The sequence below is a fragment of the Clinocottus analis genome, unplaced genomic scaffold (assembly GCF_023055335.1).
Source record: "Clinocottus analis isolate CAN_PGR_092001 unplaced genomic scaffold, fCliAna1.0.p SCAF_6, whole genome shotgun sequence".
NCBI classification, from domain to species: domain Eukaryota; kingdom Metazoa; phylum Chordata; class Actinopteri; order Perciformes; family Cottidae; genus Clinocottus; species Clinocottus analis.
Window position 1 is genome coordinate 4,441,359 of NW_027176218.1, and position 72,089 is coordinate 4,513,447.

The 72,089-nt window shown below is 46.2% G+C and overlaps 1 protein-coding gene across 1 annotated transcript; it reads right to left on the reverse strand.

Annotated features, from left to right (window-relative positions):
- Positions 1–21,600: 21,600 nt before the first annotated feature.
- Positions 21,601–47,920, reverse strand: wnt7bb (wingless-type MMTV integration site family, member 7Bb). The gene is made up of 4 exons (XM_068602922.1): positions 47,758–47,920; positions 43,199–43,425; positions 26,827–27,098; positions 21,601–22,840 (listed from the first exon to the last, which is right to left on the reverse strand). The coding sequence occupies exons 1-4, from the start codon at positions 47,838–47,840 to the stop codon at positions 22,361–22,363; spliced, it is 1,062 nt and encodes a 353-aa protein (XP_068459023.1). The 5' UTR covers positions 47,841–47,920; the 3' UTR covers positions 21,601–22,360.
- Positions 47,921–72,089: the final 24,169 nt, after the last annotated feature.

Genomic DNA, 72,089 nt, shown 5'->3' on the forward strand with positions numbered 1-72,089 from the left:
ATTCATATTGCATCTGTCACAGACAAAGGTCACAAAGTGTTGTACAGGAGTCAAAGAAAACAATGTAAATTAAACCAGATTGACACTAACAGGGGCCAAAACATTTCACCACTTAAGAGAGCATAGTGAAACACACATTAAAAGATGGAGCAGTGAAAAACACAATAAAACAAATAAGGAAAATAAATAAATAAAAAGCCGGCAGAACATGTGTTTAACCAAACGCCAGTGTTAACATGTCTTACAAGGTGGTAGCTATCAACAGCAAACCAATATCACAAATGTCTCTTTCTGAAGTACTGAAGTACTTCGTGTGCACGTCTACAGCAGCTCCTGTGTGCCCATTTACCCTCTGCCTGCGAATTATTGGGAAAAATGTCTCTCTTTCATGTAAATCAACGCATCGACGTGTTTACTGTATCACACATCGCGGTGGCCTTGGTAAAATGTTTTCCACTTCCCATGGTTCATCTGCGCTCTGGAGGAAAACTGCAGGTGGGTGTCGAAAAAAAAGGAGAAAGCTGGGAAATGTGTCCTTGGCCAGGTCATGGGTTTTCCTCCCCAACCTGCCTGGAGTGGACACTCCTTCACCTCCACACCCGCCTCCCCCTGCTCCACGGAGCCCCGGGGCTCCCGGACAACACATAGGATTAATCCATGTAATAAAGCGGCTGGCTGAATGGGTTTTGTCGTGAGCAGAAAGGAGGTAATGCTCTGTGTTTTCTAAATGGGGGAGCAGAGGCCCTTTCAGAGGGAAAACATGCTGATTACTGTATTGTAAAATGGCTTTTGATTCCCCCTGCCTGCTTTAATCCCCGGGACACAACAGTGGCCCTGTCTCCCACCAATGGCAATTGAGCCTCTAAGGAGACTTGTATTACCAGCGAGCAGGGGTTTAATTGTGAACTCGATCAGTTATTAAAGAAGCCAGGGCCCGCTCCATTGGAGGCTGCTGGGCCAGTCCTCCACTGCTTTGGACCGTTGTGCCTCTTTCTTCCTCCACTGTGGTTTCGCAGTTTGTTGTTTGCGATGCATAGGCCGGGGATGAATACAGGTTCCCCCACTATAGAGTTTCTTTCTTTTCCCTCCTCCCTCTAAGTTCTTCCTCCTCTTCTACCGCTGGCTTTCCAGGGAACGCAATTAAATCGGGGAACTTTATGGGACGATGGAGCAGCGGTGGGGAGCGGAGGGGGGGAGCGGGCCGGCGAGGCTATTATCCGTCCCTTGGGGTTGAATGGCTGCCCCCCCCCCCCCCTCAGCGGACACAAAAGGAGTGGTCACAGTCGAACTGGAGAGCGGCCCCATCTGAAGAATGGTGGCTGGTCCCTGCTGGCTTTACGTCTAAGGATGTTCACACCGCAAACCCTCATGCTCTCAATGGTGACATATTTCTTTATCCTCAAATAGATATTAAAAGACGTATTAGAAAAGGTCAGTTGAGTTTTCATGGATGGGATCAACTGATTTGATTCTCGCTGTTGTGGAATAGTCGGCAAATTGAGATAATCAGATGATTGTTTAATTCAATTATCGCTCGCCCTTATCTGTTTCACATCCCCGTGAAATGGGACAAAACAGGCATATTGTTAATTGTATCAGACTAAACCAGTGGTTCTCAACCTGAGGCTTGAGACCACCCAATGGGTCCCAATGTAAATCTAAGGAGCCAAAAAATGAATCAAATGTATAGAAAAAGGGAAAAATATTTCTGTTAAGCCTTTGTTGCTTTTTTTCTTATGACACAAGAGACACTGTCACCTGTTCACGCAGAGAAAACGACTTAAAAACACCATTTAAAGATGTAAAGAGTAATAACTCACTCTCACGCTCACACATTAAAGCAGTAACCTGTAAAAAGTTCATGTAAAAAGTTTAAATGAACATATAATTCCCAACATGAGCTCGATGATTCTTCTGATTGAGGTGGAGCCGCTAATAGTCGCAGCAGCACGAACGGCGCAAAGAATGGCCACAGCGCTGCCAGAACTAACAGTGTTTGCCTAAGGGGGAGCAACCCTGTGTTTAACTTCACAAAGCTATGAATTGTGGGTAGGTGTGGCAGAAATGCAGACTTACGGAAAGTGTGCATGAAGGGCTCGAAATGTCAGCGCGAAGGCGTCACAGACTTTGCGGGAACAAGATTTTGTTATATTTTGATTCTATTTCTATCTCTATTTCCGTAGATACCTGGAGAGAAGCCGCTTCCACGGGGAATGGTGGAAAGCCGAGTGGCTGGAGTTCCCCTTTAAATTTGTGTTTCACGTTAAAAAAATGGTGCAATGATAAAAACGCAGATAAGAAACCCACCTGCAGCTCTGCCCTACCTGTCCGAAGCCCCTCCCACCAAACAAGCAGGGGTGTTTTCAAGACAATTTTGCTAACTGTAGCCACCACAGCTGTGCCATAGCGGGAGTTTGCACAAAGCTATACCTTAAACCAACTCTGGTTTGGTATAAATAAAGCCTTAATTCAGATTTAGATGCGATACTATACTTTGTCTGCCCCACTGTCTCTCAGGGGGCAAGAAATGCATCTTGCTCCTCAGCTCGCGGGTGTTTCACGATCGGGGATGCTACACACACGCATCCTTCAAACTCGTTTGTACTTAGACTCCGACCGTCAACATTTCTGACAGATCTAGAACAAAACCTCCAGCACTCTATATCACCTCAGCATTCCTCGCTATCCATCCGCCTAGTTCTCCATCACCGGACAATGGTGGATTGAGGACACCCTGGGCAGGCCAGCCTCTGTGGGGCCTGCGAGCTGTGTGCCAGTATGGGTAAATAGAGGCTCTTTAATATCCGCCAGGAGGCCGAGGGGTGGGAGCGAGGTCAGGGTATGGGACTCCCTGAGCTGGCAGCCATACAGCCCATTGTTGCTGTTTGTTAACAGGTGTGTGTGTTTAAATGGGAGTCTTTCAGTGGAGCTGCTAGACGAGCCCATGGGGCCCAAGCACCTCTCACCCCCTCACAGTGTTCTCATCAATGACAGCTTTTCAGCAGTCTGGGAGAAGGAGGAGGAGGAGGAGGAGGAGGAGGAGGAGGAAAAAAGGAGGATGATGAGGCTGGATGAGAGATTAGAAGTGAGAGGACAGACAGCTCTACAGTACGTACGCAACATGTGAGCAGGTACATTACAGTCAGGGAGACTGCGAGCATTGTGTGTGAGGGATGGAAATATACACGGGTGAATACACATGCATGAACACAATACACACACGCAATCTATATACTGATACATGTGTGGTGTTTTTATCAGCTGCTATGGTTGGTGGTGGATAAGGAGATGACATGTGACTTGTTGCCCCGGAGCAGAATCAGGTACCATGCCCATGACACCCCAGCATCATTTCTTCCTTCTTCCATATGTATGCATACACTCCACATGACCATGGAAACTGATGGTTGGGAATGTACTGATTAACTCTTTCACAAAGCAAAAGACACAAGACAATTTCTCAAAAATGTTGAACTACTCTTTTCAAACCGAGCGCGGCCTTTTCACATCTTTACGTTACTCTTCTGTTGACACTTCCCCAAACTGTTTCGCAGTCGGCCGGCCATCACATTTTCCTTCCCGTGTCACCCTGCCTGTGACACATTGAGGCCCATGAAAAAAAGGTCAAGTCTTACGCATTTTCACCACGCGCGTATCAGGAAAAATCGTTACCCTGCGGCGGCGGAGGTTTAGAAACAGTGGGCAGCGAGTCTCCCCCGCTATATTGGGCTCTGTGTTGAGGATTGCTGTTCTGAGAGAGAGCGAGAGAGAGAGAGAGGGAGAGAGAGAGAGACAGACAGAGGGAGAGGGAAAGCTGTGTGAACGATAACCTCGCCACACTGCTCCATGGAACCCTGCCCTGTTAATAGTTTCCACCATGGGCGAGTAAGGAGGAGTTGGGGAGAGAAAGGAGGAGAGGAGGGAGAGAGGGGGGAGTAGTGGAAGATGCTTCCTGTGTGGCTGGATGTATGCTGGCCACACCACGGAGAAGGAAGCGGCCTTGGGCACTGTGGAAGAAGTGATGAAAGAGGCACTTTCCTCCTCATGCAAATAAAAACTGCTTTATTGTCCCGTCAACATAGTGCCGCTTTATGGCTTCAATTCAATATGATTATTATAGTTTCCTAAAGGATGCATGCACATGTTGATGAAACAGAGCAGAGAGTATTTTTGTTATTACCATACAGTCTTTGAAGCTTCGCCTTTGGGCCAATAATTTGCACTACTGTTTGTTTGTTGTTTCATCTCAGATTGGATCCAGCCCGGTTTTCCCTCGGCCCGGTTTGTGTGGACCTGATTGGTTTCCAGGCTCTGTCTCTCACTACGTGTCAATAAAGGATCAGTCTATCACCATGGCTGTGCTACGGTCCAATCCTGCCTCAAAGTAGACTTCAATTGAGCAAATAAATCCACAAATACAGTGTTGGATGCTCCAATGCCTCAACAGATTGGAAATAGATGACAGATTATATTGCTGAGTCTGGATATTGTGCTTTTGTTGCCAGCTTTGAGGCTTAACTGTGTTTGAATGATGTTTTTACTTCATGTGTGTTGTTATGGCTTGAACATCTGCTCGCTTTCTTTGTTTTTCTCAATCGGTCTGAGGTGTATAAGATTGCCTGGTTTTGGCTTCGACTGTTCAGTAAACTGTAAAAGGGCATTTGATCATCCCAGCAGAGTTGATTTTAAGATTGTTCTCAAAGCCCGTCACATCGTCCCGTGACACCATCAGTGGAGAAACACCCGTGTAATCCAAAGTGAAGTGAACCACCCTCTTTCCTCAACTCTCCCACCGCACACCAGCGGACGACTGAGCCAGGCGCTCAGGTGGTGAGATATGATTTTGGAGTCTTCGAGACAAAAACAAACTTCTGAGGTCCTGCACCGCCCAAGCCACCGCAGGCCTTGGCACGGTCAGGCCTCAGTGGTAGAACAGTAGTATGTAGTAAAAAGGCAGCTGCGCGTTACAGATTATACACGTCGGGATGGCCCTGCTGATACCAACGGGGGGTTTGAGAGCGCCGTCCGCTCTCTCTCCCTCGGGGAGATCCTGACCCCGGGCAAAAGTGAAGCGTAGCCGTGTTTTCCTCTATAGGGGGAGAGCGGCCGTGACATGTTAAGCGCTTCAACCGAAATAGAGGGGAGTATATTTAGGGTGAGTCAACATATCCAGAAAACAGTCCTCCGTGCTGGAGTTCACAAAGCCACACGGGTCTTTAACGTCTGCATTGTAAACTCTTATAGCTCTTGTTCCGGAAAGTCCGACAGGAAACAGAAAGTCTGGGAATCAAATGTGCATTACACAGGACTGTAAACAGTACGAGGCTTTAAAGAGATAATAGCTGTAGACTTTTAGACTAGACGAGAGTGTTGACCACGTATGGTGTACAACACATTGTTTTTCTGTGCCAATAAACCCTCAAGTGTTATTCAAAGTGTCTGATGTAAGGGTGCCTTGAATGTAGTTAGCTGGTGCATTATGTTATAGTTAGGATGGATACATATTGTTGTTTTTGTCTTAAAAGCTGTGAAATTCAATATTTCCACATTCAAAATAGATCAAATAACTACCTGTTAGGTGAAAAGGGAACATTTCTGGTGATGAAGGCCACAGAGAACGATCTGTTTGAGTTATTGCAGCTGGAAGGAGGGTTGTAGTCGTATTTAATGATATTTTTATTGTACTGCAGCTCAAAGTTAGACAGTTTATAGATACCAGATAAAAGAAATCATGTATAAATCTGAAAAGTAATCAAAATCAGTGTCACTCTTAACTCCGCACGGCATGTTCCTTCAACTTCCAACTGTATGAAATCGGGATTTCAGGAGTTCAGGATTCCATTTCTCAGGGAAGACAAGTTGCATTATTATATAATTGGTCACACGTCATTTGTCAGTGAGCAGATCATTTGAAAACAACAGAGATTGGGTCGGATGAAGTATAGCCCCCGTGGAGGGAGGGTCAGGGCGACCTTGCGGTGACCCCCGTGACTGATCTGCATCTGGATCGCGAGCCTTCATCCGAGGGGAATGAAGACGTGCGCAACTATTGTGACGCTGGAAAAACACCGTCTTTTCAACTCCCTTTCTTTTTTCCCGGAGGGCGCACGCTGAAAACAAGAAGCGGGCTTCCAAACAAAAAAAAAAAAAAAAATGCACTTGAGGAGTTAGCGGGGATCACAGATTGACAGTCTTTGGTTTGGTGCGTGTTTTTCTACAGCGTCCGTCTTCCTGCTCCGGCTCCAAAAAAGAGACCAGCCCGGAGGAAGCGTTTTCGCTCCTCATACGAGGCCCTGAATGTGGGGAGGAAATCCTCCGCACATTGCGTGAGACCCGGCCGTTGTTCGCATGGTGTCTGTGACAGCACTCATCAGCGCGGCATTAATTAAGGATAAATACAAAGCATAAACAATAAACACGTGACCACAAAAGCCACAACTGCCTCCCATACCAATTCAGAGCCTCGCCAAAGAAAGTAAATACAATAATCCTTTCAAGATTTGTCCCCCCCCCCCCTCACTCACTCAACTAGCCAGAGAGCCCTCCTATATGAGGACTTAAGGGAAATGTATTATTCAACAGACAGGGGCGTAAGGATGTCATTCATTGGAATCAAGCAGACCGGCGTTGGATCGTATTTCACATGGCAGCTTGGCAGGATCGGACTGCAGATGTGCAACTTGGCATATCGTGTCATTTCTAAAATAACCTGTTTTTGAATGCTGTGGGTCTGGGTCCACGTCTGAGTTTTGCTGGAGCACCCGTTGGAACTGATTTGTACGTGTTTATGGAGAACTGTGTTTAAATGGGCCTGTGTGTGTGCATGTGCATGTGTGTGCGTGTGTGTGTGTGTGTGGTTGAATGGGAGTAAGTGAGTGCGTGCAGAGGGGGGATGGTTGAGGGGACAGCTGTAACGGAATCACTTCATAAGTGAAATACCACTCCCTGTACAATAGCCAGCCACAAACCAGAGCTGTGGTGCAAATGTTTTTCCAACATGGCATGGATCTATCCCTGCATACTGAGATTAAAAAATGCATTTTTCACTTCCTTCAAACGAGAAACCAAAGACGGTTACGACTGGTACACGCACACAGGGGTTTGGGGTCTCGGATGCACTTCACGCAGACAATTTTTGAACAACGTTGACCGTTTTTGTGAACTTTTAAAAAACCCCGGAGGGGTTTATGTTTCCAGTGCGGGACGGTCGTTAGCATTGCTGGAAGCCCCCGAGTTGATGATCACGTATGTCATCCCTGCTGTTTCACCGTTACATTTTCGAGACAAGTTGACCAAGACAGCCTTCAGAATGCCTGTGTCAATGAAGACAGTCTATTGAGGGGCAGATAAAGGGCGGTAAAATGCATTCGTTCTACACAGTCTCACATGCTGAGAGCTATTTTGCATCCCGCTGAAGAGTTAAGGTTCAATAGCCGCCAAACCCTCTGAATTTGTAGAATGGCCTTATTGAAGGAGGCTGAGAGGATGAACTACATTCCAGGGGCCTGCTGGGAGAAAACAAGATGGCCGTGTGTGACATGTGGCTTTGTTGGCGGGCGAGGGATGTCTCTCATGGCCATCAGGGTGTCAGAACGGGTTACCTCTAAGCGGGCCTGATGGGCGGAGAGGGCATGGGCACAATTACAAGGGCCTCGTGATTCAAATCACACACACACACACACAAAAAACGCACCATGACCACACATTGACAGATTAACATTCCACATGTTTAACTCATATCTCAGGAGCCGTGGACAAGCGGAGGCCAACTTCCCTCCCAGATTCCAGATCACATTGTTCGACCTTTTTTTTTTTTACCCCCCCCTACCCCCCCTTCGCAATCACACCCCTTCTGCGATGTGAACCTGAGGGAACCGCAGCACTGGAATGTCCGAAATGGCATTCCTGTGAATGGCCGTTTGACCTGACTCGCCACTTAGTGTCAGCGCGGGGGAACACGCTCAATCATGAACAACTGGACCATGATGACCGCTGATTAGAAAGGCTGTTGTGACCCAAGCCTCATGACTGGCATGGCCGCTTACATACGCAGGCAGGGGAAATCCTACGCCCCCCCAACTCCCCCAACCGATTCCACCATTAGCCATGACGTTCCTGTTACAATGACGGAAAGGAGGCTTGGGAGGTATTTTAGTTTGCGTTGTCAGCTGCTACTTGAATGAATGAGTTATCACCATGGAAATGATCTGGTGGGTTTCTGGTGTGAAGCCTGAATAGTGTTCGTTACTGAAGAAACAGCTATGTAATTTGGAAATGTTGCGTAACCGTGAAACGAACACATTTATTTGTACGTATGCATACTTTTTCCTCTCCTCCGATAACACAGCTAAAGGTACCAAATACTGATCCGACAGTTTTTTCCTTTTCTGTTGGAATCCTGAATCATTAGGCTTGTCAATATAGGTAAGATGACGCCAATGATGGTTTAGGTTCAGACTCCTGTGACTGAATTAATGTATCTGAGTAATAAAAATAACTGTAATTATGAGTATTGATAACAGTTCATTGGACAGTTGCTTCCTGTATATGACTTATTTAGAAGTCGATGGGGAACACATCATTGGTCCTTTCGCTCCTTATTTCCATCTCATGGTAAGTTTGAGTTCCCTTCAGCTCCAATCGATTTCAATACCGACCACTTTTCACTGTGGAAAAAAAAGTCCATACAAACTTCTCAAATCACTCCTGCAACAGTATCCGACCCTCTGCGCTCCATGTGTATGCTCAGTGGGCTCCAAACAGCCATATTTTCACCCAAAATATGTCTGAACACTCAACTTCCAAGCTTTTTTTCTTCTGTGATGTTACAGCTCATTTCCCACTGTGATGAAAAACACTTGTAAGTCACAAAATATTAAGATTGCTGATCACACTGGAGGCCATACCAGAACCCTCATTCACAAAACACAGCTTGAAACAAAGTCAACAACAAAGCAGCGAAAATATGAAAAATGTGATGGGGGGGAAAGAACTGCTGTAGCTCTTTGATAACTGAAAATCCTTGTAACAAATTCCACGTGTTTACGCAACGACTAATTATACCAAACCTCTAAAAGCATTCCATGAGCCACCAGCTCAAACGTTCAAACGTAAAATGCACGGCAATCGGACACGTTCTCAGTCTCAGCACGTGATTGTTGGGACTTTTGATACGACTATTAAACATTTAAAATGAATCAGAGTTGAAGGAGAAGCTGCAAAACAGCTTCGTTTTGGACAGCGCACATGAGACTATGTTGCAGTCCGGTTCACATGTAATCAGGTAGATCCTTAGACGCTCCAATTGCCTCAAACGAATGACAGTGGAAGCAGCATCTGGTGGAGTACAGCGCCCGTGGCTGCCAGCAGTGTGAGGCCTCCCTTCACCACTTTGACCACACGTGGCTCCCCTATAGCTCTTCTGGCTCAGCACCAGTAAACAGTGTGCCATATCATGTCTCTGCGTGATACGTCCACCGCCGTCCTCGCGGGCAATCCACAAGGTCTTCATGCGGATTGGGAGCGATAGCGGGGGTCGATTCTCGACATAAGAAATCTTTTGCGCGAGGGTCGCGGTGGCGCACCTGCTTATCCAAAAACCCAGAAAATGTCGGAGCCGCTGTGGTGGACGACGCCATGTCTTTTTCGAGTCAGAGCGAGTGTCAGTGAGTGTCTGAGACATCTCATTGCTTCGCCAAAATTGCAGAGCGGAGCTTCGCTCTCCACACGAAAAAACATGCCCTCTTGGTTTCATTTGATATCTGATCACAGATTATGTTCCTCAGTCATAATTAGGAAATATCTCTTTCAAACATGTTGTGCCAGCAACATTATATTATGGTTAAAGGAAACCATTCCTGCAATGTCGAAACAGCAGCGCAGCAAAAAAGACATCACTTTTGAAAAATGTACTGAAGTGTTCGCTCGCATTGGAGGCTCAAGTCTTTTTTTTTCTTCTTCTTCTTTCTATGAGGACCCAAATTAGTTTAACCAGCGCTTGTCAACAGCCAAACCATCAAATAACTTACACGCAACATATTTGAAACCAAATGTGAGCGAGATACCACAACAACTCCAACAAAAACCAAGCTCTTTACAGGCAGGGGGCCGTAAATGAGTACAACTAATGACACGACGCCACCCAGAAACAGCTGTTGGGGAGGGATGGGAAAGCAAAGTGGACTGACAGGCCAGCGGGGACGCATGTGGGGTCCTTTTCAGGGCCGGGGAGGAGGAACCTGTGAAAGGGCCTGCCACAACGGAGAAAGGAGCCTCTCATGGCCCATTGTGCATGAATGCACCAACCTCCAGACCTGTCTCTCGGGCTCCAGGCATCAGCCTCCCTCCTGACCCATTCTCATCGCCCAGGCTCGGCTGCTCTCACCCAGCAGGAATGTTTGTTTGTGTTTGTGTACCTCTCTCACTTTCTTTCACCTCTGTTGTGATCCATTTGACACTTCAGATCTGCATACCTTTCCATGTAACCACACGTCACCTCATTGTGGAGAAAGAAAACGTCCTCAAATTGAAGTACATACCCACAAAAAGCTCCTATTTTCATGGTTTTTGGCCTTATTCCTATTTTTATTAATGGCTTTATAAATCCACCTGAAATTAAATTGTGTTTTATTTGTCTTCCACAGCTAACGTGTGTAATTCACTTACAGTGTTCATCTGGTGAATGGGTCAAACAAACACATCTCTTTCACTGTTGTTTTGTTAAGTTAACGCAACTACAAAACCAACCTAGATTTTTTTTTTTTTAAGCAAAACCAAAATATTTTCCAAAACAAAATCAAGTACTTTTAGTTTCCTCAACCTAACCAAGTAGTTTTATTGCGTACTAAGTAAACCAACATGAAAAAGAGACTGCATGTGTAACTGTACGTTTCCTGCGTGTTATTCAAAAGAAAAAAAAGATCAAGGTTGTAAGTTTACAAGTTTTCGCTTTTTTCTTACTCAGCAGATGTTGTTGGTCTGTTGGACCCGCTGTATTTTAAGGTTTTTAATTCAACACAATCAAACAATTTTCTGTTAAAATACTCAACAGATGTTTTCTTCATCCCAATTAGAAGCATTATAAAGAGCAAATATGGTGAGTTCGCTAGCTATCTGAGCTGAGAAGCTTGTTTTTAAAAAAATAAATAAAGCGAGTACAGGCACTGATGTCGATCCGGCATATTGTGTCAATGCAGACCTAGTTTCTAATGCACATGGCCAAAAAAGGTTTATGTGTTAAGAAGATGCTCAAACGTCTGCATGGATTTAGAATAAGTGGCCTATAAACTTGGAGTATGCTAAAACGGCTACTTCAAGAACGCTCAGATGTGATGGTCCAAACTGAATGGATAATACGTTAACAAACCAGTTATCCTTAAAGTTAAGGTAGTGCTGTGATGTACGGACCACAGAAAGCCACAAATTGCTTTTGCTAGTTCAGGAAGCTCGTGCTCTTTTGCCATTATATCAGCGCCTTGAATTTCTTTCAGTTTGAGGTCACACACTTAGCATGTGTTTGGCAATAATTCAACATCACGTGTCGAACATGGAAAGACCTGCACTGCTTCTTTCACTGGACGAGGTCACCCTCGACCTATTTCATGAATCTACAGCCATCAGCTTCAATTTCGTGCGGCCTCAGCTTGACTTTTGATAATTGAGACTCCCGCGCGACGTCTTTACGCTGCGGCGATCCAGCGCTGCCATCCCATCGCGGGGGCCTCTCGAGCACCGAGTGTTGAGCGCGCAGATCGTTTCGCTCAAACATCCAGCCTCTAATCTGCAAGATTTATACCTCGTCCCACCCCTGTAATTAGCAGACTTCCTAATAACTCACCTCGTACATTTATAACATTTACTATCCCCACACATCAGGACACACAACGGGACCTATTGAGACGTGGGCTTCAAATTGAAAACACGGGGTGGTTGCCATAGTGAGAGTCATCACTTCCAGCAGCGTTCGCTATTTATTCCTCGGCCAGATCTAAAGATCTCTTTGAGGGGAGCTTCAAATATTTTTTAAGGAAAGAGAAAAGAAGGGATGTGACCCAAGAACGGGGATTACTGTGGGTCACAAATCACAGTTTGTTTAGCTGTGAAGTTACTTAGGCCCGGTTTGTATAAACTCATCCACACGGAGACGAATACACACGCGCCGAAAACCTTCTGTCGGAATTAACCGATGCCGACGTGACGAAGCACACCCAGGAACTCAAGGTCCTCCGCGCTGACGAGTTTCATCCACGCTGTCATGGACCCGCGGCGACCGCAGCGCGTCAACCAGCAGTCTGAGGCATGCCGGCTTTGGGGTCAACTCTCTTTCCCGTGTGGCTGAGCGCAGGAGCACAAAGTGTCTGGTCAGACCCGCTGGTCAGGCACCACGCCCTGCCAACAACCACCGTCTGACAGCTGCCGTCGCCTCAACAACCTGCGCGCATGGGAAGAAAAAAAAAAGGAAGAGAAAGTCTGCAGAAAGCCGAGCAGACGGTCGGGACACGACGTGACGGCGTGCCGCCATCGCTTTGACTCCACGTGGAGCCGGGCAGTGGGCTCCAATGTGAGGGATGAGAAGTGTAACTGCAGAGTCGCGGGGCCAGAAAACTGGCAGGGGTTTAAAAATGGATTTTACTGCTGCTCAAAGACAGACCTAATAACACTTCCCAATGAGGTCTAATGCGTTTATGTATTTGTGGATTATATTTTATTGCAATTCAGCTCAATAAAACAGAGAAATGTAAGGGTAGAAGTTTTCTTTGGAAGGATGATATGCCGGTCCATGTGCAGAAACCATAATACTCAGAATTAGAAACACATTAATTTTTCCTCTGCTTTTCTGCCCAAGCCCGCTAATTGATAGAACATATCCGAATACTGGTAAGGTGATCCTGAAATGAACACACGGAGCTACTGCACATTCAGACCACATTTCATGTCATGTGTTGTGCTAATGAGAATCATCACTGAGCAAATTCAAAGTAAAATAAATGAGTTTGTTTTTTTTACCAGATTTGCTTTGCTAATAAAATAAATAAATACATTTGATTTGTTGTGTTGACATAACTCAAAGTGAAGGGCCTGATTAATACCATATAATGAACTCTTTTATGCTCTCATTAGATTTACAACACATATTGCACTTCATTGTAATACCATTGATTATAATCCCCCACCCACAGAAGTTATTGGTTAAAAAAAACAAGCTTGAATATATTCTTCAGATGAACTGTAAATAATTCTTTACGACAAGTTGTCTGGCTGCAAAACTGCACTCTGAAGCAATATTTGATTAAATCACGATGTGGTAGCACACTTTCTACAAACAAACACAATCTAAATCAACAAGCTGACACCTGCACTGCAAATAAAATGATTACTCAACTGCTGACTGAAATTGATTAACACAACATGCTTCTAAAGTATCTTTCCAATGCCCTGCTTACAAATTATCCAAACAATATTGGCACCATATAACAGCAGTACAAGCTTTTAATGTGCAAAGCAAATGTACAAGTTATTCCAAATGATTGGAGTTAAATCAAATCATGAATCTTTGCAGTGGATAAAAACTGGAGTCTTCTTTCTTTTTCTTTTAAAGATATTTAGCATGAGATTTTGGAAAGTTCACTTTTTTGCGTCGTGGTAATCAAAGATCTATATCTTCAACTCGAGTGAGGCTAGCTGTTTCCAGACTTTATGCTAAGCTAAGCTAACTAGCCACAGTATAAGTGATGGACAGACATGACAGTGGTGTCAATCTCTTCGTTTAACTCCTGACAAGAAAGCAAATAGGTGTTTTCCCCCAACATGTCTAACTGTTGCTTCCTATCAGCTGAGCTGTATGACTGGCTGACCATCAATGCGGGTCATTTAAAAAAAAAAAAGCTGCAGGTTTCCTCACAGACTACCGGCTGAAATCTCCTCTCCAGATCCTCTCCCTGCAGCTCTGGTGGGGTATTAAGAGAAGCAGAGGAGCTTGGAAGAGGACTGTCAGTGCCAGAGCTTCGCCTTAAACAAAGACATGTGTTACCAAAGGGATGTCAGCCTGCCCGCTCCCCAGCACTGTGTAACTCAATCTCCCCACATTCTCATCCACTGAGGAGGGGGGGTGGGGGGTTCTTAGGAAGAAAGGGTTAAGTATGTTGATCAAAGGCTCAATGATGGACCAAAGGACTTCTCTAGATCATCAGTGTGACCTCGGTGCATCCATCAGCCATTAGGACGTCAGGACTGCGGCGAGGCCAGGCCCAGTTTTGTGTAGGCAGTGGAGGGGAGGGGGCGGGGGCCGAGGGTCTTTTTTGGAGTTTGGGTGCTGACGGGCCCGTGCGGTAGATGGAGAGCCGGTGGGGGGAAAACAGGACCCACAGAGACACGAAAAAGAGAGGAAAAACTGGGAGGAGGGTTTGGCGGATTAAAGCCCCAACCAGCCTTTAACTTCTCCCAAACCACATGGAGCTGGTGTCCAATGCCCTACATATTCAAAGGCATGTACACTAGCCCACTTCCAGCCAGTGACACAGATGGAGACAGAAATATACAAGCGCTGGGCAACCAGTTCCTCTGATGTTGCTTTCCATGCGGTGCGCTCTGCTGACAGACTGAGTTAGCCATCAAGTCCCTGAGCGGGGAGATGGACAAGTTCACTTGTGTTAAGCAAACGTTGTCACCACGCCGCTCATCATTACCTGCCACGAGCGCTTAGAGTCTGGATTCACTCGGCGGGTTTGACACAGCTGAGAAAGCCATTAAAAGTCGTAAGACGATGGGTTCGAACAACAGGGCTCAGTGTTTCACTTCGCCACATGTCGAGTTGGAGCTGTTTGTGTGTTGTTCCGGTGACCTTCCCTCCACATGGAAAAAAAAAAAAAAAGAGCAAAGGATCCAGCAGAACTTTCCATGTATGTGACCCACATCATGGAACCTCTTCACCTCCACCGCTGCTCTTTCCACAGGCTAGACAGGGAAGGATGATACTCTGGCACGGGATCTCACTCGGTTGGGTTATTCCCGGACTATTCTCCGGACCTGACTCTAAAGTGTCGCTCCGTCGTGGAGCAAAAGAGCAATTGACTCCTTCTTCGCTCTTCTGTTTTACGGTAGCGAGCTAGCTCGCGCTGCCTCTCCGTGAGCTTAGCGAGGATGAGAAGTTGCTTGAGGTGAGCAAATTACTTCAAGACTGATTTTTTGGAACTTGTTGACAACAGTTGCGTGCTGTGTAAGTTAACCAAAACATTAAAAATGCCAATATTTTCCAAATGGCAGCTGCGGAGTGTCGAGTTCTGTGGTCTCAGCTGTGCAGCATGTTGATGTTTTATCAGAACGGATCATTCAGGGTACAGCACTCGGAGCCTTTCTGGGTCGCTACAGCACGGTTTTAGACGGAGTAAATTCTTTGCAATTTTACTAAGTTCGGTTTGTTATCTGCAGCATTAACATCGGATGCCAAATTCAATTAGCTAAAGAGACGAATCATGGTTTAGAAAAAGGAATTACGAAGCAATTAGCTGTAAAAATGCACGCCGTGTCTTTGGAAATAATACCTGAGTGTAGGTTATAAGCAACACGCCGTGGAAAATCCATTTCCAAGACATGATGTGCGATCCTTCTAACGGGCTTCTTCCAGAACGTTTGTCTCCTTATGCACGCGCCTCTCGGAGGGGTGAGGGGCGAAGTGCTAAGAAAAGGGCCCTTCAGGGTCTTGTAGTTTTTCCCCGAGGTGGAGTCTGCTTTTAGAAACCCCGACCTCACTTCATGAAAACAAAACGTGAGGAGAAAAATAACCTCAAGGAGAAGCCGCGGCCTGGCCGACCACTGGACACTGAGCAGCACAAAAGCGCGTGTGGGCTGTCCTCGAACTCCCTCCGCCAAATGTCTCCACGTAGAAAAAACAACTTCCTGTACGGATGTGTCTGTCTCACACACACACACACATACACACACACACTCGTACGTGTAAAAGTGGCATGCAGACAGAAACGCCAGGTGAGGTGAGCAGATAAATAAATGCTAAAGCCACAGAGCGAGCTTAGCACACACGTGAGCACACACACACATAGAGAGAGACATGCCTGACACACACACACACACACACACAGACCTGCCTGGGGTTAGACCCATCCCATCGTCTCAGACTGCTGATGCTGTCCTTACTGTAGCTGTGAGGCCCGAGGGCGTCACCGCATAAGTATTAACCTCGCTCATATTTTACAAGCACCGCTTACTGGCCCGGTCCAAAATAAACAGGTGTGCGCGCCAAATCGGGCGTCATTACTCCCCAGGGTTAATGTCTTGTCTGCTTATATATATAGTAATAACATTCACTTTAATATCGGTGAATCTGAAGTAATTTACAACGTCTGTGACAGACATTTCTCGACCTGTTCAGTCAGAGCCTTCGTGTAGGCGCGACGTCGGGTTTCTCTTTGTACAGGAAGGGTTTTTACACCCAAACTGCTCAATTAAAAACTCTGTTGCGTCTTGCCTCCTCTCCTTTAATCACCGTGCGCGCTCTTTGCTATTACGTTTGACAGCTGATCTCAGTTTAGTTTATTGTGCTCGGCATGCTATTTGACACAAAAGATATCCGTTCAAAAGAAGAAATAAAAGGCCTCTCTGATCTCTGTTCTGCATTAAAAAAAAAGAAAGAAGAAGAAGCAGGGATGCACTCTGGCACATTATTTGGACGGTACAGTTGCAGATGGATGGAGGCAGTCAGGTAGCGTTCAGAGTCCTCAGTCTGGGGTCTTGACGATCCCCACTTTGCCTTGTGGTTAATGATGTCACACAGGGCTCTGCCTTTGAATGGCCATGTGTTCCTCACCACTAATATCAAACAGATGATGAGAAACCTCCGGATGATGGTCTTGCGCTAAGACAAGCAGTCAAAACAAAGTTAAAGGAACACAGAAAAACACCAAGCGATCACATAAAAAAAAAGAAGAGAGAGACTATACGTTCTTAATTGCTGCAGGCTGTGTTGCGGGCTGCGTGAAACTGTATTGTGTACTCTTCTGCTTTGTTGCGGATTTTAAATGAGCATTATAAATGGCGGATGGAGGGCTCGCCTTCCTGTCCACGGGGATCTGTTAAAAGATTCGGCGCAAGAGTGCTTCCATGGTTTTCCATGTTGGATCACCTTCAGATCCTGGAATAACAAACACGACTCAAAGGATTGCCCCAGAATAATCCATCATCCGTAACGGACTGTTAAGCATCCCTTTCCTCAACTGGGGAGACGTCTGTAATTGAAGCACGGCGTCTGGGTGACAACAATCCTTTTCTTCTCACTTGGTATCTGGCTAATCTCAAGCGCCGCCTCCGAAGACCTCTGACTCCTCCATTTTTTATTGAATCCCTTCATTTGGGTAATTCATTCTTATTTGCCACCCTCTGCTTCTCTCTCCCCTCCCTCCCCCTCCCACTCTTGCAGATGTGTCTTATCTCCAGAGGCCAGGCTTCAGATCTCCACATCCACCGCCTCACTTTGCCAAAGTTACAAATTACAAGAGGAGGCAGAATGTTGGAGCTAATTCAAGGGATTAAGGAGAGGGCTTCTGTCACTTCACAAAACAGGGAAGGAAATCAGAAAAAAAAAAGCATAAAGCAATGTTGCCCTTAACGTTCAAACAATCTGAACTAAAAGTTGTTTTATATGCCTTTGGCTCAGACGCCAAAGGCGCAGTCAATTACCGAGATAACCATAATAAATTCTCTTTACAACAGATAGTAAAAAGCGTTGACAGCTAAATGAAGAAATCCCTCTGTTGGATTGACCTGTTTTGAGCTACTTTATTGGCTCAAATCATTTTAGTTTCGTTTTCCCTGTTTTCTTAAGACTCCTTTGCATCCTCGTTGGGGTCATTTGAAGCTCCCCTGGTTTCCCAAAGCACTCCAGACGCTGATATTTCTTGCCAGCGGACTCTGAATAGCAGGATCATACGATGGATTTGCATTTAGTTCATGCTTGTCCTTGGCAGACGTAAGCTCCATCCTTTGCAGCAGCGACAGTTGTTACGTTACCTCGCGATTGTCTTTCGCTCCCAGTGTGAACAACACCAGAAGCATTAGCCTGCAGAATACATCCCGATGAACTAATGATCCCGACACCCAAAGCAATAGCCGCTTTAGAAGAAAGTCCCACACGGCAGACTCTGTTTTTCTATCTCATATTTCTAATGACAAAATGTTTGTCGGAAACAAATGGATTTCTTTTTCCCCGATCCGGGGCGTCGCGTGGGGAGCTCGCTCGGTTCCGGTGCCCAGGGCTTCAGACGACTAACAAAACAGATCTTACTTCTGCTCGGCTGGCCGCCGACAATGCTTTTCACATACAGGAGGACGAGTGGGAGCGTCCAGCGACAGAATGAAACTAGCGTGGCCCTCTTTCACCCAGCCACTTCATAGAAAGAGCTGGATGGGACCCCGTGACAGCGGTCATGTCCAAAATGGTAATTTCTGAACGATGTAAATTATCCCTCCCAACTGCCTCCTGAAACACAGAGTACATCACTCACACTGGAGGGCCAGAAAGAGTGAGCATGATGAATGAACTATCTTCCGAGGCGGACAAAAAAAACCTGTTTCACCGTATCTTTTACCATGCTGTGCACATCGCCCCTCTCTTGGTGCGACAGCTGCTCCTACTTATATAGTGCACCCACTCTTTCTCCGAACCACTCTCAATTAGCTCCTCTCCTAAATAACCACTCTTTTCACTCGCAGTTTCCGGCTACACATGCACCTCCTTGTTTCGTGGAGACGTCCCATCCATCTCAAAAACACACCCTCACAAAAGAAGTACACTCTTGTTTGTGTGTCCAGAAACAAGAGGCACACTGAGCCACTTCCTATTCACATGGAGGGGGTCATTTGCATGAAGGTTCCTCTTCTCATTTAGTGACTCCGAAAACGGCTCCGCCGACGCCTGAGAGCACAAGGAGAAGGCTCGAGTGGCGAGGCCAGCTGTCCCCCGCATTCAGTTTCTCTCGGCGCGCCGTGATACAACCGCATCGCGCTTCGAGAAGACTCTCGCTAATATAAGCTGCCGCGGAGGGAAATAAACACGGAGAGTGGAGGTAAAGAGTTGGTGCGAGTGTCACAGGTGGGTGTGACCACCCAAGCGAGGCAGCAGCAGCAGCAGCAATTACCCGTGAAGAAAACGGCATTGGTGCTTTTCATCCTTTAAACAAGTCCAGCTTGGTGAATAATCCCATTTTGCCGGGTTACTCCGTGTTTACTTTGTGGAGGGGCATTGTTTATTTCATTTTTAATGGAACATTACAGTTTTCCATAATCTGTCCCCCCCCCTCCTTACCCTCCTCCCTTCTCTTTCTGTGTTTCTGATCACATCGTCTCGCTTGACACATGGAGAGGACGCTGCTTTCCATGCGGGTGGAGATAATTGACTTCTGCTCCGTGCGTGCCACAATCAAGACACAAGACCACAGCGCTTTATGAAGATGAGCTGTGTACAAAACAACGTCAGCGAGTCGACACACACGGCTTGATTTATTTATTTTTTGATTTTTTTTCTTTTTAATGATTTATGCTCTTCTAATGCATTTGCCAGTCGGTGTTTTAAGCGTGGTTGGAATGTTTGAATAACAGACTTCCGCATAAAGTTTGGCCTCAGAACCTGGACGCACACAATGACTCGATTTAATGTGCGTGTTTTTCTTCACAGGGGGAGAATTTATGAAAATAATAGCTTTGGATATTTGTTGGAACAGTCGATACGGGCAACTGAACACTGAGGCGGGAACATTCTTGTACCAACATGCGTAGAACAATATAATGAAGAATGTGGATTCCTTACTCGAGTTCAAGGATAAACTTTCTTGTGTGTGTTTCATAATACAACTCCTATAAATCATCATTCAATTGAAGACAGATCAGCTTTCTTTTGTGGGGAAATACATTTGCATCCTTGTCAAAGGAAACATGATTATTTGAAGTGCTTCCAATTGGAGTTAATATTTGAATCTATATGAAATGAAAAAACATAAATGTCAGAATAAGGCTATGCTATATATCTTATATTAATAACTTACTTTAATTGAGTAAATATGAAAATGTGCGTAAATGAAAATAGTGTTTGATCCATCTGAGTAGTCCCTCTATAATAAATAAATTAAAGATTGATGCATACACACAATACTAATCATGCAAAGTGCAAGGCTATGCAACAAACGTGGTTATTATCAATGTGCAAAAGCTATAATACATTCTAAACCTATCAATCAATATGTAAACCCAAAGATAAACTGGCCTATGTTGTCCATAATTTGTTGAATAAGCCAGATTAAAGTTGAATAGACGGCAGCAACATTCAGGTGACCAGATCGATGTCAAGATTGGAGCTTCAGATCCTCCTGGAGGTGATGAGTTCACCTTATCTTCGTGAAAGATTCAAATAGTTATCATGTGTAATGTTTTTTAAGGAGAGGTGAATGCTGTCACATCCGCTGGAGAACAACTCTGACCTTCTGCAGTCTTGTTATCACCAGCAACCAACAGAGAAACGCTGCACTGAAGCGCTGCTGTTCATCAGGAAATAATTACAGCACACAGCTACTTTCTATAGTTTTAGGTCAACGTTGTACTTGGCAAGATAATAGCAACGATCTGGGAATAATTGAGAGCGCTAAAAAGGAGAATGGCTCACGTTATTTGTAAAACGAAGGGCGAACAGTTGACAGATTGTGGCTGTGGACTCATTACAACCTGGATTTTGGGGGTGTGCTCATTGTCTTTACCAGCAAAGTGGTCCGACGTCACCGTGTTCCCAGATTTCAGCAATTAGCTGCAACTAACTGTCCAAAACTCCGACATTAATACCCCAGTTGTTATATGGTGGAATTGCCCTTTAACGTCGAGAGTTGTGCTAAACCATCAGACCCAAGGGAGCCTTGTGTTAAGTGAGAAAAATGATACTTGAACGTTAAACACTTGTCTGGCAGTACATCAGCTTCAATGACCATAATAATACTAATACTATATTGTATGGGCTTTGCTATCTCTGCTGTTTCATGCAAGTTTGAGCAGTTGAAACCAACCATCACTCCATTGACACAGCTTTACAGATATTTTTAAAAGAACTGGTCCATGTCTCTCTTTAAATAAAAGGCCTAAAACTATAATTTAGCAATGAACTATACCAAACTGAGTCAAATGGGAGTTTATTTAGTTCTCATGATTTGTATCTGAATGGAAAATATCAGTGCAGCACTCAACAACACATTCAGCAACATATCAGCTTCATGTTTAATGAATTGAGGAAGGATCTCTGCAGTTAGATGAGTTTTCTTGCTACCGTCAATTGTTTGAAATTGCAAAAGCATAGATGTTACTGCTTCGGGGGGAAGGACTACAAACAAAACTAGTCTACAGAAAGATAGAACCAAGGTGTTTGAACATGAACGCGTCAACACACCAGTAGCAATGAAACCTGTTTCATATTTCTTTGTTTCAAGAAACAATGAGGTTGTTTTAAAGGATTTTAAGGGGTCATTTTCTAATAGACACACATTTTCAGTCAGAGTTTCTAAAAAGTATTTTTCTTTACACTTAGTACAAAAAAAAGACATCTCTACCCGTTAGTGCTTCGTTTTAAGATACTATAACATAAATAAACAATTTATTTTCAGTGTTCAGAACAGACAGTTCCAGTGTGACTGGAAAACTAACATACTCCACCATATTCCAGTTGGCAGCAGAGGGTTTAACAGAGTTCTCCACTCAGATTTTGGCGCACCCCAACGCACCGTACTTACAAAATGTTCTTCATTTCTACAAACCTCCAACAGAAGCCCCGGCCAATTTGGGGGGGTCATTCATGTCAAGATTCACTTTCGCTCCCCCTTTTAGTGAAAATACGATCAAAGTTTTCAATCCCCAAAAAACTTGACAAAATCTCTCCCGGTCACCCCTCATCAGCTGCTGTCATTTTTTTTTTGTTGCTCCGCTCCCCAGGTTACTGTCTCCTCTCCTCTCCGTGCACGAGTCTCTTTTTGAATTGAACAATTACAAATCCCAGAGTGCAAAGCACAGTTCCCCGACGAGGGCCCAGCGTCACTGCGGATGCATCATGAGCACAATCTCTATGCGACAGTAAAGTTCTGGGTGGGGGGGAGGGGAAGGGGGTGTATTACCTACTAGATATTTAGCATTTACTTTCAGGAAAGAAATTAGATAGATTCTGCTGTGCAAAACGATGCCATGAAGAGCCGATAGCGTGAAGTTCCGTTCCTTTTCATTTCAAAATCTCTCGCTGGTCCACGTCACACTTGTATCTCGGGGGGTTTGCTCGAGTCTTCTTCATTCAAATAGTCCTTGGAGCCTCACTTTTCTGGCACTGAGTTCCTTATTTGCAGGTAAACACCTCCGTCCTCTCGCTGCACGTGTTGCACTTGACGAAGCAGCACCATTGGAACTTACAGTTGCACTGCCACACTTTGGTGTACTGGTGTGTATTGTAGCCCCGCCCGCAGCACATAAGGTCGCAGCCGTCTGTATGCGGCGAGGTGCGGTTGCACAGGCGTCCCTGGGTGCCCACACTCCCCGTGGCAGTGTCCTCCTCGCAGTAGTTGGGCGACCTCTCGATGTAGACGAGGTCCGTCTCCATGGGCTTGCGGTAGCCCTGAGTCTGCTTCACCTTGAGGTGGGTGGGCTGGCGCAGTCGGCTAGCCCGGACTACCTCCACGTGCACGGCTTCGTTGTACTTGTCCTTGAGTACGTAGCCGATCTCTCGGAACTTGGGAAGCGTCGTCCAACAGGTCTTGGTGGTGCAGGAGCCTGAGACGCCGTGGCACTTGCACTCCAGCTTCATCCTTTCTTCTAGCACCTGGAGCGCAAAGGAGAAAACAAAACCGTTGAAGAATTGCAGCAGATATACATGTGAAATCAAATTTACAACAAGGTCAGTTCAGCTAACTTATGAAGGAAATAACAACCAGTTAATAGTCTGTTTCATTTGTTCAGGTTTCGACAAATTGCATTTTTTTAGGGCTAATTTTGTGTCAAGAAAACATAAACCAAGCAACTGAAATCTTCCTCGACAAACTTTCCGTTAGCATTAGCCTGAGCTTGTGTAGGGTGAAAGTGTAAAAGTTCTCTATTCTTTTTTCAGCATTCCTTAAACAGTGAAGGATATAAATTGCTTGAGTAAAAGGACACTAAACATTGGGTTATTAAAGGGCCAGTGTGTAGCATTTTAGGGGATCTATTAGCATACATTGAATATGATAACTATGAATTGAATAGTGTAATTGTGTTTTCGTTATCTTACAATGAGCCTAATCCTAATCACGGAGTCACCGTTGCACAACCATGTTTCTACAGATGCCCAGAAAGGACAAATCAAGCACTAGCTTTATAACGGGAGTCTTTTGCTTTTTTTTTATGATACTTTAAGGCCACCGTAGTCGTCCGACACACTCAAGAAACTACAGAAACATGAGCCGCAGAAGTGCAAAACCGCTGGCTATCTATTTAGCTAGTAGCAATCTGCTAGCACACCACCAAATGCCACTAAATCCTCCGCACTCTCTCTTTAAGGAATACAGTTTTACCCAGAAGCTAGCTAAACGCTATCTTTGTGTTGTGCAGCCATGTAAATGGAAACAAATGTGAATTGTGTCAGATCAACAAGATGTTGAGATATGTAATCATTTCTTTTGTGTGTAAAAACTGCGCGTGCAAGGCAACATGACTTATTGGCATCATTGCCTCTAGTAAGTGGTGATTGTGCTGGTGGCTCATACTGTATTTACGCCACAAGTACATCAAATTGCTAAATTGGCTTGAGTGCAGAGTGACAGATCTCTGTGAAGTCGACAATATAATCACAATTATAATGTTCAGTCATAGATGACATGCTGCTGCGTGTCCTGAGGGAGTGGAAATTGCCCTTACTGGTAATATTTCCATCCCGTAATTTCTTCTACCTTCCTCAAACCACATCAATGACACAGAAAACCACACACGTGACTATAAATCATCTCGGTTCGTTTGAATCCAGGTGATTGTGTCTTTTGATTGGGTTGCACATGCGGCACAAAACAAAGACAAAACTAAATGAATTGATCACGGAGGTTTATTTGACTTAAATAATGTGATAAACAGAAGAAAGCGAAGATGTTGCCACATACATGAAAGTAGATCACAGTTAGAGATTCAGATGCTTTTAGTCAAAGAGTAATTTAAAATGCAATTTTAGGTTATTCCCTTACTCAGTCTTGAACTTAATTTCTCTTTGAGGTTATGTCCAACATATGCTACACGGGGCAAAATGTCTTCTCCTCGAGGCCTAAGCCTTGGGCATATGGGAAATATTGTGCGCTGTCGTCATTATTTAAGTGTCAATCCGTTGCCCCGTGGGACCGAGAAACTAAAAAACCTCGAAATAAAAACTGTGCCCTCTTCGTTTTCTGCTGAACTGTTTTAAAGGCAAATGAACAGAGGAAAAAAAAAGGGAGGTAGAGTTCAAATCGGTCACATTAACACATCTGTGATAATCCCGACATGACTTCTTTAAACCAAATTAGGATCCCCGATTTGCTCGAACGAAGCGTTTGTTGTATAAGATGTAAGTTCGGTTGGCAGGGCATTTTTCCAGTGCAGCTTTTTTTCCTGGCACCTCGCCTGGCCAGAAGCACAAGTCATCATTTCTATCAGACACTTACCGAATGTACACAAGAGTTTGTTCAATATCTCTGTCTGTCGTGTCCGCGGACTCCTGCGGTCGCAGTTTCCCAGATTTTGAGGACATTTGATTGAAAAAACATGAGCTCCGCCGACTTCATAAACGCCGGGGTCAGCTGTCAATCCCGCCTCGCATGTTGATTCAGAATGAGGATTTCCAAAAATGTAAGGCCCAAAAACCACAAGGAATGCCTGGTCGACGGAGCCTGACAGATGCATGGAAACATTTACTTAAACTGTGTCCATCAAAGCCCCTGATCTGTTATTAATTAGTCCAATATGACCAGATTCCCATCTAAAGATCACTTGTCAAACACATATCCCAGATGCGACATGAAAGAGGGTTCAGTCACGGAATCTAATGTAATGATAGTTTTCTGTTTCATGCTTCTTATCAGTGATTAGAAAACACAATCTCAGCTGGATCCCATTGGAGGAACCATTTCCTCCATCATCACATGCAGGACCCTTTTAATCAGCTCTCTTGCCTTCAATAGATTGTTTTTTTAACGTCATTTCAAGTGACTCGTATCCAAGCTGAATCCACGTGTGATTTAATGCACTTTCTTTTTCTTCTTTTCTTTACACTGTTGACACTGAGCTGCATATATGTGTCTCTGTTGGTCTGAACTCTGCTCCAGAGCCTGCTTGTAATCCACTAGAAGCTGTTTGATAATGGGAAAGAAACACTAACCAGTGAGGAAAAAATGTCAAACTACCTAAGAACTACCCATGAACTAAAAACAAATACACGGATGAATGGCGTGCATGGATTATGAGCGACACTAAAGTTTCAGAGGCTCAGACCTTAATAACTACCAATCTAAGAGAGATTTTGGGCTTCTTACTGTCTCAGCAAAGAGGAAATCTGACTTTTGCACATCCTCCTAGAATGTGAGTTTCCAAGCCCCGGAGCGAGAGCGGCAACGGTGCCAACTCCAACCCTGGCAGTCCGACATGCCGTCACCCTGCCGGGCTGCTGCGCTACCGTCACCATCGTCGCACCGCTTTCACATCCCGGATAGACGCAGTCAAATGGCAGCGACATGTTTTCGGTGTAGTGCGGAGAACTGCGATAATATCCCGACTTTTAAACTTCATGACTCCATGAAAGGAGCTGGGAAGAGGTGACGGCGGTCCTTCCATCTGGCATCCATTGTCCCCCCGGTGGACACGATAAAGCCCGAGTTATTAATTAGATCCATTTGTCAACACAACATCATCTTTTCTCTTTTATTTACCTCTCGCACTCTTTCTTTCCCCCCCCGTGTTTCTTTCCTTCCAGGACCGTTCGGAGTTGACTGATAGCAAACAAACATGTCCATGATGAAGTTTGCCAAAGCACTCGCTCAGGAAAAAAAAAAAAAAAAAAAGACGCCCTCTTGGAAAGCAGAGATATGTCAATAATTGGCTGAAGCACAACACGCTGGCTGAAAGGCTTTACTGGGAGATCATCAATCGGCAACTTGGTCAATCGCACTCCTTTGTCACATGACTGTGACATGACTCTTTATCTGGGCCTGTTTGCTCTTCTGCACAGGAACACGGTAACAAACGCATGCATGCATCAAGTTTGGCAAGTGTTGAGTCGTGCATTGTTTCGTTGGAAGGAAGATTATATCACGTCGCTGAACGGATCATTCCTCTTTAATACAACTTGGGTCTGATTCCCACCATTTGTATCGCTCACTCTTACACTGCAGTTCATTTTCTAATCACGAGATTCGGGAAAAAAACAAAAACGGGCGCACCCAAAATGTTGGTAATAATCCTTCATTGTCGGTACGATACGTCAAAATGACGTCTATGATGCAGGATGTGAGTGGACACTCCGGGTTTCATGTGTTTCTAACCCCGCCCGACTTCATTTCAGGAACCACATTCCTCCATCTCAACCGTTAACTTATTGAGCACAATATCATTATTACTGGTGGGAGCGACGGCCAACACTTCAAACACACGAGCCAAGATGACATAAATCAGAAATTGATCGTTAAATCGTGGTTATTATAATAATTGATGTAATTTCAAAAGGTTTCGCTGTTCTCCTCCCTTGATCACCGTGGGAAAGAAAAACAAAGTGCAGCAAAGCATTTGAGATTTTAAAAAAAAATCCTTTTTTTTTACCTTTCTCCCTGCCTCATTGTTATGCAAGTTCATCAAGCGGCGTGGGGTCTTTTTAATCTCCCGGGCATCCACGAAGCGGCGAGAGAACTCAATCCCGTACTTGATGTCGGCCGAGCAGCCTCCCCACTTCCAGCCTTCCTCCTGATTGTAATACCCTTGCTTCTCCCGGTCGCAGCCGCACTGGCTCAGGTTGCCCTGGCTGCACGCCGCTGTGATGGCGTGAGCCACGCCCGCCGCTGTGATGGCGTAGGTGAACGCTGCTTCCCGACTGCCTGAAAGAGGGAAAATATGTATTTGTTTGAGGAGGAAATCGCGGGGATGTGATGACATATAAGTCATTTTGTAGATTGAACCAAGTGAGTACATGTTCAGCACTCATAACACTAATAGTATGGTTTGTGAATCATTAATGTGTCAGTAAAAGGCTAGCCTGCTCTAACAATATATGGATGTGGCTCTGCTAAAGCTAACGCTGACCGTGGTCCCCTTCAGCTGAGCTTTCAACACTCCACTCCTGACAGATAATGAGTTGCAGCAGACATTTTGACCTCGATAAACACCGGAGAAGCGTTCAGCCGGCTCCATCACCGTGATAGGCTACAGATACCCCCCCCCCCCCCTCTTCCTCTTCCCCTCCTGAACTGCTCCCCTCCTGCACCTTGGAAGAAATGTGGTCACATTTCCGACCGCAAAGTCCTCGGGCCCAGCCTGCGAGCGCGCAGTGTTGGGATTCCAGTGTGGGGAGAGCTGGTCTAGGTGCTGTCCAAAGTGCTGAATTCCTCTCCAGGAGCACCTTGTTCTGCTGCCCACGCTGCAAACAGCTGGGGTCTGCAGGTCTGCAAGCCTCTCGCACGCTGCTCACTGACAGCAAGGGAGCGAGAGGCTGACGGGACTGAAGCCGCACGAGATACGATGGGCAGCTGTAAATGCGGCTTATTCCACCGGTTAGAGGGCAGATATAGAGGACTATAGCTACTCCAGGTGAGTCTGCAACGACCACTGCTGCATTGTGTGATTGATGAAGACAACCCACAACGGGCTGGAAGGCATCGTGTGACACACTTCATTCAAACTCAAAACCAAACGGTGATGCATGCAGGCAATTGGCTCCAGGTCCTCACATCGACAGTTTTTCCAATAAACAAAAGTAAACTTATCAAGCTGGAGGCCAGTTTAGCAGCGGCCGTGTGGCAGTGACGTACTCAGCAGTGTGTGTGTGTGTGTGTGTGTGTGTGTGTGTGTACTAGTAGTTCCATTAGCTGTCCGTACACACCGTCCCAAAACACTTGAAGTGAGTTTCAACTCACTGTTTCAACTGTTTTCACATAATTTAGAATAATATACACCTGCAAATACGAGAGGGTCAAATCTGCAAACGTTTGACATGTGTTTGTTTCAAAGGACATAAAAGATGATTAGTTAACAGTGTTGTTGATACATTTTCTGCCATTTGTTGTTGAATCATTGTTCCTTTATGGATTTCAGACGGAAAGGAAGGACACGTGTAGCCAAAAGGTCGACGACAAAAACTATGTCATACCGTTCCTTTTGCTTCCTAAATATCTCAAGAGTCCTCTCCTACTCTCCTAATGGCTACAGAGGGCTGTCTTAAAAGGCCTCCATGGTCTAAAACAGACTGTGGGCTATTACAACCCCGGTCTCCCTTCAACTGGCAGTAATCTGGAAGCGGCTGAGCAGCAGAAACAAGGCCGACCGCAGAGCAGAGAGGAATGTCTTTTGATGTATGTTGTGTAATGTACTCAGTTGCAATTATTTGAATCTCTCTAGGTAAAAACGCTTTATTATCTGCACTTCAGAGAGCCAAAGAAAGCTGCTCGATGATTCATCATTTCCTCAAAGTTCTTTCGGAGAAACAGCGGCGAAGCTTGTCGAATCCGTTTTTGGCAACGGCCGTCGCTGCGTCATGTTGTACAGACCTGAACGGCAAGTCCAGGGTCCTGGATTATATTTGGAGGAGGAAGAGCAAAGCGCGTATGAAACCTTCTGAATCAGCGAACTCATCAGAGACGTGTATATATTTGGAAGAAGAGCTGTATTCATTTTTGACAAATTATGACGCGTTAACGGTGAATATGAACCTGTTAAATTGAAGTGCACTGGCACAAGCTCAAACATGTCAAATGTGACAGTTGTGCAACATGTGTTTCGCAGTGTGTAAACGAGAGCTGCGACAATTTGAAACATCAAGCGAAGAAATAAACATTCACTGCCGACGATAAATAAAAACCGGCAGATACTGCAAAACCCGCAGTCCACCAGAAACAGAAATAATATCCTAAAATGAGCAAATGTTTACATCTTCAGCGGGAAAGTACAACAATAAAGTGGAGGTTATAAGGAAATGAAAAATAAAAACAGTCTCAGTATGGCCTGTGTATAATTTCCCCTGACCAAACAACCTTTTTAACAATTTGAAAAGTTACTAGATGTAAAAAATCTTTGCTTATTTTGCTCAGTTTAACGGGCCCAGACAGTGCGGTCAGATAGACCTCGCATCAGCTGGAGTCCGGCCTTGGCATGACAGCTTTACAGAAAGCAGCGTAGTAAAACCTACTTATTTGCCTATTGCCGGGTTTTTATGAAGCTTCTTTGTGTTGTGTACTTTGAAAATAAACTGTTTCTTTGCAGCCATTTGCATCTGTTTTTCATTTCATTTCCTCTTCTTTCTTCAGAGGGATTTCTTTTCTTTTTTTTTTGTTGCACCTCTTATTCTAGTCTCAGGGGCATTTTTTGAACTCTCACAGACGTTTTCACCCAAAAGCCACCGTTAATTTCCTATCTTGGCTCTGGCGCTGCAGCGCTAATACCGCGGGGCCACAGGTTTGCCCGATGGGGACTGACTCACAACCACTTGCTCCTTTGGTTATAGCAGCCGAGCCTGCGCCCCACCAGCTCGCGGTCTAACTGCTGGCCCCCACCTCGCGCACTCGTGCGCGGACGGTGGCGCGCAAACCGTTAACGTACGTGCATCCACGCGCACGCCGATACCGAGTGACCGGGCGAAAAGAAGAAGAAGAAAAACACACACGCACACACACACACACTGCCCTCCACCCTCTCACACATACACCGTTAGAAGAAAAGAAAAAAAAACGCACAAACAGAGCGTCACTGTAATGTTTAAAACAGGATAAAGGCAGTTTCCAGAGAAAGGGTGGTTCCCTGAGCCGTAGATGCGTGCCCATTTCTGGGCCCATTGAGTTGTGCTGCTCATGGGGAAAATGATGATGATGGGGCTCGTACTGGTTGACACCCCCTGGTGGGTCTGGCACTGCCAAGGCTCTGCCTGGCCATAATGAAAGCCAATTACACAAGCCAAGGGCCTGTGGCTATCAAGACCCTCTTTTTTTCTTCTTCCTTTTTTCTTTGTGCAATAAACCAAAGAAGACATCGGAAATCAGACCGTTAAAATATGTTGTCCGTTGGGTTTAAATACCCATTAGCATGGCCCCTTCAATCCACCCCCCCACCCCCTCTCTTGCCTCTTAAATTATATTATGTGTGACTATTATATAAATCAAAAAAACATGAGAGAAATTACAATCAAAGTTATTCATTCCATATTAAATGCTTGAACTGCTGTTAAACTTGTTTTCAGGTTAGACTTTAAGCTGAAACACATGAACGCAGAGCGCATGTTGGTGCCCCAAGGTGATAGAAATCCAAAACCCAAAGGTTCTGAGTACCTCAAACAAACAATATATCAACATAAACCACGACCGGGACACTCTGTATTTTAACAACAATGCCCTTGTGTTAGATGTTGTGTGTGTGTGTGTGTGTGTGTGTGTGTGCAACGTTATTTTACTGTGCCCTCAGGAAGGGAAGGCGCTGGTTTGCTCAACAGCCGTGTGGTTGATGAAAAAAGCCGAGGAGAAAACGCACCCATAACGGCAACTGAAAGCCCTTCAGAGGCCGGCCCCAGAGTCCTGACAGCCCTCCAGGAGGAACCACCCTGGGATAGCCTCGCTCGCTGCCAGTGGAAAATTGGAGTGACCAAAAAAACCTCAATGAACTTGGAAACATCCAGGAGAGAAGAATGGGGGAATATTAAACCAGATGTCTAATGGAGTTTAGTGGCAAGTGTCTGCCACACTATCCAAGAAAGCAGGGAGGAAGAAGATGAGCCTCGCTTCCCTCACAACAGGTATGTAAGCGTTCATAAATACCCTGCTCTTTCCCTCTGTCGGGTGACTAAAACCAGAGCTGTAGTGGAAGTTACTGACTCAGAGTGCCTCGGCCTTCACATTAACTGACCACACCACTTTGGACAGCGGCTCCCGCTGCCGTGCCCGTCGCGTCGTTTGACCATCTGCCGAAAAAGCAAAAAAAAAACACAAGACACAAAAAGAAATCTCTGGATGTCGCGGCTCGCCGCTAAAATGGTAATCTGTGTTTAGAGCCGGAGGCAGGCCCACCGCTAGACAAATTTCACATGACACAGCACGGGAGATTTACAAGCGTACGACACCGTACGGGCAGCGCCGCCGCCGGAGCATATAGGCGAGTTGATGTAGTAACACTGCCGCTGACCTCAACGGGCCTCGCTTTTCCTCACCGCTCAAAGGCCGTGGTCGGCCTGCGTTGCTGACGAGAGCGGAACGGGAAAAGATACACTGAACGGACTCGAACACAGGGATGTGAAGGTCACTGCTCTGTCCCCCCCCAAAAGAAACAGCCCACAGAGAGTTTTGTACTCTGCTGATGTTCATATGAGAGTTATGGAATTGAAGGATGGACTTACTATCTAAAGTGCACAGACTGATATACCAGCACGGTTCCATAACAACACATCTGTGCATACATGTGTGAGGCCTTTCGTTGTTCTCCGAAGAGGCTCATCGACCTTTTTCCTGAAAGGCAAATATGAAGCTTCATTTTGAAGGTGCACGTTGATCGTAAGGAACCAAACATTTACTGGGAATTTAAAACCATCTCGTGCACACATGCGAGTTGCAACCCCTCGGCAGATAGCTAAGAGATAGTTACTCCGTTTGCTAGACAACAAAAGGGCAGCAAACAGCACAACATTACATCGTATACCTGACCTTCTGAATAGTGTTTTCTCAGCCGTACGTTAATGTTTATTTTCTGCGCTTGAGAAAGCTCAAGACAACCTGATTCAAATCCCTTGTTGGTGTTAGCCACGAAACTTGTTTTTGAGGGTTGCACAATCGCACAAGGCGGCCTGTGGCCCGTGCGAGCTGCAGTGAAGCGCGCCGAAGGAGCGCCGCAGCCCGGCGAGGCGACAACGTAACGAGTATGATGAAGGTGAGGAAGACCGGATGTGTTAAAGGAATAAGAAACTCAGCAGATAAAAAAAAAGGGGGCTGGAGAGAAGTAGTTTAGGCTGGAATACTGGTGGGGGGGCTTGTGAAGCAACTGGAAAACACACGCACACACACACACACACACACACACACACACAACACTCACAGACCGGCAGAGCCCAGCAGTGCAGTTGAATGGCCTCTCCACACAAGCCGAGCCTGTTGGTGGAGCAGTGAAGGGAAAAGCTTTTTAAAGCCCCCCCCCCCCCCCCCTCTCATCCCTCATCCCGGACATGCACTCACACCCCCGGGGACAGAGAGGAGGACCGGATTGCATAAGAAATGACATCTAAAAAAAAAAAACCCACAACGATACACAGGAGTTTTGGAGCTTCATATCCATTAAGGACATCCTGTCACGGGCAAATGGCTCCAAAGTGAACAAAGGGGAAAGTGTCACCTGCTGGTGGCCAGGGGTCTCTACACGTGTGGAGATGTGGACTGACAGAATATTACAAACAGCAGGAGAGTCCAGAGGACACAGCAGTTCTCCTCAATTGCCCAGCAGCTGTATGTTTAAGGTGGACGGGGAGACGGCAAAAGTAAATGTAGGTTCACCGACGTTGAACTAAATCCTGTTGGAGGTTTGTCTACTTATCCCCCGCTGCTTTCTTTGCCTTGGTGCACTTCCACTCCCCAAAAAACGAGAAAATCCTCATGCCAAAGCAAAACTTATACAGGAAAAATACACAACTTTGAATGAATCAAATAGAAATTGGAGGTTTTTGGCATCGTGCTCGCACGAAGTGTCCGTAAGAGCTCATGCACGTGCGATTCTAAAAAGCAAAAGTACAGCCCTGATCATGTTATAACACCCAAAACACTTGAAAACAATCTCTAAGCCGGCGCTGAAGCTGTGTCTCCAGGGCCCCATGGAAGGGGAAGAAAGTTGGAGGAAAACCCCTCGCTTTGTATACCAATCACTGAACTGACTAATGCGCTCTCTACTACTGTTTTCCGTTCCGCTTTATGTACCGTTGCTATGAACATATGCTCCCAGCAAATTATAGACAAAGTTGTGGTCCGTGAGGTTTGCAGCTTGAGGAATTAGCGCAGCCGTGTTCCTGTACAATAAAATAATATTGTTTTACCAGAACTAGGCTCCACGGTCTCAGTGTGCTCGCATCACGGAGCCGGGGGGGGGGAAGTGACACGCTTTGGCACAGCCGCTTACTGTAGGGTCCCGGGTTTTTATTCGTATAATAAGGAGGGCTTTGAGCTGTAAAGCTAAAACAATTACGAGGGTATTTAACACTGCCGGTATTAAATGCGGAGAATCTAAGTAAGCTGCCTCCCAGGCGTAGAAAATTGGGCTGGCAGAAGAAAAAAAAACCCATCTGAAAAGCATCCTTTTTCTTCCCTGAGCTCCCTGAGGTGGAGATAAAGCTTTTTCCCTGAATACCGAGACTTGCTAAAACAGGCACAAATCCTTCTTCCTACCCTTTCATCCTAATAATGAGACCGAAATCAGGACCTCACCTGCTCAGATCTGGAAAATTTAGGCCTGCGTGCGCCGCACACGGTAATCATCAAGTTCATTCGAGGACAGAGTTGAGGATTTTCCTCAATTTCAATCCCTTTGGACTCTGTTTCATCTTCAACGGAAACATATTTACCGAGATATAAATCAATCCCACATCATATTATCGAGGATATCATCGTCATCACTATAATCATCCAGTCAAAAATGCCGCTGATGACATGTTTCCGTTCTCATTACAAAAGAAACTTCCCGGCCTATAACGTTTCCATATCGGTTGATAGTCATCAAACCCCCGCGAATAAAGCTCCAGGTCTCTTAACATCCTCTCCCTCCCGCCAGTTGTCTCTCTGCCTCCAAAACCCCGCTAACTCTCTGGGCTCTCACCTAAGTGTAGCCAGTGGCGGGGTGTGATTGTTGGCACATGTAAATGTCCAGTGGCGGGCCCTGCGTGTAGAGAATACAGTGATCGCGGGGCCTGGGATTGTGTGGAACAAAGCGCGCTGTGAGATTACAGTTGATCCTCTCGCATCCTGTTTCCTCCTGCTGCGTCTAGCGGCACCGGCAGACACAGACAGACGCAGATCCCGCCGATAGCGCAGCGATGCGGGGAGGGCCCGACGACACACACAGACGCGCACAAACACACACACACACACAGGGACCCGAGGGCGAAGGCCCGGGACGACCCCAGGCCGCATTAGCAGACGGACGGTGGGTGGGCAGGAGAGAGAGAGAGAGAGAGAGAGAGAGAGAGAGAGAGAGAGAGAGAGGTGAAGGGAAAGGAGAGGGACCCCAGATCCCGACACACCCACACAGTCTGAGACAGAGGCCGAGCCGATGAATGAACAAGGGGGCCCCGGCGATGATGATAGCGCTGTTTGGTCGCGTAGGACGAGAGGCCCCCACCCTGAGATACAGACACATGTTGTGGGCAAAGGATGTGAGGCGGAAGAAGAAAAAAAGAAAATTGGGAGGAAAAAGAGTAAGAGATGACCTTTAACAAGCCCCGATGGCCACAGCCCACACACTGCAGAACAGCAACACATCAGACTCCCTTATCTGATAAAAGTTAGGGGAAAACATCCTACACACACACACACACACACACACATTTATACGACGGCTCTGTTTTCTCTGGACTCGCACAGAGGAGGGCAGCGAGGATTACGGCTACCCACATGATGACGGGCTGAAAAATAGGCCTTTTATCCGCCGCCGTTCCACCATAACACAATGCACGCATCATTTCCACGCCGTTATCCGCGCGGCGTCGAGCGCTCGGCAGCCCGCGAGCGAATCCGCAGTTCGGCTGTCGGAGCGTGGCGCTACACTGCGCCGGAGATATTTGCAACATTAGCATCTTTTCACAGTGACAACATCTTTTTTTTTGGAGGGGGGCGGGGGGGCTCGGTGTATCTTCACGGGATAGCGGGAATGAGGTGAAATATTACAAATGTGAGTCGATGACCGCAACGTGTCTGAAGGGGTGTACAACCAACAAGAAAGTAATCCCACAATGGGGAAAACCTTGGCGGCAGTGAGATGATTGATGGTACTTTAGGAGAGTTCACCACTGTCAAAGTACCCAATTGTGTGCTCTTAAAAAAAAAAAAAAAAAAAGCAGTTTTGAAGCATGAGTTTTAGACGGTCTTTATTACACTAGTCCCGGGTATAACACTCGTCGCCAACTCTATAAGCTCATATGTCAAACAGGGTAACGTCGACGTTTTCTCAAGGAAACATTTAACTGTTTCTCTCTCTCTCTCTCTCTCTCTCTCTCTCTCTCTCTCTCTCGTTCTTTATCTCTCGCTTTATTTATAAGAGAGAGACAGAGAGAGAGAGAAAAGCGAAGAATCATTTTACGAGAAGCAAATGCCTCCGTCGGGGTAATGGAGGACTTCTCCCTCTCCATGTTGAATAAGCATTGGGGTTGACAGTGTAGATGGCTACAGTTACACCGTCTGCCTGCTTTCAAAGAAAGCGTGTTTATCATGTAGTTGACTTTTAACTCCAACGTCCGCGTCCAGACGGCGTCGCGTGATTTAAAAGGAGTTTGCTGACGAAAGTTCAGCTGGTGGAAATTAATATTTCGCCTTGCATTTCCTTTGACTTTGTCAAAAACGAGGAAACAAAGCAGCGGAGGGAACCGCACGGGCCATTTGAACGGATTACCTCGTCCGTTCGTTATTAGCCTTAGGTTGGACTGCGATGTTGTACTACGGCGCTCTGCTGGGATATGATTTCACCACAAATGACCATCAACTGATTCCGAGAAGGGGAAGGAGCCGCGCCAATGCGTTTATAATCGGCAAGTATTTTGTTGTCCTCGTAGCGGGAGCTGGTCGTGCGGCGTACGGGGAGGACGAATGCTGGGAGAAGAAGAAAAAAAAAGAAAAAGCAAACGTATATGGCTAATTTAAGCCTTCAATAACAAATAAAATGTGAGGATCGTAATATAACTGCCACTGTACTTCCACTTGATTATATGTATCGTATGATTGTGACTCATTTTTGCCTGTGAAAGCCGCTGTGGGACCATTGTCTCCTGTTCTAGCATCAGAGGTCTGAAATGCCAAAGAGCTGTCTTCAGCGCTGCTCGAGGGGGGAAAATTGAGTCGACGCGACGGCGATTCTCACCGATGGTTTTTTAAATCGAGAGTGCGGGGGCGATGAAAACACCGCGCGGGGATTTACTTTCGGGAGAGTTCAGAAAGAAGCCGAGGACACAAAACGCCAACAAAAAAAAAACCCCCTGAGCGTCTCGCTCTCTGACACGGAGCGTCCAAAAACACAAAGAGGGTACACGCGACGCAACTTTCCCCCAAACTATCCACCACATCCTCGCTGCACTTCTGCTCCTCCACTGTTTAAACTGGGGGATAGGAGAAAAAACAAGCTCAGCCCAGAGTTGCGTGCACGCTGTGACCTCCTCCTGCATCTCCAGCATACAGTATACGTGCCTCTCCGGGACTTCTTTCCACACAAGTGGTTTTTCAATGAACCTGCTGACTAGACGCCGCTTTGGCCCCCGCGGCCCTGGACTCCTGGCAGGTGGATCTTGCCCGCTGCCTTCACCGCACTCTTGAGCGTCCAAAGGAGGGATGGAGGGGGGGGGTGGAGGAGTGAAGTGAGGGAGGAAGGGTTGTACACGCCCTCTATGCTCCTCCTGTTACCCTCAGCCTCCATATTTTATCATACTTGAATCTGTTTTAGACATTTTCGTATCCAGTTACCCTGTTACTCAGAGTTTCAGCTTGGGGCAACAACTCAGTAAGGTAAATGAGAGATGGGGAGAGAGAGACAGAGAGAGAGAGAGAGAGAGAGAGAGGGAGAGAGCAAAAAGGGAAGGGAGGCCTGATGTAGGTCGCAGAGCAAAAACAGACTTTTCCTCGCATCTTTTTCCAAAAAAAAAACCTTTTTTGTTTGAAAGTAGCATGAATAAAACAATGTCTCCTGCCTTCTCTTCTACCTCCGCACGTTGGTCTGGTGTTCTTCAAACCAACAGTTGCATTTTAATGTGGTTTTTTCTGGTGCTGCTGAAACATTTAAATGAATAAAATGCAGTATTTCCAGTGCAGCAGCAAAGCAACAACAAAAAAAAAAAAAAAAAAGGCTCACCTGCTCAAGTGCTGCATCTATTCTTGTGCAATGGGCCCCACGGCAGGACGATTGAACTTTTGTTATATTTCACTGCCGGGACAACAAGAAACCTCTTTCAGCATGAAAAGCATGAATCACGACGGTGACAAACTGGCTGGAAAGTCAAACAGAGAAGTAACCAGAGCGGGGCCCTTTTTATGACAAGAGGGCCCGAGTTGGCCTTTGATGCTGAGTGTAGCCGTTGAAAGGTGTCCGTTTTCAAGCCCTAGTCGCCCACATCAAGTGCATTGCAATTTGAACAGAGCTGCAAGGTGTTCATCAGCAGGTCTTTTAAGTCTCTATTACAGGTGGTTAACCGAGGGAAAGCCTGATGGTCGATGCTTTTTTTCTCTTCTTTAATCAAGTCAAAGCACATACGAATACACAGTAACAGTGGATTTGATGACCACAACCTGAGTTGTGCAGTAGAAGAAGTGCACCGGCGGCGTAATACTGTTCATGTGCAAAAGTTGAGGTGCGGGGCAAAGATCACGGGCTGGATCCGAGACACGTCAACTTCTTCTGCGAGACGTGTATAACAGAAACCACATGGGGCTTTCGATGCACTTCACGCGTGGGTGAACGCACTTAAATACGCATAATAAAACGGCATCAACAAATCACAGCCCTGGGATCAGTCTCTGACAGAAATATTTAAAATAGAATGATTCATCCAGAAACCAGGCCAAGGATTATGATTGGTAGGATTGACCACGTTTGCCATTCTTATCCCGGAGCCCCCCCCCTCTCCCCCGCCCGCTTTCCTTTTCCTTTTCCTTTCCTTTTCCTTTCCTCCTCACTCGCTGACGGATTTGTCTCTAATTTCATCATTACTGCTTGATAGACTGCGACCCGCCGCTCAATAACACCCATTTCTGTTAGCGCGGGGTAATTCCTTCCACGTTTTCTACCAGCTCGTGCCAACGCCGCAGCGTGGAGAGAGAGGGGGCCGCCGCCTCTGCCGCCTTTTGCAGAAGGAGACTCAAAATTGCCGCTTTCAAAAAGCGCCGCCGCGACTTCATTGCTGTTGTTCTCCCAATTTGTCAATTGGAGAAGAAACACAGCGCTACACACGCAGCAAGATGTTTTCACTTTTCCATCAGTCCATCCGCCCCTTGAAGTCTGGCGTTCAGCAGACATCAGGCAAGAAGCCGCCAGCAGAAGCCATCGACTGAAGCTGACAAAACACTTTCTTCTGTTTACAGTCGGCGAGTGAAGCAACTATCAAATGGCCGGCCCTTTGAAACTGAATCACCTCTGCCGAATGAAGATATCTCAGGCTCTGCAATGCTCAATAACCCAACTATTAATGTGCGCTGTCTTGGAAAGCAAATGTAATACCGTGGAGAAGCTCCAGAACAGAACGACCGCCTCCAAGAGCCCGGCAGCACAGAGAGAATGCATTAGACTTGCGGTCGGCTGATCTTCAGTTCTTGAAGAAATGCCGACATCTCCTCCCGCCCAGTCCAAAACTAAGACTGGATCACGGAGCGGGGAGGGCGAGGAGGGAAAGGAGGTTTAGTGTTCATAATTTGGGGGATTTGAATGAAAAACTTAAAATGGGGGAAGCGGAACGGGAATATCTTTTCCCCTTGCACTTGATTATGATGATGTGGGAATGTGCAAGATTCGGAGAAAGGGATTGGAACATTTCGCTGGAGAGGGTGTATTCCATGATTTCATATGCCAACGCGAGAGAAATTCCATAACACGGGACAGACGCGATCAGAGAACATGGTTACATCTTCAAAAAAAAAAAAAAAAAAAAACGGGAGCGGGCAAACACTGGAAACTGTCGCAGCTGGGGAGCGGGGGGGGGGGGGATGCCGAGCGCCGGCGCATGGCGGCTCGACAGTAAGGTGTTGAGAAGAAAAAAAAACGCTAAACGGCTCACTTTTTTTGGGGGGCGGTGGAGTTGCGCAGTAGCTGTGGCTGCTGTGGGCTCCCCACGGCGACCGAGCGGGACACTGCTGAACTGAACGAGCAGCCGGATCCCGACCGGCAGCCTTCCCCACCTCCAGCAGTGGAGCGCCTCGTCCCTCGAGCGGCCCCCCCGAGACGCAACCGTCGACCTCGAGGTTTGGGGAGAGCAGCCGCAGAGTTAAACTTTGGACAATTACGGTCTCTCCACGCCAACAAAATAACTGTATACTGAGAGGAGAAGGCTTAAACATCAATTAATGGTTAAGTCGTAATATGCGAACGACCGAGGCCAATATGGCCGTCTTTAAGGAACTGCAGATACAAAGTCTGTGTGCCACTGCAGTGTGGTATACAGATATATATATATATATATCAAATCTAGGGTTAAAATATTAAACCATTGCATTTTTACTTTAATTTCACACAGGATTTAGGCTCCAGGGGCCCAAACTCAAGAATTTACGCGACAATAACAACACAATTAATGACATGTTTTCTGATATTGGCATCCCACAATGAAGCTGATTACATTACAGATATGATTACTTTGAATTATTGCTCCTATTAACCCACATCATGATGATACAAAACCACTCACAGTAGCTTCGGGGATGAAGACTCACTTTCGTCGTTTGGTATCCTTAAAATACTTAAACTATCAAGCGGCAAACGCATAACTCGCTCATCAGGTAACATGAAAAAAAAATACCTGCGCCGGTTGAAAATAAGCTCAGGCTGCATTTCTCACATCTCGTGTCTCCAGAGTGACGCAACGGCCCGAGTGGTGGGAGACGTTGATTCAATACAGCTTCATTGTTTTTTCCAGCTAAAGTTCCAGTCAGTGAGAGAATTTATTGTTCTTCTCTGAACTTTTGTCTCGCTTTCCACCGCACTTCATCCAAAACACATTTGTGAAACAATACGCGTTGTGTGTGAGCGGCTGTGTGTCGTATTGACCTGTCACTTGCCGCGTGCGCTCATTGACGGTAAATATCGTGAGAGCGTAAAAACACGCACCGAAAGTTATTGGGGCTTGTCGCACTTGAAGCTGCTTTTGTGTTATCTTCAGAAAAGCACGGACCCACATCACGATCGCTAAACCAGAGCCTCTGTTTAGACGAGTTAACCGACCCGAGCGGACAAAGAGCTGCTGTGTGCGCCTCGGAGCAGCGAAAGCTCCACACAATAAGCCGACGCTGTCAAAAGGCACCGGCGATGCGACGCTTTCTCCTTTTTTTTGTGCAAAAATCTGTCCGCTCGAAGCCGAGAGGAGGAAGAGTCCGAGTCCTTTTGCCGGTTGTAAAAAAAAAAAAAAAAAAAGTTACAACCCCCGAGCCACGATCTCGCTCACCGTGTTCTCTCAATAAACATACAGTCATTTCACAACGATCTCTGGAGTTTAATTTCCTCTGTGGGCAGATTTGAAGAAGAAAAACAAGCCTGGTGTATACGCTGCATGGTTCTTTTCTTTATTCAAACAAAAACCCAAATCAATAATGTCTCTGTTCATCTGTCACGGGGACCCATGACCGAAAAATCAAGTTCCACACTGGGCTAAACGGCGACGTCATCGCTGGGCTACGCCACAAAGTCCCATCGGTACAGAACAATCATGAAAAGGGCCCGTAGTCATCGCTCGCCGACCAGACAGTCATGCGCTCAGAAGCATTTATTTATGCAGACGGGAACCAAACAAGAAGAGCGAAGGCGGGGATGAAATCACAGATGATGCCATAATGGGATGTCAGATGTCGCATCGCTGGTGAAGAGTTGGGTGGAATGGGCTTCAAACTAAACAAAGATGAGCGGCGACGCTTGCGATCCCCATCGGGGAACAATAACTGCGTGAATTAAGAATCCCGAAGAGCAGATTGTTATCATGCAAAGTACTTTGCTCCAGAGTATAATATGTAAAAACACAAACATCAGTCCTCCGGCGGAGACGCACAGATGCTTCTGATGAGCCGGGGCCTAATATCATTCTGGAGTCTACGCCCCTTCAAAAGGGCATAAAAAAAAAAGACCGAAGAGGAGGAGGAAAGGGGATGTTGAGTGTTGAAGAAAACAACATGAGCCCCGTTACAAAAAGAAAAGTGCCACATTCACAACAAAGGGGGAAAAATGGTTTCGGCGAGAGAGAGAGAGAGAGCGAGAGAGAGAGAGACAGAGAGAGAGAGAGCTGGAGCTAATTCAGCGACTCCTTAAGAGGAGTGATTGTTAACAGAGCCGCTGGATTAAATGCACAGCCCGACCGCGACGTAATGGCAACAAAGCATCTCCTGAATGAGGGGAAATATATAAAAGTCCGCGTAAAAGCAAAAAAAAGCGACGCAGAAGAGGGTTTCCGCGGAGAGCCGAGTCTCTCGAAAAGCAAAAAAAAAAAAAAAAAAGCGTCGTAAATGTGAACGCTGGTCTGCGTGCACAGTGCGTGCGCAGCCGGGCACGGACACAACCGATTCAGCCCAGTTAACAACACGTGTGTCCATCTATTTTGTGTCCGACAAGCGCTCGCTGCAATAACACCATTAGTTGTCTCCTTATTTGCGATATCGTTTTTTTCAGCCGTACGTTGCCCCCCCCCCCTCCCCTCCCATTAGGCCTCCAGTGGCTGTCGGTAGCTTCTCCATAACTTTGGCAATCGGCCGGTCGACGGTCGGTCGGTCTGTCGGCTTGCCGCTTAACCAACGGCCTCGTTGCAGGAACCTCCATCAACGGAAAACCGGAGGAATACGACGTCGAGGAGGACAACTACAGACGGGCTGGAATATATGAAGTTCGACTCGAAGCGATGCCAACACCAACGGTTATACAATAGAGTCAGAGAGGCCGTGCGTTACTGGTTTGAGTTTTGACTGTGTGATGTGTGCAGCTCGGTTTTGGCTCTCGAGGAGCCATATTTCATGGGGCTCAGAGGGTCGGGGGGGGGGGGCTGGCATCGCGTTTGTGATACTCCTCTTGTGCTGTTTCATAAAACTGAGAGAGTCGGATGGCTTGAAACTGCGCATAGCGACATTTCTGTTCCCTCGTCGGGGAGGAAAGGTCACCGTTGTTATCATTGTCCGGCGATATTGCCGCTCGGCGACCACATGCAGCTCCAAGACGCCCTCGGATCTACCCGGATACGCTTTGAGTTCCTCACGCACACAACATCCAAGTGGTAATCCACGTCTGTCATGTGTTTCCAGTGGACTCGCGTAATGATCGGCTGTTGAACAAGGCCCACTTGAGAATATCTGTCAGTAATAATATCCCTTATTCTCATGCAGTGATCTTATCCCTTCCACAACATTCCAAGCGTCAACCCGCATGAACCTTGATATTCCCCCTAAAATGACCACTTATGCAGCTTCAAAGTTGCAAAACAGCGTGATTCCCGTCAACAATCCCTCATAAAGTCTTTATATGCTGGTGTCAGTTTGTTCCAGCGTGTCCTTGGTGCTGGAGCCCGAGTCGCTAGCGACTGAAGGCGCATTTTAAATCCAAGTCGTGCAACACCAAATATCTAAATGTGTTGGAATGTAACGCTTTACATGCATGTACCGTCATCTCACAATGGCAGTTTCCAGGACTATTTCAGATGCATTGACTCTGAGTTTGTTGCATGTTGCAAGTTCTTTTCGGGTGTTTTGGTTGATTCTGAAAATAGCTGAAAATGTGCAACACTAGAGTAGAGACAGATCTATTTTCGTGGCCCTTCATTGCGTCAAAATAGGGTATTATCATGAACTATTTCACATATTTTGGGCTATTCCTCTCTAATTCAAAACTAACCTTTGAATGCACATGAGCCAAAATTAAATTCCAGCTCTAACGGCTAACTCAGTATCCTCACTCTGACAGCTAAAACGTCCACAGGTTCTCACAAAGACCGCCATGCAGAAGCACACACACACACACACACACACACACACACACAAATGCAAACACGAGCGTGCACCGAGCCTTTTTCCCCCTCTGTGACAGAACCCAGACTGACCTACTCGCAGCTCCTGACCGAAGACCGTCCTCTCTCCCAGCGCCGAGCAGTTCCAGCGTCCGTACCGGAACTGGTACTGGCACTCATTGATGCCCATCTGGGCGCCTTCGCCCACGACGATGATGGCGTCCGGGCGGCTCTGGCAGATGGCCCGCTGGCGAGGTGCCAGCCCGGGAATCTTGTTGCAGATGATGTTGGCGCCCAGAGCCACCACCGAGGACAGGGCCCTGCCGGAGTGAGAGAGACACAGACACCCGCGGACACACACACACACACACACAAATGCAGACTCAGTTAGGACTTCCAGAGGAAGGGTCGGGGTGTGTGTGTGTGTGTGTGTGTGTGTGTGTGTGTGTGTGTGTGGTGATTGATGCACGTTTCGTGGTGCAGTGAAAGCTGCACCACGTGAATGTACGACCATTTAGTGGATTAGAGGTCAATCAAAAACCTGTAATCCGGCATAAAACAAGGGGAACCTCGCTACAGCAGCCCAGAGAGAGGACGGAAGAAAGATGCTTACTTGACTAACTGGCAACGCCACTCCACATTGGTTTGGATGGAGGAAGTTTGAGCAATAAATTAGGAGTTTTCTGATAATTGTCAGGTGACTTATTGCCGTAAGCGGTTGCTGGCCGTACGCACACACAGCAAGCACACTTGCTCGGGGTCTCGTTACGGAGATGCCGGTTTCAAATGTTCACTAAATGTCACGCAGATTATTAGTCTTCATGATTTGTGTGATCACGTGGGTGAAAGTTATTCAGGGTGTAAAGTGCCGCCTATAAATTTCACGAGAGAGCGCGTTCACTTTAGCCACATCCTTAAGATTGGTCTGCATGGAAAAATATGTCAGCGTTTAAAACACCAGTCGGCCTAATGTGCCGGGTATTAATGCGCCGGGTGGTAAATGACACCCGTCCACCTCATTTCTCCTCAGGGAGACGTCATTACATATCCGCTCACGCTCTGTTGATGATACCAAAACATGTGTTAAAGATGGCCTCGCGAACCACGGAGACAGCCCAAACAGATTACAGCTCTGACTATCCCCGCGACTCGTGTTTATAGCCCGCGAAACCATGTAGATACATACTTTTCAAACATGTCAGGGACCTTTGAAGTATGACGTCGGCCGCCAAGAGGCTCCACCGCCACAAAACGGGGCAGAAAAACAAACGCGGGCACGGAGTGTGTCAGCGAAAAAAGGCGACGTCAGCGTAAGAGCGGTGAGAACGGTGTGTAGGAGACGGGGGAGGGGGGGAGACGCTGAGAAACAGACACAGCGGATCCTGCGGATGGTAGCTCCCCCTGACTCACGGCAAAGACGCGATCATTGATTGGATAGTTTGTGCTCCATTTTTTTTTTGCTCCCACTGGTTGCTCGAGCTTCTTCGGCCCAGACAGAACAACATCCATCTCCATTTCAAACACATGCCGTCGAAATAAACCCCCGACTGCAGCGAGGCGAGTATCTGTTACCAGGCCGAGGACTGCACACATTCCCTTCTGTCTTCTCGGGGCAGTCGGGGGAACGCACAGCAGTACGTGAAGGGGAAAGCACCACAAACCCTGCTCGAAAACAACGTCACCACAGAAGCCGAACTGAACCGAGATTCCTTCAATGAAAGTCAACCAAGATGTACGCTTCAAAAAATGCAAAACAACGCATCCCCCAAAAATGCATCAGCGTCTGCAGTGAACGCCCAGGCCTGCTGCTGCTGCTGCTGCTGCTGCTGCTGCTGCTGCTGCTGCTGCTGCTGCTGCTGCTGCTGCTGCTGCTGAACACGCTTCAACCCCTCTGACCTTTGGTGACCCCGCGCGGTATATGTGGTTGTTCAGGGCAACAATGGCACGAACTCTGTGCAAACCCCCCCCGAAAAAAAGGTCACGCTCATTAAGACAAGTAACGTGCAACTGGAGAAAAATCCGCCGTCTCGCATATTGAAGGCTCCGGGTGAATGGAACTGGTTTGTTTATGTAAATCCGAAGGCAATAAAATACATTTGAGTCTTTTATACCTCTGCTGTTCCAGCGCAGCACTTTAAAAGCTCATTGCGACTGCACTGGGTCGCAGCGAGCCCCTTCCTCTCGGCTTTTTCTCACGTCATTCACCTGCCATGGTACGCAGAGCGGCGGCTCTGCACCGCGGGGGCAACCGTCAGACAGCACCAGACAGAGAATTCCACAGCTAAGCTTTTAAATCCTTGAAATCATCAAAGTGCACAGATGCGATTCTGTTTGCTTAGCGCTACGCACTGTGTGGACGCCGGCGGCCCGGGGACATGCTCGCCCGCGGTCACAGATCTGCCATCAGATAGACCGCCGGCAGCAACTCTGAGGTCGGATTTCACGAATCGGGTCGAATGCATCGATTGGATATATGGATCCATGCAATCGGCAGAGTTTAAGTCATCGCTGGCGGCTTTAACGCAGCTGTGAGGGACAGATGAAGTCGGGTTTTTTTGTGTTAATTACATAGCAACAGGTGGCAGAGTTTTTATTTTTTTTTGCCAATACATGAAATATGATGTCGTTGGATCAACACACTGGTCGTGCAAAAGGGCAAATCTTTTCCCCCTTAATTCTATGGATCTTTATTTTTTGACAAAGCCCACGTCACTCTCCGTTATATTAATAGCAAAAGCTGTGACGTGACACAAAACACATCACACGAAACATCCAACATTCCACGTCACGGTGAACAGAGGCCTCCGCCAGGTTGACCTCGCAATAAATTTCATTTCTTTCGGAGAAGAAAAAAAAAAAAAAAAACGTGTTTTCCAAAAAAAAAAAAAACCAAATCCATCTCAAAATAGTCCTCGGAGCGAGCGGTGAGGAGCTTACGGATCCCATCACAGGGTAGTTTGGCTTTAAGAGCAACTGTAGTCTACGTCATGGCATACAGCGTGCTCACAGCCACCTACTCCATCACATGGAGCACTTTGAACACAACTGACACACTATTAAGCTCCCGGGCATGCATCTTCCACCGAGGAATGCACTCTCAAAACTGACACAACTTAACTAAACCAAGTGAATAAATGCTCTTCTTTTCTTTCTTTTTTTTTTCTTTCCAAGAGCAGAAAATGAACTGTTATGTTCGTGCTGAATATGATTTTCCTCTTTTGCTGCTCATTTAACAAATAAGATGCTCAGTGCACTGAAGGCGTTTAATCTCACTTGCGTCTGTGCTGGGCCAGCAGAATATTAGGAAAACGGTCCGATTATTGCCATTGGAACATTAAGTGTAAAATTCCAGGATATTGGAGCGTGAGGTGTGCAAAAAAAAACAACAAAAAAAACCCAAACGCTCCACATGGTCAGATCCTAAAGCTGACGGCTCATTTGTCACAAATTGTGCAGCCAAAACACAAGCTTTGAGGAAGGGGCATTGCATTATTTTTGAACCCCCTTAGAAATGGAAATGTTCTCCTCAAAACATGTATTTTGTGGCTATAATGCTCATCTGAAAACACACTTTAATAATCCAAACAAACAACGGTATGTAGTTGTAATGCCATTGCTATACTTAGAAGTGTAGCCCCACTTTGAACAGAAAACCCATAAAACCACATCTATTTCAGCATCAGGTTTGGGGTCTCCGGGCAGCAGAGGAAGGAGCGAGGGAGCACGGGAGAGTAATTATTCTGGACGCTTTAAGAAAAGCCAGCGTTCTCCTGCAAGGCTAATCTGCGTTTTAATTCAGAAGCCGAGGCGCATTACGGTGCCAATCAAGTGCATGTTGCAGGCAGATATTCTACAGATGTAGGCGCAAACGATATCATCGAAATGCTGAGAATTAACCCGGGGTGAGGTCATGCACAGAGATAACATTTCACACGCTCAGGCAGGTTGACGGTGCTCGCATCGCGCGTAAAACAAAAAAAAAAAACAAAGTGCCCATGTTGGGTTGAGGAAAGAAAAAGACTGTCAGCATCCAATTGTCTTGAACATCTCTGCCACTCTGTGGCCAAAACGAATCCGTGTAGGCACCCAAATGTTTTCTGATCATGTGAAATATGTACAATATTTACACCGCTGCCTCCTCGCGAGGCGCGCTCTTCCGCCTGCACGGACGGCACATTAGCGCGTTCAGGTTTTCACCTAATTAGTTTATTCCCACGCGGGTCGTTTCCCCCGGCGATGTTTCCACTGATGGCTATTCTCTACTGACTTTGCGCTTGCATAACATTAGGAAGTGTGTGAGAAATATGCGAGAATTAAATCACATTTGCTGGTAAGTTGCACTTTCGCTATACGCCTGCCGGACAGCCCGATGGCACAGCATAAACAACTTCAATCCGTGGATGCGAAGAAGGAAAGATACTCATCTCACAACCGGCGTTTGCACTGATTTGTAGAAGAAGAAGAAGAAGAAGAAGAAGAAGAAGAAGAAGAAGAAGAAGAAGAAGAAGAAGAATATAGAGCTCGTTGTCCGGTAAAAACAGCACGGGAGTGAAACCCCCCGAACTCGTGCGTCTTTGTATGGCTGAAGATGAGCGCGCGCACTCCCTGAAGTTAATTAAGGATCCCCCCCGAGTTAATTGGCTCAAACTTACAGGTAGCTGCCGCTCGTCAGGATCAGGAAGATCTGCGGATAATAGACAGACAGCAGTACACTGCGCGACGAGAAGATGATCATGATGACATTGAGCAAATGGCCACGATCGGATAGAGGCAAGACGACGCGGACAGGATGGAAAAAAGACTCCTTTAATTCCCGGTTTTAAGTCCCCTTCGCACAGAATGAAGGAAAAAAAAAAAAAAAAAAAAAAAAAAAAAAAAAAAAGAGAGAGAGGTGCTGAGCGTCTCCTCGTCTTTTTGGCTCTACGCAGCTCCGAGCTCCCAGGGCCGTGTGTGCGCTGAGATTGGCTCTGTCATCTCTCAGCGGCGGAGGCTGTTACACAGTATACTGTGGGTTCCCGATCCGGAATGATGATGGGGTTTTTTTTTTAAGGGATTTTTTTGCATGGCAGAAGAAAAAAAAAAAAAAGAGTGCCTCTCTCCACTCTCATGAGAGTCGCGCCTGCCATTGGGCAGAGAGAGACACTGCTATCCGCCCACTTTGCCACAGCGGGACAATAGGGTGACACTGATCCGATCCCCCCCCCCCCCCACGGGAACTTTCATTCATCATATCCCCCCTCCCCCTCCCCTCCACGCCCCCCACCCTATCCAGCCAAAAATAAACAAACAGAGACGCTGGCTGCTCGCGCCTGTAACACCATCATCACAGCTCCGCGTGCAAAAAAATATATATATATATATATTTTTTAATAAATTCAGCACATTTCTCTGGCAGGATGTGTCGCTCTGAATCAACAAGTTGATGTCCCAATAACGCAATAAAGTCCATATAATTTGACAGACATAACTCGTATAATCGGTCTGCATGTGTGTCTCCAGCACACGGCGTCATTATCCTGCTGAAAATGAAATGTTCTTACCTTAGTTAATCCTATAATATTGTTATTATAATATTGGGGCCTGTGCAGCATTACGTCCTCTTGCAACATGCTTTCCTATAACATTTCATGAGAAACATAAAATAAAGCATTTTTGCGGTACTAAATGTGAGTTTCGGGGACCTTATTATTTCCTGTGGTGAACTATATAGGCGTCTATATATAATATGCAATATATTTATAATATGTCGGCCTGTCTGCTGCGCTCTGATGACATTTGACGGCCTTCACCCTATAATATTCAAATATTCATTTAGTGCCCCTGCTGTGATTTTATACACTATTCCATTCCAATTTCAGCATTGCTGAAGGTGGTAAAGGCATAAAACCAGCAGCCTCAGATTGGATCTGAGCAGAGAAATAAAAATACTTGGGGAGATTTAGTCGCAGAGCTTAGTGAGTGGAGGCTTTTATCGCCTCAGCATCGGCACTCTCACTCAACACCTGCAGGCTCGAGCCATTATAAACGAAGAGGGTACCAGGAGAGAAGTAGAGCCACGCAGAGTGAAAGGATGGAAGGAATGAGCGAGCTGCTCTCAGTGAACACGGAGATGGGTGATTCCCCCTCCTCACACACACACACACACACACACACACACACACACACACACACAAGCACACACACAGCGGAGCCGCCGTCATGTGATATGAGCGTCTGTGGAACTTCAAGTCATTTACACGCTTCAGTGCACGCGAGCTTCTCACAGGCGGGGCTGACACTTGTTTTGTTTGGGTTCTCTGAGGCTGCAGGGATCTCCACGCACTCGGCGAGATCAGCGTGCAAGTCTTGAAGTTGTCTGGACCTCTCCTGAGTACGTTATGCGCAACTGGTTGCAGGTATTCAAAGAAAGCATGTAGTGTGTATGTGATATTGATGAATAATCTGCAATAGCGTTCGAGAAAAAAAAAAAGAGCATGCGTTGGTTCGGTTTACAGTCCACTGCATCATCGAGTTGCACACTTACATGTTTGCCTTTAGGCCCTAACTTAGTATAAGTTAACTTATGCAATATAGTTTAAGTTGCAAGGAAACTAAGAAGTAATTTAATTTCACTATTTCACTACTTCTGAGAGTAAAACATTGACCGTCCCATTCGTGCACAACAACAACAAAAAATCCAACAGAGATGTTCATACTATTGTGTACTACACTTGAGGGTCCTAACATAGTATAAACATATTTGAGAGGCACTACAGTATACCCACAGGAGTGCAGAGAATAGAAGTCCCTCTGTGTTGATGCATCAAGGTGAGCTATTGCAAAACAGGTAAAAACTCCGTCTGGCCGATGGAATGTGGAAATACAACTCAGTCTGCCGCTATTAGTGAAGGTATGCAAGGGGAGCTGGATCTGCCGCAATGACAGCGGCTCAAATGATCGTGTGCGACAAAGGAGCAGGAGTCTCATGAGGTGAACTCCAGCTCCTTGAAAAGCGAATACGATCGCTTTGTCACCTTATCTGACACTTTTACGCACGACACATTCGCCGCGTGCAGCCGTTGCAGGTAGAATGATTGCGTTTGATTGTAATTTGAATACGTTGTTTTTAAATCCACCTGCTGGAAACCGATTTCTCACGTCAGGCTAAAGTCTGAGGTCAGAGGGCAGCAGACGCGTTCCGGTAAAGACGCGAAGAATCAGAGAGTGTTGCGTAACTTTGAGCGCCACTTTTGCGCAGGTGAAGGAAACAGGCATGTGCAATGTAATCACAGGCTGCGGGGAAGAAAAAAAAGAAAAAACTCACCCGAGTCTGAGGTAGATGATGCCAAAACACAGGAACAGGTACAGACTCCGCTTTCGGGGGGGTTTGTGCATGATCGTTCCCACTTTGTCCGGAGGCCATGCGCTGTAACATAGAGAGTGCTCGAGCTGTCGGGTTATGCTTTTAACCCTTCCAGATGCGCGGACACCGCCTGTTTTCCGCGACGTGGAGCCGGGGCGCCTTGGAAATCTTCGACCGTGTCAAATCCATGGTGCGGCAAAAAAAAAAGCACAGGTGAGATGCTGATGGCGACCTGGGAAAGGTGGATGGAAGAACTCCGAAATGAAACTGGACAGAGAGAGAGAGAGAGGGAGAGGGAGAGAAAGAGAGAGAGAGAGAGAGTCGGACTTGAGAGGTGAATGAGTTCTTGGAGGAAGTGCCTCACTTTCACGCTAGAGCCTAATTAACCATTCCCATTTGCTGCGTCACGCAGGTAGAACAACAACAAAAAAAGCGAGTCGTGCCCTGCCAGCCCTGAAGTGGGTTTCGTTTAGTTTAAAGCTTCAGTGCATCGCTCGGCTGAAGACATCTTAGTCCATGTTACTAACTTGCAACAGCCAGGTAAGACAGGTAACAAAAGGGGCTGCACGCCTCCTCCTCCTACTTCTCCTCCTCCTCCTCCTCCTCCTCCTCCTCCTCCAGCGTGGATATGCAGGGAATGGGACGGGCTTCCAGTCTGAGCTCAACACGTGTAGTTGTTGTACAGAAAACTAAAAAAGGGACGAAGTGAAACGGCCTTTTTATAGGCCTGTGGCCCGGGCTACAGGCTGGTGCTTTGTCGCATTGCCCCTCTCCAGTGTGGGCTCCACCACAACAGTAAGCCCCATAAAGACACACAGACGAGGGATGGCTTTCCAGCTGCATGAATCCAAATGACAATAGCATGACTAATGATGACTAATAATAATGAAGTGGCGTCATGAGAAATAGGTGTGAGTGAGTTTTTGTCACTTTGATGAACAACGCCTGGACAAAAGTACACAAACAGAACATCAATATGTCTGTGGGCTTGATTCAAGATGATGTGGAGTTTGAGCAGATGTTCAGAAAGCAGAGTTTACTCCTCTGGGAGCTGTGATGTGACTAAGAAGACTCCCTCTGGTGGCAACAAGACACCGCTGTGGTGATGTGGTTCAACGTGCATGAAATGAGGAGGACGCTCGGCAGAGCGGTTTGAAGGTTTCATCTGAAAATGCATTAATGTCTGTGGGGAAAAAATAACTGAAAGGGAGCTTCAGAACCAGATAAGGCGGAAAAATGGATTTAAGGGATCGCGAGGGCCTCACATTTAGGTTTAGGTGTAGGGCTTCTGCAGAAAGTTCACTATAAGTGCCGTTTTTACTAAATACAATCAACATATTACACTTTTTATATTAAAATCCCACCGCAGTTGTAGTTAGTGAGGAGTGAATCTATAAGATGCAGATACATAAAGCATATACTTATGTTATTTTGACATAGCCAGTCTGGTATTTCCCCCTCACCCCTTTTCTTATTGACACAACTTCAATCTAAAAAGGCAACAACACTCATCCGGATACTTTTCTTATCTTCCTGGCTAGTAAATTAAAAATCTACCCCCCCCCCCCCCCCACACACACACACACACACCTCCTCCCTCTGATCTCCGTTACCGCATATTTGACTGTCTTCAATTTCTTGAAAGAACACATAAACCCCAGATTCAGTTTATTTCCAAGAAATTACGCGAAAATGTCTAACGTGTTGTAATAATGATGGCATAAACTAAAATTACAGACATGAGCTCTCCGAGCGCAGAGACTGCCGGGCTGCTGTTGACCACGAGGAACAGACACGACCGCAGAGACCTTTGTTTCAAGACATCTCTGCATTGTGGTTCCGAGGCCTTTTTCCTTCAAAAACATGCCCATCAAAATCCCAGATGGATTTTTAGAAATAATGAAAGTCAACATGCGGGCCCGGAGTGGCATAAAAAATAAAAAAAAAAAGACAAGTTTTTGATGTCTACCCCGTAACAGATGGTCTGGTTTGTCTTCAAATGTAGCTCCATAGCTCATCGCCGAGGCCTGGGTGGGGATGGTCCTTTGGTTTAATTAAAATGTTCAAAGAGCCAACACTTTTTTTTATGAAAGCGGGATCGAGACCGGGGGCAGTGTGCGTCAGCGTTATTTGTCACCCGCCATTGTCGTTGCAGACATGTCACACTCGTTGGTTGGCGCGCGCATTCCTGCGCACGCGAACACACATGATCTGTCTCTCCGTGTGCGCCCGCGCATACATGTAAGGACGCACACAAATCACACGGCAGACACGAGTGCTGCGGACACACAGGGAGACTCTCACACACACACAGACACACACACACACTGTAGCACTTGGGTGGTATGGAAGATCTTGTGACACACTGTTTATTTAACTTCAAAAAGCAGAGGCAGGGATGAGAGCATTTGGGTCAGCGAGGACATATCAATCTGGGTAAGTCATACGCCACATCACTGCCTGTGCTTTACGCCGCATTACGGGCCATTGTATTTGAATTATGTCTTCGTGCAGTCTCCCGAAAGGCGGTCGCTATACGTCCTCCTCGCTCCAGACTTGCCCTCTCCTCATTGCGCTCTATTACTTTAATAACCGTCAGCCGAACCTTTTCAGGATTAGCCCATTGCGTATCTGCTCGGGGGAGGGAGGGGGCATCTTGGAACGAAAGGAGGTTGATCCTAGGTTGGCACGCATGGGGGTGACATGTCGCACTGTCTTTTTGAATATTATTAAGTACTCCTGACCGACGACTAAATAAGAAAAACCCACCGGTTGCCCGTGTGTTTGCATGGGAGCCGGTTCAGCTGGAAACAGTGAGAGGGCTGCAGTGCGGAGCGTGCCAAACCATGGAGTGGCGTCTGGGGCTGGGTCCACCACATGTACACTGGGCCCCAGGCAAGAAGGGGGGAAACGGCTATTATGCACTCGCAAAGTCCCCCTCTCCCATCTCCCATCTCCCTGTTCGTCTGGAGCTTAACACTTCCGTCAATTAGCTCGGATTGGGCCGGAGAACACGACACGGTGGTGTGTGTGGGGGGGGGGGGGGGGGGGGAGGAAGCAGCCACAGCCGAAGACGAGTCACGGGAGGGTTTAACGCTGAGAGAAAGTGACCTCCTCGACCCCCCCGGGGATGTCAGACGTCTCCTCGTACATCTGAGTGCGAGGTCGGAGGTTAAACCAACTCTACCAGTCCTCCCATCCCGACCGATGGGTTTGACCTTTTCCCCTCTCGTGGTCACAGCTGTGGGTTGGGGAAGCAGGAGGTGGATCTGATAGTTCCTCACCTTGCATGTCGATCTGCCGGGACGGGTCCGCGTGTGTCCGCTTCTCGCCGGCTCATTGGGCCGCGCCATTGCCCTCTCGAGTGGAAAGCAGGTTTTTTGAGGGTTCGGCCTCACAAGCGTATGATACCGCTTGAGGAAGCTTGTGTGAAGTTTGAACAGAAACTCAAAGGGGAGAGCAAGAGCGGTGCTTTTTCCTTCTTCTTCTTCTTCTTCTTCTTCTTCTTCTTCTTCTTCTTCTTCTTCTTCTTCTTCTTCTTCTTCTTCTTCTTCTTCTTCTTCTTCTTCTCATTTTAAAACCTTCGAACGCTAATTTGCAATGTCGCTATTTTAAATAGGACTCACTTCTTAGCGAGGCCGCTAGCCAAACTGTCATGGGTATTTTCCTGATCGGGCCCAGGGCTCCGAGACAGTGAGCAGGGAGGCAGGATCAATTTACCCAAATCTGACAGTCCGGAACAGCACGCCAAAGCTGCAACCCCTATTCAAGAGCACACTCAGTAAAATGAATGCAACGTCTGAGAGGAAAGAAAAGAGTCCAGTTTCAAGTTGGAGGCCTGAGAATGGCGAAGATTAGGATTTGTGTTGCTACTGTGCCATGTCTCCAGACCTGGCTCCTGAGTATGTGACTGTAGTTAGGTATGCATGTTTCACAGAAGTAATATAATATACACCTAATAATTACTGCGTGTGAGAGTCCAACAGGAATAAATTACGCTCGAACAGACACGATCAGCGATATTCGCCACACGACGTGACTGATGGTCTGAGTCTTCCACTAAAACACGTTGGATTTACAGGCTAATATTTGCTTATGAGCTGGAAGCTCGATAAAGTATAATCGGTTCAGAGAAAAATATGTCTGTACACTTCAATTCATGCCAATTCCTCAATTATATGTAATCCATTGTTGCATTTGGGATTTCCCAAAAGTATGTTTCGATTAATCTTTTTTTTGCGTTCCCTTCCCAAAATGTCAGAAACGATCGGCTGGAACACCAGGACGACGCGACGGCGCTGTGTGTGGGGGGTTGAACTGAAGTTATATTATTTCCAGAGTGGCTGTCCGCACATCCAGACTAAGGCTGAGATATGCATAACGCACAGTGGATACAGCAGGTGCTCGGAGAAGGGTATCAAAAGGTATCGGAGGCCATCGCGCCTCAGTTGGCCGACAGCTTTGGTCCGTTGGAATGAGAACGGGACGCCCGCAAAGACATTAGCCTTGTGTTTTAGTGTCATTAAAGGTACGTCACTGCTGGTTTTAAATTCTTATGGATGCCGCCCACTTTGACTTAATAGAAAATGAGAACGCTGGGCCGAGGATAGGGATCACTAAAAACAATGAATGTCGTCACGCAGAAAAAACACCCAAAAAAAACAACAAAAGGACTGGCGTTACAATAAAAAAAAAACTGCATGGACCACATTCAGTCTCCTCGGTCAGAGAATAGGACTCTGGCGTTTACATTCACAATAAAACCTGACAGACATATGGCTGGTGTGTGTCTGCAGCAAAAGGCCCCAGACCGTGTGTGTGCAGTGGAGCGCGCACGAGCGATACTCTCTGTTGGCCTCTAATAAGCCCGAGGATATGAGAAAGGCTCTGAGAACACACAGGGTCCTCGTCAGTTTGGCACTTTGGACGGGACTTCGTCTGAAATATTGATACCGTGACACGCTCCCCGTTTCCAGAAGCAACAGTTCAACTGGATAATTGCTGTTTTGTTTTCAAAAAGGGCAGCTCGACGATGAAAAAAGACATTAATAAAGCATAAATGACATAAAACAGTAAGTTTGAGGTTCGCTTTATGGCCTTTAGAAAGGCTTTTAGCACTCCAACACGGCCATATGGTTCCTTAAACAACCATCGTGCATCATTGACTCCAGGGCACATTGGTCTCAATGATCGAGCGCTAATAGTGAACGTCCTGGGCATGTTTTTCCTCAATGGGCAGGAATATGGCTGAGATAACGTTGCAAAACCTGAATTAGGTATTAACTTTCCTCCCCTTTCGGGTAAACTTTGCGGATACATCAAATGCATGCTTCGCCGTTGGAGTTTACATACCTGTGCAAGTTAAACAGAGCGCATTGACATAAGGCGTGGCTCCATATTTGTATCTGACCGCAGCTATGAACGGGCACAAGTGCATGGACACGTGCACGCACACGGACACACACACACACACACACACACACACACACACGCGCAAAGCCTCATTCTGAACAGCTGGGAGTGTTTGCAGTGCGCTCTCCTCGCGGCCTCACACAATGACCCGTGCACTGTCTGTGTTTGCGCTGCACCTAGCTCAAACAGCGCTCGTTTCCGTCCCCTCGCCATTCGAGCACACTCTGAGGCCGGCTTTTGTGAGGGCTCGGCCGAAAGGTCGCGCTCGGAAAACAACACGGGCCAAGTTCATTGAGAAATCACCCAGAATCTCAGAAATGCACCTGATAGGTTGTTGTTGTTTTTTTCGCCCCGTGTGTTGTTTTTTTTCTCCTCCGGGCAATTGATAGTGTTTTGGCATTCCTGCCAGGGTCACAGAGATATTAGTCGTGCACTATTTCATTTCCTTAACAATGGCAGTCACGGAGACAAACCTGCTGTCGGGGTGAAGCTGGCACACCAAGTTCACGAGAACCAATGGCTTTCACTGGATAGATAGATAGAGAGATAGATAGATAGGTAGATAGATAGATAGATAGATAGATAGATAGATAGATAGATAGATAGATAGATAGATAGATAGATAGATAGGTAGGTAGGTAGATAGATAGATAGATAGATAGATAGATAGATAGATAGATAGATAGATAGGTAGGTAGGTAGGTAGGTAGGTAGGTAGGTAGGTAGGTCGGTCGGTAGGTCGGTAGATAGATAGATAGATAGATAGATAGATAGATAGATAGATAGATAGATAGATAGGTAGATAGATAGATAGATAGATAGATAGATAGATAGATAGATAGATAGATAGATAGATAGATAGATAGATAGATAGATAGATAGATAGATAGATAGGTAGGTAGGTAGATAGATAGATAGATAGATAGATAGATAGATAGATAGATAGATAGATAGGTAGGTAGGTAGGTAGGTAGGTAGGTAGGTAGGTAGGTCGGTCGGTAGGTCGGTAGATAGATAGATAGATAGATAGATAGATAGATAGATAGATAGATAGATAGATAGATAGATAGATAGATAGGTCGGTAGATAGATAGATAGATAGATAGATAGATAGATAGATAGATAGATAGATAGATAGATAGATAGATAGATAGGTAGATAGATAGATAGATAGGTAGGTAGGTCGGTCGGTAGGTCGGTAGATAGATAGATAGATAGATAGATAGATAGATAGATAGATAGATAGATAGATAGGTAGGTAGGTAGGTAGGTCGGTAGGTAGGTAGATAGATAGATAGATAGATAGATAGATAGATAGATAGATAGATAGATAGATAGATAGATTATTCATATCTGAATAAATATATACTTTATTCATCCCCAGGGGTGATTTGTTTGTGGCAGCAGTAAGTTACATAGTAAACATGAAAATATTAAGTACGGGAAATACTCAATATTTGCAATACAATAAAATAGCAGAGCAGAACATATTAATTTAAGAAAATGAAATTAAGGAAATGCAAGTAGGGACAGTACAAAGTGTCCACAGTGAGTTAGAAGTATTTACAGTGAGCGCTGCCATCGTTATTGATGGTGATTTATTATAAAGTAGAGAGGTTAATAAAGAATGTTTGACAAACAATGTCTTCACAAAATGAACCAAAGACATTTTTGAAAGAGCAATATATTTTTTGAACTGTGTCACTGTAAATCACATCAATGTCTTTTACGCAGGACATTACAAAGTCATCAAATTGTAAAAGGCTCTACTGTTGCTTTTAATTTTCTCAGAATGTCATTATTCCAACATAAATCATTCTGCTTGAGTGCATCGGCTCAATGTCCAAAACCGTTTTTACATTTTTTTTTGAAGTGTTGGGCTATTCTGGATGGTCTGCGTCTCTGCGTATGCCATTCCCTTCAATCCATCCATGCTGTTTATCTTCAGCATTGCGTTTGGCACGTTCAGCTTTCTATACCAATGGCCTGATATGTTTGGATATGAGAACGCGGTTTTCCCTGTTTTGGCACTGTCACTGTGTCTTTTCATATACCATCCTGACATCAAACGCTGCGTATGTAATATGTAAAGGCCATCTGCGGCGTTCGCTCCTGCTCACTGATGGCTTGGCAGCTGGATCGTGAGGCCTAATAACACCGGCCTGATAGACCGCGGTTGAGAGAAATGGCACAAAAATGTTTCCTTACAGTGCTGCCTCTTTCTTTTTTTCATTTTTTTTTTTCAGGAGGGCTGATGTGAAATGATATTCAAGCTAGATTTGCTGTTGATACAAGGGAGCAATAAGCTCGACCAATCATCCTTCAAATCGCATCGAGGCGCGCGCCAAGGTTGTGTTTTACGCAACGGTTACATTTCCCCCTTAAAGACCAAGAAATATCTGCTGCATTCTTAGAAGCCGCGACAGAGTGTGGTTGGTCTTGTTTTCACCTTATGTGTCCGTGTGTCCGTGTGTGTGTGTGTGTGTGTGTGTGTGTGTCATCATGGCAAAATGTGGCCCTCGAGACACCTACTGCACTACTGAACTCTACCACAGAAGCAGTTTGGAGCGCTTTGCCAGGCGTGTTGGTTTGTTTTTGTCGACGTGCTCGTGTCGCAATCGCAAAACTTTACAGGTTTGTAGTTGGGATGGAAAAGAAGGGTGAGAAATGGGTTGTAAGAAGTAAGGAAAAGGCTTTGACTCCCCACTTTTAGGCTACACTTTACGCCCCTGGTGTTTTTTCGATGTAACTTTTACCAATTGCACAACAGAGCTCCTTTTCTTTACATTGTATTTCATTGCAGCAGTTAAGCCATTGTCCGGTCACGCAACAAAACCAAAAGACAAACATAAATTACGGGTGACAAGAAATCCTGAAATTTGACTCAATGTCCATTTAGCTTTTTTTTCCAGAGCTTTCAAATACACCTCACAGTCTCCTCACCAAGGCACGCGATCATAAAACTATGATTCAAAGCTGATGTGTGAGAGTGATAACCTCTGAAGTCATGTGGACGACTATCCATCCACTGAGGAAGACCATGAGATGCGCTCAAAAGCTCTGGAATACTACGCGTTGTGCCATAGATAAGGTTGATTTGGTGTTACTGTCTGCAGGTTATTGAAGGTAGCAGCGAGTGAAGCTTGAGCGAAACCTCGAATAAACAGTCTCGCTCATCAAATATGAAATTCTATTTTATGTTTTCATTTCAGACAACGTGGCGTCTTAATATTCATGATTTCAGGAGCAGAAGAAAAAAAGATATATAAGCCATGTAGGTTTTCCCTCATCTCAGTCTTCTTCTGTTATTATATAAATGAACTAAATAATGTGGGGTCTGCAGGTTAAAATATGAATAGAAAACAAAGCAGCTCATGTTCACTGTTTCTCAGACTACTTCATAATTCAGTGGTAAAGTAGTCAACTGGGCACATACAGATTAAACCTTTCTAGATAAATTATACAGGACATATGAGTCGCTTAATCCTCATATTTTTTCATCCTAAATGCAGTTTTGTTTCACTTGAGATATCTCACAAACATGACTTGTCTTTGTTTGAAAAATAAGTCTCTGTGCACATTCATATCTTTATCTCAACTGAGTGAGAGCGACACAACACAGACAACTCCAAACATGTCAAAATATCCACATTTAATAGCAAACGAATGGCGGCGATCGCTCCTGAACATGCACACACGTCGTCTGTATGAAGTCCACGCATCGTGTCCCCTGAGCTGGGCGTCCAGACTCAGGTGGGTTCAGAGTGTCCCGGGCTTCTCCGGCGAGCCCTGGGTCGGTGCCCGGCTCCGGGCTGCTTGACAAACACAGGTTCCCTTTGTTGTGTGAGCCACACACTGAACCTTGCAGGGGCCTCCCGTACACAAAGGAATGTTTGGATGGATCCGTTACACAGCCACACACACTGCTTGTTGGCCTGTTTGACTCCACAACAGTAATCTGACATCTAAATTGGGTCAAGGGAGGTTCTTGTCGTGGGTAGAGGCCTTGCAAGTGGATGAGGAGGCAGCCAGAGGAGAGACAAAACCTCAGAATCACTTTCAATTGTCGAGAACCATAAACGTGCGAGACGTCGCTGCGGTGACGTTTGGTGTGAAGACACAGGCGGCTTACCGGCTATCAGTTTGCATAACGCACGTGTTGAAAGGAGCAACCGGACCCCACGGAGGCTTGTGTGAACCTTTTGTATTCTTCAGAAATAGAGATGAACTCCTGATGAGCACACTCGGCGAGGCTATTTGTCATTTTTCGACTTGTTTCCTCCAGTTTCTTCTGGTTCCAAAGCTGCGTTCAAGGACACGCAGCCCACACAATTTGCATGTACAGTCGACACACGCTCCGTTTCAACTCGAATCCGGCTCCTGTCCTCCGGTTAACCCCACACTTTTCCTCCTGTGTGTTTTGGTCCGTAAAAGCCCACTTTGTTGTGTCTGAGCGGTGAAGCATCCCAGCGAGCGAGCGACTTCCCGTGAAAAGCGACTGCTATTTCAACCGCGGGAGCGCTGGTGCTGCCTGCGGTTTGTCTGTCTGTCGGTCTGAGTGTCTGCCCTCGAGCTTCCCCTCGGCGACGGCGAGAGGAAGAAGACATTTCCGTGGAGACAGAAGAGTGACAGCCGGCGTTGCCAAACACCAGAGCTTCCCTTCCCGGGAAGGCTCGGCTCCAAATGGGGCCCCGCGAATAGAAATAATTCAGGCGCAGAGGTCAAAGGGCGCTTTCGCGTTCCCTCGGATTCGGACCGCGGAGGCATTCTTTTCGAGCTTCCTCTGCACGTCTTCCTCTCACGCCGTCCTCAGCTCCTCCTTCTTGTCTGGTGTCAGGGGGTTTTGGGCTTGAAGATGACAACAACGGCTGGCGGACACAGAAGGGGGGGAGCCATCCTCCGCGCTGAGGCCGGAGCCATTACCTCAGCCGCCACCAGCATGACAATGACATACTCGGTCACAGCGTAAACCCCGTTGTAAAAACTGAAGCTGCAGACACATGAAAGGCTTCCCGTTTGGTTTTATTTTGCTGCGGCGCGTCCAACACTTTTTTTTTTCTTTTTTTTTTACAATGTGCTCTCGTAAGAAACGTCTCCTTTGTTCGGGCTGCCGTACGACAATTAATCCAAGTGCGAGAGTCAAAGTCATTATCGGCTTCTGATGAGAAAGGAATGGCCGCGTCGTGTGAGAGACCTTCGTGTGGAAGATTTCCCAGGTTACATTGGAAAATTGCAATCAGTTCACGAATTTCCACACTTAGGTACTCAGGTATTTGCAGTTTTAAGCGGAACAGACGTGGACACACATCTTCACAGCGGCATTTTTCTTCGAACACAGTCGTAACGTAACCAGAAGTAACCAAAAACAGAAAGCGAAACGTTCTTCCGTTCCCCCACATGCTGCTCTCTTCCGAGTATTTATTTTATCCCTCAACAGAATTTATTTGTTTTTGGTCGCGAATCGGCCACCTCCACATCTCCCGGAGCCAACATTACACCCAGGAGTGGTCGGCCCCGTGAGTGGATTAGGACTTTTCCATTGACCAGCGGTTAGCAGAGGTTATAATCTTGCACCCCCAAAGACAGATTTCCCGTTAAACCCAGGGAAGCTGTCAGACACGACTTACTGGAATCTAGTGGAATTTTAGCAAACGCTTGCTGGCGGAGACGCAGACGCTCTCAGAAAGTGGCAGATAGTAGATTTTCGAACCAATGGTGCACGAGAGCAGTAAATTTGTCTTTCCTTTATCTTCGTTTAGCTTGAGGAGAATAATGACTCCCGAGCGTTCACAGAGCTGGCGCCGCATCTTGTCGGCCAGATAAATCATTCATAACCAACAGATTAAATATATTGAGGGATATATTGGTGGTTAATGGGTGGTTGGATCCTGGCACTCCGGTGTAAAATTCAGACTTGACCGCTGTCATCAGGACTCCGTCCGAAAGATGATGTGTTTGGGAATCGCTGCCCGTCTGTGTGTGGTACAATAGATCAGAGCAATATGTCACACAAAAATAAGCCCAGTACTAATCTATATGTGATGTGTCTGAAATATTCGGTTTGAAAAAAAAAGGATCTGTTTCTGACTTTACATCCTTGTGGGAGTCATGTACAAATGTATTTTCTGTTCTGCCATGTGCCAATAAATATTCCTAAATACTGCCAAGGTTATCAGCAAAACCTAAAAAGAACAAATATATATATATATATATATATATATATATATATATATATATATATATATATATATATATATATATTTGTGGTGTCTCGCTATAGTAAAAATATCCACATGTTGATGCCTTTGTGGACATAATAGCTGCCACTAAGAGACACTGGAGCAAACTCTAAAAACAAAGGAACAGCAGCGTCTTCCCAGTAGATGGAGACAAAGTACGCAACACAAAGTATGCAACACGATGAGCTCGTTCCAATTTGTGTCCTTCCCCTTCAGCTGACTATCAGCTGAAGGGGAAGGCAAAACTAAGGCAAGACTATCAGCATGAGAGGAGGCAAAACTGCCTCCTCTCATGCACAGGACATGCATGAAGTCAGACGTTTAGTTTTTTTTTCCAATATAGATTTTGAAGTGATTTTAAACAACTACAAAAAGCTTCGAGACAGAATAAGGGTGTGATCACGGACTCACACCCTCTATGCACACCAACTCTGACGAGTTGGATTAAAGCTGACGCTTGAGGAATGTGCTCACCCAGCAGAGGGAGTTGTTGGACAAGCAGTGAGGCAGCAGTGGGAAGGAGGTCCCCTCGTAGTGGAACCAGTGGATCCGGCTTGGAGCCGAGGTCTGACTGCCCCCCCCCCCGGGTCCCCGCTTTCTGGTCCCTCCGCCATCTTAATTGCTGCCATCTTTGCAGTAGCGACACACGGCTCTAAAATGATCGCTGCGACAACGAAAACGCTGTAATGCGGACAAGACCAAGTCCTTGATCAGTTGGACGCTGGTGATATGTTATAGCCGTGCATCTGGTAGTCGTTCTGTATTAGACGGCGTGTCTTGCGAGTCGACGGCGCGGTCCGTGACTTTCACTCGTTTCAGCAAAAAAGGAAACAGCAGAAAGTGTCAACGGTCCGAAAAACAGCCATCTAGTGCAATCAGGAGATTAACCCCCGAATCACGTCATCACACGCAGCTCGCGCTACATTTCCCCCGTCGTTGAAAGAAAGCGATCGCTTCACCATGTGTTGGTCTGCGGTATCTCTGCGCTCCCTTTTACAGAACAACGCTCTAAGAGTGAACGTCTCTTTCTCTCTTTCCTTCCCCACTTTATCAGTCACAATCAACTACCGGTGAGACAGATCGACCAGCTGGCCAATGGAGGCCCAGTCGCCGCTTGCACGCCACCGCACACATGAATATCATTAATAACTTCATTAGCACTTCCTGACTGCAGCCAACACGACAGTGGATCGGTTTGCCAACTGAGTGTGTGTGTGTGTGTGTGTAAGTGAGTGTGTAGGAGGGGGCGATGGGGGCTCTTGACTCTTGATTGCACACCACTTTTTAAATTCAGAGGAACACATCTCCTCCAATTCCAGCCTTGCCGTGTGATTGAAACAGTGTCTGCCTCGTAAACGCCGCGCCCCCGGTCCCACCAGGCGTATCGCTGTACAGTAACAGTACCCCGAGTAAGATGCAGAAAGAGCTTGATCAAAGATAGACATTGTGCCTTCTGCTCCGAGTCAAAGTGCACTGCAGCGCCGGCTTGTGTCTTGGCGTGTCGCGCGAAGCACTCGAAGCCTCAAACGTATGTAAATTCTCTGTTTGGTTGTACAACCTCAAACCGATCCCGAGCGGAATGAATCGTCAAAACTGCCTCCTCTCATTGCACACGAGCTGACGTAAAACCTCTGGCGGCGTGCGCTACTTAGACAAACTGAATAATAATCTGAAATGCGCTGAGCGGTCTGATTAATCCCCTGTGAGGAAATGTCATTCATGTCCATGATTGCGTGGAGGAAACTTTCAAACCTCGTAGAGTAGCATGGCTTTTTTAAATTTTTTTTAATCAAAACCTTGCATTCGTTTCAGGACCTCGCAAGTAGCCTTCAACCGCAGCCTTTTGTTCGCCACACTGCTCCTGAGGGACATCAGTCACGACTTTACGACTTTAATTTGAGCACCTCGACCATTAGAGACAAGGAGGGTTTTCCAGCTGGTCAGATTTCTTTCGGCCACTTCTAAACCCCGGTGACGCTTTATTAAATTCCCATATTGTGTCTTATTGCCGACTAGAAAGGTGCATTCAGCTGAGTGCAGATCTTCACCATGTGTGTCTGCAACCGCCACCGCTGCGTTGTGCGACTGAATGAACACAACCCACATGATTTAATCCACGCACATGTCTGCACTGTCAGGCTCCGTCTCACAGTTGAAACCGCGACTCGAAGCATGTACTTAAGCTTTGAGTCTATTTTCCGTCGGTCGGACCAACACATTGTTGGTTTTGGTCTTTTTTGTCGAATTTGACTAGCCGGGTTCGGTTTCCGGCTCCTCCGGTCCATGTCAAAGTGTCCTTGGGCCTGATTTGAAAGCTTAAATATTGCTGTTGCTTTGCCATCGGTGCATGAACAGGTGGGAATGTGTTGGGCAAGTGGCACCTTGCATGTTTCCTCTTAATCAGTGCTTGTTGCGCATCCGTTTTGCTGAATGCTTTTTGGGGGAATCAGTACCACGACGAACCCCCCAAAACTCCCACTTCCTTTTGCATCAATGAGCAGAGTGGAGATCTTTAAGATCAGAGCAGATGTACACGTAGATGTAAAGTTCAAGCAATGTGACGACTCTTGCATCAGACTGGAATTATCCCTAAATATAGTATGAAATCATCAGATTGAGTTTTATTTTACTGCTCTCTTATTGCAAAGGTCTACTAAGGAGTCCTCCATCTGGTGTTTCTGCATTCGTCAGCAGATGCAATACCAGAAAATATAATGCTCCTAATGAGCTTATCTTTCCCCCGAACACTTCAAAGATGATGAGAAAGATAGAAATCAAGATCAGGGACCAAGTAAATTATACACCAGATGCACCAGATTTTCTACCCGTATACAATCAAGCTTCGCCGTGTCCAGACCAATTTGCACATTTACTACAGCAGACCGTAAAACTGCTCGAGTCCGCCGGTCGCTGCACGTGTCAACTCCGCTGCTCGGGCTCCCTTCTAATCACACGGGTCACGTAGAAGTTTAGTGAGTAATATCCGCGTATGCCAACGCACACTGATCTCCTTCCTCTGCTTGATGTTTACTTATCAGGGGGGATTAGAACTCAGCCGTGCACTTTCAACATGACAAATACGATGTGGTCTTCACACAGCAAAAGTGACTACAGATGTCTTTTAAATGTCAAAATGCAAACAAGAGCCAAAGCAACATTACAGAGAAGCTCCATGAGCTCGTTTTGATTTATTATGCCTGTTTCCCCTCAAAGCTCAGTTGAGCAAAACTTTTGTTTGATTTTTTTTTTGTCAGCCAGTGATTCTTTCTCGTCCCTTTTTTTAAATCCATACCCCGCCCGCCTGGTCCCTTCTGGCTCTGTCATTGGAGGAGACGGCTGTCTGTCTGTGAAGGGAAGGGGCCGGCTCACCCAAAGCAAATTTTCTGGCGATGCCATTGCGAGGCGACACCGGGAGGCCCCAGTGTGCTGATTCAGCCTGTGTAGGAGAAGGGAGGGATTGGAGGGAAAGAAGGAGTGACGCAGGAAGGGACAAAACTGTCTCCACGCAACAGCCCAAATATCTTCAGCACAGCTCTGTGACCGAGGGAAGGCTTCGCCCGAACGCCGGATTCGTGCGAATTTTAGATGCAAAAACAAAGTCGAGGTACACAAAGTAGGAGGCTTGCTTTCAGCTGGTGGCGATGGGTTTACGGTCCAATACATTGCAAAAGTATCCTCCTTGTGAGGGAGTCCTATTTTCCTTTCTTCACGTACAGTATGTGCATTCGTTACAGCCCTCCAGTTCTTAAAGATCCTTGACCTTGCCTGACCCCGAGTGTTCCCCCACAAAGGAAGGGATTGTTCTGGCCCTGGACAAGGACAATGCATGTTTGTCATCTCTGGGAGCAGAGGAGGGGGGTGTAAGAGATATACAGTAATCGTATTGTGCAGTGACTAGCGTTGATTGCTTCATGCTGTCAGTTCGTTGAGGTCACTGACTGGATGGGAAAAGAGTAAGTTGGTCCACAAATCGGACCGTTGACTATACTAATGCCTTTTCTGTTGTTTCCTTCGGCTCTTTTCACCGACATGCGGTGAAGAATGTTCTCTTTCGTTGACTTTGCAAATGAAACGTCCTCACTGCCTTTGAATTATGGCGCGGCGTGCCCACAAAACAGATTCCCGCGAGTGCGCAGCACTCGACCGTGGACGATCATGGAGGTTTGGAAGTGAGAGGCCAACAGGATCGTCTCCTAAACAGAAAGGCGGCGTTTGTCACGGCTGCTTTCGACCGCTCTCGACAACATGCGATGAATAACACATGCCGTGTTGAGGAAAAGAGAACCGCTGCAGCGGCGGGGCTGCGGGGAGGGTCCAATGACGGCCGGCGAAACGGCAAAAAGATCCTCTGGGTCAGCTGGAGGGATAAAAAGCCTCAAATGGAGATGATCCAAGAGCCCTGACGGGGATCAGATGCGGTAATGCCCAGACAAACCCACAGGGCCAGGAGCCGCACGAGGTAAACATTTAGACGCCGCATTGCAAAGAGCGCTTGTGCGCACCCGTCACATGCAAAACACGCACCGACAAATACATGCACATTTTGAATGCAACGGTGGACGCACGAGACAAAAGTGCACGTGCATGAGTCACAACTGTACTCGTGCTGCATGGTGTGTGTATGAGTAGCGCAAGAAAACACAAGCCTTGCAATTCTTTTGATATTTGAATCTGTTTTCCATTTGCGCTTGGCCGGGGGTGAGCGAGTTCACGGAGTCCAACGACCGCAGATAGACAGCTCATCCGAGTGTGTTATCAAGGCCTGCCCCACATCTTGTTGAGGCATGTCTGCCAGCCAATCTAATCCTCCGAGGGAAAACAAATAAAAACCCCACATATCTACTAAAAGACTTGGCACGAGCTTAACCCCCCTCCCTTCAGACGTGTCCTTAAAAAGCAGGTCACAGGTAAATCGAGGGCTGTCATATGCCGTGTTTGTGCACGGCGTTCCTTGGCCACCAGCTTTTCTCAACAATAATAGGATGAAGTGCCAGAACTTAAGTGCCGGGGGGAGCCCACGTGACTCCTTTCACCTGAGATGACCCTTCTCCACATGAGTGTGACTCACTTTGCGGTTTTCATGCATCCGATAATAGACCGACGTGACCCGCCATGCAATTTAATACTAAAGCAGCAGTTGATTGGGTTGCACCGGAGCCCACGAAGATTAGTGGCTGTGTTCTATTTCTTTGTACGTTTACGTGACACAATTTGCCCGACATATCGCCTGCAAGTGAAGACACGCTCTTGGAGAGACAGGCCTGACGTAAGACAGTGTGACATATTCATAAGGGAATCAAGTTCTGTTGGTGTGCTGATGCAGAACAATAGAGACGCAACTTTAAAGTGAACTTTTAAGTTCGACTGAATGAAAATATAAATATGCTCCCTTGCAAGAGAGTTGTTTTGTTAGCATAGTTACAGAGTAATAATAAAACCATCTTAACTTTACCCGATGGCTTCATTAATGTCTGACACACATTGATTCACTTTGACAAACATTCTACTGTAGCATGGAGAAGTTATTAAACCCAATTGTGTCCACTTTTTATAAACATATAGATATATTACATGTGAGTTTTTGCTTTGTGCAAAGCCTTGCTGTTTTTTTTTTTTTTTTTGTTTGTTTTTTGAAGATCTGTGGCAGTGTTAGTAATTCCTCATGTTGGAATAATACCGCGAGAAAAATAATAAAGTTTATAGAAGACTGAAGTCATTGCAGTGGTGCAGCAGTAAGCAACAGATCATTTTTTTTATGTTCCAAGTGCTCTGATTTGATTATGAGATGACGCTGGTTTACGCTGAGCCTCCGTTTTCAAAGGACTTGGGATTTGTCTATTTTTTTTTTTTTTTATGTCCGAGACGATCTCTGTGGTTTCTCAAACATTTCATTGGTGACTTCTCATGGAAAACCAGCTGATCGCCAATAGAGGCAGGCGTGGCTTACGGGTTAATTTCAGGACTTCCTACAGTCCAACCTATCTGGCTGTCACGTTCCACGTTTTGACGAGTGGATCAAATAACCTTCGCACTGACAACTCGGAGTTATTGATCCCTATCATATTGTTTTTATGCACCAAAAGGCCCAATGTTTCCCTGCAGTTTGACAGCCTCTTGGCATCAGACCCTTCTGAGTGACGTTTAGTGTAAGAGCCAACACTTTACAACATAATCTCAAGTGGTATTACATCAGTGAGAACTGGTTGAGCTAAATATTTTGTTCCTCCCCAATTGCTGCTTCTCTTTTAAAACAAACCCAATTTGTCTTCACATGCTAGAACTTGAGACGCCTGCTGAAACATAAACGATTGAGCTAGAAGTGTTTTTACAGTTTTTGCGTGTCGCAAAATGAACAAATATGAGCTTCGGCCTGTAACGTGAGTGGATAATTATTGCAGCTAATATAAGGAAATAGCATTATATTTGCATGCATCAAATTTAATGCATGTAATACAATTCATTTCAACAGCTAAAGGTGCTGCACAGCTAAGTATTGCACTCATCAAGTCACTGGACTGGGTTTTATAACTCCATCCTGAGCTTTCGCAAAAATCTTTCAGAGTAATTAGTGTGTGTTTTTTTGTTGTTGTTTTTTTTTGTAATTTGAGACACACCTTCTGAATTCTCAGTTGTTCAAACTGTAAATGGACCAAGACTTACGGGAACAGAGGGTGAAGCATGCCTGTTGTAAGGCTTTGCCTCAGAGAGTCTTGGGTATCTGCTGCAAAGTAATTTGAGCCATAAGAGATGATTTTTAAGCCAGTAATGTCTTTTCCATGAGCTGATTCTTTTTGTTCTTGATTGGATATTTCCCGTTAGGGTTCTTTATCCACTTTCACTTGTTTTTGTTTTGGTCTCTGTCAAAAGTAATTGGTATAAAACACCTTTTCCACCTCAGACACACATGACTTTACAGCTCACGAGATTCTCATGCCCTTTTTTTTTGAACCATGGTCTTCAGGTAGCTTCTTATTTAGCTTGTGATGGATGGCAGCATAAGGAAATGAACTTGAACTTCTTGCAGTCTTTATAATGCAGTAAACTCCAGCTTCAGACATCAGAATCGTTGACAAACTGCAGAGAAGAGGACGAGAATCACCTTTCTAGTCTTTTAATGTGTTTTAGAAGGATGCAAGGAACCAAAATTCGAAAACAGAACATGTTTTTTCTGGTGGTTGGGAGAACTTGAATTATGATCCATGTCATTCCAAATAACAAAATCTTCCACGACAAAATGTACTTCAAACCGACACGCATGGCTCTTATCACTTATGTATTTGCCACAATAAAATGAAGCCGTTTCAAGCTGAGTTCCTTCGCGATCTGACACCCAAAGTGACATATACATGTTGCACTACACTAGTGTGGTGTTTATGAGGAAGCCGTGGGAAAAGGTATCGTGACAGGTCCAGCCAATACATCACCGTGAACTGAACTAATTGAAGACTATAGCGGGGAGTATGCCATGCCTCGGCCGGCAGATAATCCCTCATCAGCTGCCGTCTGCACTCAGAATGAGGAGTGCATTTCATGGAGGGACTCCCCCCATGGAGCTGCAGAAACTGAGAGGTAGCCCCGTTTAATTACCGGCCCCACGAACAGCTCTCAGAGCTGGTGGAATACAGAGACTGGGGTGCGACAGCGGACTGAGGTTCGGGGAGTGTTATGGAGTGGGAGGGGGGAGGGGGGGTGGTGGGCGAAGAGTACGCCTTAACCCCCTTGCTGTGGAAAATAGGAACAATGAGATTTTGTTTAGACTGAAGGCTCCGCAGCTTCGCCTCACTTGCCTTTGTCTCACAGGCTTTTTCTTCTTCTTCTTCTTTTTTTCTTAAGCCCTTCGCAGGTTACAAATCCAGACGCATATTGAGTCATTCATGCATCTGTCAATGACAGGGTGAAGCCCACGTAGGGACTCCTGCTGGGAATTTAATGAACATGTTTTCCTGAGGAGGTGGCTAACGGAGTAGCACAAGGGGAGACTGTGAGAAACGTTAGCGGCGGACAGGAGGTCTGGGGTCCGTTTTGGTTCGCAATCTTATTTGATTACACGTTGTATTTTACGTCACCTTTAAGTCATTTACCTTCAAGTCTTTTACCCACAATGCTCGGCTCAATTTGCTGATAAATGCACAGGTTGAATGCATTTTTTTATGTTAAAAGAAATAGTCCCAATTTCTCAATCCAACGTAAATAAAGGGCCTCTGCTGCAAAAAAAATAAAGTATAAAAAGCTGATTCGGGGTCCAAACAGCAATGAGAATGGCCTCTTTGTGCAAAGTGGCCTCATTCAGAGGCTCTAGGCTGAGCGTGGAGAACTTTAGCAAAGCATTCTGTTGACAAATAAGCATGGCTTAGTGTGTAAAGAGCTTCCAGACAGTCTGAGGTCAAAGAGCATTCAAGCAAAACATCTCAGCACAGCCACGGGCGAGCTCACCGCTTCACCCCCGAGCTGGAATCCACATGCTTATGGATGATGGAGAACTCTCCATGGAGTTTTAGAAGAAGCCATGGGACAAGTAAGTCGTAATCCTCAATCTAAATATCAAGTGGTTTTTGCATTTGCAAGCGTGTTGTGTCTGGACTCTTGATCCAGCGGCATAAGAGATTCATTGTCTGAAGCGGAGTCTAGAAACAGCGTATGGATTTGTGCATTCAGGGCCCTTCGCACAAATGTTGGAGTGACTTTGAATCAAAAACCAGAATATAGCTTTTTAGCCTGTGTGGTGCTGGAAAGGGTGGAGACCAAGGGAGGAAAACAAATTCATTCATTGGCAGAATACATTTGTACAGGGGGCGTGATCCTTTTATAGGCAAATATAATTACAATCATCTTTGAAAAGGCGATACATGTGCAAATTCACCTCAGAGCTATAAACTGTGACGTTTTTATCTTCGTAATCCATCAGGAAACGCCCGTATGATGCAGTATGAAAGGACTGACAACCGCCTTCCCCGCTGATCGTACGAAGCTAGTGCGACTGCTCCGATTCAGTAGTCGACGTGGAATCAATCCAAGTATTGAGGCTGAGCAGAAGTCCCAGAACAGTTCAACATCAAGTCGACAGAGGTGATTTGACTTGACAAGCAGGATCATAGTTGTGTCTTTGTCCTCGCGTTCCCCGTCTGGAGCAGCCCAGACGAGGTGGGTGTTGGAGGCCGAAAAACCTGGCGGTGCGACCACAGACTCATGCCGGTCCGTAAACAGGAAGGCTCAAGCTCTGAGGAGTAACCATCAATTCAAGATGCAGATTGTCTTCAGGGATCAATCGAGCCTATCTCATCTTCAAACACGCCATATTCACGAACCCTACATTGAGGAAAACACCTGAGACGTACGGGAAACCATAACGGAAGACGGAATAAATTAGGCAAACATCCAAACACAGTTTTGCAGAAACGCTGGAAATGAATCTGAAGTGTCACTTTCGACATGACCTAAAAAGCTGAACCATTTGTCCAAGTGCATGTAGGCCTCACCAACTATCATAAAGAGGCAGGAAGCTCTTTGTGGAAACAGAAGTCCTTCACATTTCATGTCATTTCCTTTGGCACAACCTCGCGCTGCCTTGCTCTTGCAGCTCTGTGAACCCATTCACCCCGCCCAGTAATCCCCGCTCTCCCAACTGCAGTGAGTCACTTGAACTGCAGAGCCTGAAAGCTTGTGCGCGCACAAATCTGGAGAGGACGGAGCACAAACGACAGCCACACTCATGCACGGCTAATTTCATTAGCCGTGTCTCTATGCGGCGCGGGGGTCGACGGGGTCGCGTCGCTCGGGGCCACCGCAGGCCACCGAGATCAAAATGATCGTAAATTTCCGCGAGGCCTCACAGAAACATGAGCCTCTTTAATGCGAGAGGCGGCGTTCGTATTAATAGATACGATCAAGCGGTCTAAGTGGCCCCGGATTTAGAGCAGAAACATGCTGCCGGCTCGTTTGTGCGCTCGGGGAGAGGAAAAAGTCAGCGCAGCCTGTGTTTACCGTCTGTCAA

Excerpts from the sequence above, each read along its gene's own strand:
- wnt7bb (XM_068602922.1), bottom strand. The coding sequence starts at position 47,840 with ATGATCATCTTCTCGTCGCGCAGTGTACTGCTGTCTGTCTATTATCCG. Across the intron at positions 43,426-47,757 it reads CTGACGAGCGGCAGCTACCT|GGCCCTGTCCTCGGTGGTGG; the intron begins GTAAGTTTGAGC and ends TCACTCCGGCAG. Across the intron at positions 22,841-26,826 it reads ACAATGAGGCAGGGAGAAAG|GTGCTAGAAGAAAGGATGAA; the intron begins GTAAAAAAAAAG and ends TTTGCGCTCCAG.